Source organism: Callorhinus ursinus, unplaced genomic scaffold (assembly GCF_003265705.2).
Source record: "Callorhinus ursinus isolate GAN/ISIS: 27379988/994484 unplaced genomic scaffold, GSC_fseal_2.0 scaffold14, whole genome shotgun sequence".
Taxonomy (NCBI): Eukaryota; Metazoa; Chordata; class Mammalia; order Carnivora; family Otariidae; genus Callorhinus; species Callorhinus ursinus.
In genome coordinates, this window is record NW_027397076.1 from 36,465,077 (window position 1) to 36,537,165 (window position 72,089).

A 72,089-nucleotide genomic window follows, 5' to 3' on the forward strand; every position below is an offset into this window, starting at 1 on the left:
GTTATGATTAAGTAGATTTTCGTCTGCTTGTTTTTGTTGTTTTGAAAAGCCTCCAGGGTGATTCTGATGCAAGCAGGTCTGATGCAAGCAACACTGGCCTATGGGTTTAGCAGGGAAATTGGAATTAAGTAGTATTAACATTATTTCCCATATTATTCTTTTAATATGGGTCATTTGGATTCCTCCCAAGTTTTGTTTTGTTCGGCTTTGCTTTCTGGAAAAACAGATAAGCTTGAGACCTTTAGGGAAAAACAAATTGCTATAATCACATTGGCCCTGAGGATTGAACTATTTCTAGATCCATCTATTCTGACAGACATAGTAATTTATTCTTGTTCTGTTGTGTAATCTACCCCAAATGCATTCACCTGCCATGCATTTCTCCCTCTTCATTTTCCACTAGCAGCTTTAAAAACCTGTAGTTATAAATCTTCTATCTCCTAGACTGATGCCATGGCTCATTCTGGCTCTTCCAGCATTGGAAGAAAAAAGTGATTATCTTTGTGACAATATAATTATTCCCACCTCTGACATCCCTGCTCCATGGTCACATTGGTAAGGAAATAACTTGGAAGGGGAAAAATACACATGTTTTGGAATTAAAGGCGTTTAGCAGGCCTGTACTGAAAGTCTTAGAGAATTTGAAATGTTGAAGCAGCTGAAGACAAGGTCTTATAGATGTAGTGTCATGAGGAATTTTCAAAAGTCTTAATGAAACAATTGTTTTCAGTGTTTCACTACATTTATGAATCTGTAGTGCATCAATGGAAAATATGATGCTCTGAGAGGCAGCTATGAGGGTGGGCTGGGATAGAGTGTTGGGTTATCTCTAAAGATACTTGTAGTCCACTCATAAGTGTACTTCACTGTTCTAGACCATAGGGCTTTTAGACACCTAATCTGATTTAGAGGCAGCCCTTCGAGGTATCACTGAGACTTATGAAATTCAAACAGTAGGACCTCATTGTAGCCTTATAGAGAGAAGCTCAGATTTACTTATCAACATTAATAGGTTGCTCCTTTCATTAATGTCAGCCGACCAGTAGACTGTAACACACCTTAGTCTAAACTGAAAATTCCACTTTGTGCTCAATTAACTTCTCTTCCACCCTGTCAAGTGTGCTGTAGTTTCCCATTCTGTATATATTTGCTGTTCTTGTTAGTCACATGAAGGCTTACCTCAAGGCCAGAAGATTGGTCCAGAAAGTTCTAAACCATTCAGAGTTCAGCATCAGATTTCCAGCCTTGTTTATTTATGAATCTGTTGTTGGTTCTGACCCACCCAACTAGAAGAGGAAGTAGAAATGTTATCAGCATTCAGGTCAACAAACTCACTACAGGGGCAGGAGTTCTAGCTGTATGGAAGGTACCAATAGTGGAGACTCCAAGCCAGGAGAAATTACATTTCCTATTTAGTTCCTGGAGTTCTCAGACATGCATTAATTTGAAAAATCTTTAGTGTGTTCCACATGCCAGAGATTAGAAATGAGTAAGATTAACTTTAAAGCTTTAGAACATTGACTTTATAACATAGATTGAAAAATCTACATCTTGTGTCCTCATGTACAACTTTAAAGGGGTAAGTTTGTAGAAAGTTAGAATGGATGGCCCCAGAGGGGGATAGCCAGATACCTCTCTATTAAAGGCAGCCTTTGGGAATTTCTTTTGGGGAACTATTTAAGCAGTTGATTTCTGTTCTCTCTGGGATCTATCTGCCTCTTTGCTGACTCTGGCCCAGGGGGTGAATCTTAATATACCAATTCATAAAATTGGAATAATAGCACCTACTTTGTAGAGTCATTGTGAGGATGAGAAATTGTTAGATGTGATAAACAGAAACATGGCGAGGATCCCGAATGCCTTTTATCTTAGGTTGGGTTCTCTAGAAGCAGACCCAGAGACAGATTCAGGCCAAGTGACTTGTTGAGAGAGTGCTCTTCCGGAAAAACCTATAACAGAGAGGAAGGCAAAACAGGTATAGGCACATTGCTCATCGAGGATATAGTCACAGGTAAATTCTGTTGTTGGCCTGAACAGTGGGGGACTCTGAGGCATACAGGGTACAGTAGAATTATCATGATTTGAGGCAGACTGTCCTTTTGTGTTCCATACAGTCAGCCACTGGCTGATGGAGAGTGGTAGGGGTAGGTGGTGGTTGTGTTGGTGCTAGGGTAACCTCCCAGGTGTATGTATGTAAGGTGACTTCTATCAGCCAAGGGCCATTCTCTTGTACTTTTAACCTCTGTTCCTAAAATGGAAACTTCTTTGGACTGTGTCCCTGAGGATCCCATTCTGTCCTTAGTACTTCTTCTTCTGGTATCCAGTTAGAAGGTATCTTTGAGCCCCCTTTAGAGTAGTCTGTGTGAAACAAAACAGTGTGCTTCAAGGTTCTAGCACGGTGCTAGGCAGACAGGAGATCTACAGTTGCCAGCTTTTCTTTTGTCCTCCTTTGTCCCTAGAACTGTCTCTCATTTAAGATAATCGCTGCTAAAGAGTCCTCCTTCCAAGTCATACCAGCGGTGAAAAAAATAGAAGAGACTCTAATCGAAGCACCTGGCACATAGTACCTGTTACGTGTTGGGTACATTCCTTCCTTCCTTCCCCTGAAGAGCTTGTCTCAGGATCATTTATGTGATTTGAACTTTCTTAAGGTATAGAAGAACTTGTTTTCATCAGACAGTTATCATGGACATTATCAATAATAATCACCATACATACTAAGATCCAAATGGATTTGGAGTCATAACCATTTGGGGGAATGTATTTGTAGAAAATAGCCAAATTTTGTCTTTTTAAAAACCTTTATCTCTGATTCTTTTAAAACATGTGTAGTAGACACTATCACCCAATTTGGTACTTAAGTATCTGTAAAAAGTTTTCTTTACTTTTTAAAAAATAGTCTTACGATGGACTCTGAAAGACAAACTGAGGGTTCTAGAGGGGAGGGGGGTGGGGGGATGGGTTAGCCCGGTGATGGGTATTAAAGAGGGCACATTCTGTGTGGAGCACTGGGTGTTATGCACAAACAATGAATCATGGAACACTACATCAAAAGCTAATAATGTAATGTATGGTGATTAACGTAACAATAAAAAAATTAAAAAAATAAATAAAAAATAGTCTTAAGGGTAAAGACTTTCTATTGTCTCCCTTGACCATCCCATGCCTTCTGCCCCAGTCCTTAGTTAACTGTCAGAAGCAAAGAAAGTGCTTAATTAAATACTTGTTATCTTGATCAAGTAGATTAGTGGGCAAATTAAAGCCGCCATACATCAACTGAAAATAATCCCTTAAAAAAAGAAAGCACATGAGGAATTTCTTCTAAAATTCTGTGCCAGAAATTTAGCAATAACTTGTAATATTTTGAGTGCTCACATCTTTTTGCCTAGTAATTATGCTTCTATGAATGTATCCTTAAAAAACTGTACCCAATTCCTACGTCCACTAAAAGAATTACATCATTACATTCAAAGGTCTTTAAGCAAGAAAGAGATAGATGTATGTACTGATGACAAAAGTCCAAGATGCAAGTGAAAAAAACAAATTGCATGTCTATATGTATACACATATATTCAGATATATGATATATATAGAAAATTTTAGTATTTAGTATTTAGTTGTGTGCCTTTTTAGCTGGGTCAGCAATCCTAGCAGACTGACCTACTAAATAGAAAATGTTAATTTTGCTGTATGTCAAGTTACCATAAGGTAACTGGATCTTTTTCTGGATGCTACTGATTTGTCTCTTCCTTCAGGGGTATCACAGTAATCTGATCACAGTACCTTTGTAAACAGTCTTAATAGCTACATAGCAAGTGTCCCACCCTGCCTGGCTCAGTTTTCTCCTTTATAAAAATTTACAGGCAATCGCCTACATTTATTTTTATATTTACTTACAACTTTTATCTGGTTTAAAAAAAATAAAAATATTTTAGTGTGATTGAAATTGCATTTAAGATTAATTTGGGCAGAAGTGCTAACTTTATAAAAATGTCTTTTTTGTTCACTGTCTCTCAGTATAATCTTATAGGTTTCCTATACTCCCACCCTGTATGGGGGGAATTGGCTATTTCTCTTTTTATTTTCTGACTGGTTAATGCTACTATAAAGACAAAGTATTGATTTTCATTTATTTTATATCAAGTCACTTAATAAACTTGTATTCTGATTTTTTTTTTAAAGTGTTGATTCTTCTTCAGCTTTGTTGGAAAATTGTTGTGGTTTCTTTTAACCCTGTTAGATACAGAAAGGATATAGTAAATGAAAAACCTTCCTACAACCAAGTTCAAATTAGTTTCACTCTTATTCTTTATCAATCACCATTCCTAAAGCACCTTTCCACCTTCTGACGGAAGAAAGGAAAGCAACATATAAGCACTTACGTAATCAGGTCCTCCTGCTCTCACTCCGTCTGGGACAGCATGACCACCAGACTCCTGAACTGGAAATTCCCATGGTCAGTGGAGGAGAAATCCAGCAGCCGATGCATGAGGACTCACAGCTTGGCAAGTTCTCTGTGTATCCTATCAGGTGGCTAGAAGCCAAGGAAGGTAGGGTTACTTAAACTTTATAGGACTGATTTGCACGGTAGATTAGGTTCCCGGAGGCCAGCCTCAGTCATCCCCTCTCTCCTTCTTCCTGGGTTAACATCAAGGTTACAGTGACCTGGTCCTGATGGTTATACATTCTACAAAACAGCTGCACAAGACAGTAGTCTCTAAAGAGGTTTTGCAAAAAGAGAAATGTAAATTTATTCAGTGTAGCTGTTTCAACAATTTTGTGAATTAATTTTAAAAGAAGACCTTGATTTTATTTCTAACATGTTTTATACAAGGTGGAAGGACAAGGGGAAACTCATTAATGGTTTCTAGCCCAAGGAATGAACTAGCACGCACAGTTTTCTGTGACCCTTCATGACAGTTCTCTCCCACTAACCTCTGTGTTTAACTTCTTGGCCCTTTGTCCCATCAGCACCTTGTAGTTCCCATGTATCATTCTGTTCATCCATCACGTGGATTTCAGTGAACGGTCAAGAATCACCCTCAAAACACATTTCCACCACTGCCCATCAGCACTACCAACAAAGAGTGTAGAGATGGAGTGATTTTATAAGTATTTAAAACTTTATTGAAATAAACTCAAATGCCTCCATCAACTTTTTAAAAGAGAAATAGATGATAAAATTTTCTGAAGCACTTACACACATGGGGACCCTCTATGCAAAGTTCCTAGTGATTCAGTCACACTGTTCACAGCTTAGAATTCTGTAGCATACATCTCTGCTGGATATACATGTTTCAGTTATTTGTATGTTCCTTTCTAAAAAAAAAAATCTGGCTTTGACTCATAATGGCTATATAGCAACACCTCTTTTGTTATTAAGCATTTTGAGCAGATAGACCACTGGTATTTCTCTACTCTGCTGCCTCAGCAGCTGCTGATAGATGAAATCACCCTTCTTTACTGAGAGAGCCTATCGCTCTCAAGCAGAGAGTGGGAATTCTGAAACCCCTCTGGCCCAGGGGTATGGGATTATGTTTTAGCACCAATTTGGAGAAGATCTTTTTCTTAATTATTACAGACGTGTCACTTTTTTTATTATAAAAGTAATATGTCATTATTAAAGACATTTCAAAAAATCAAGAAGACAAAAGTAATGAGAGTACCCTTAGCAAACATCAAGATTCTCCACTGTACCATCTCTGCATCTGTGTCAAATATTATTAGTTACAAAAATATCAGCAATACAGTGATATGTGTGTTTTATTTTGTGTTTCTGTTATTAATGATGAATATAAGTTGTATATGCCTATTGATTAGTTATAATTAATAAATACAATTGATTTTAATTTCCCTTTCATATTTAGTTAATTTTGCATTTATTTGTATCTCCCACCCACTCCCCCTTTTTTTCTGTAGAGTTTTTGGTCAAGTAATATAAGCTCATGAAACAGTAAGATACTGTTTTTAATATTTTCAGCAGGCCTTTCCACAATTTGATCCTAGTCTCATGATTTTTCAGGTTCTGTATTGAAGTTTTATGTTTTCGTATGGTGTGATCTTTCATTTCTTCCCTTACGTCTTTCGTCATTTCCAAGCTTAGTAAATCCTTTTGCCTCTAGGCATTTGATATTCATTTTACCTTTCTTCAACTAATTTCTGTTGTTTGATTTTTCATGTTTACTTACTTAATTTATCTAAAATTTATTTTGGTGTGTGAAATGAAATGAGATTATAAATAAACTTTTTTTCAAACTAATTGATGACTCAGATAGCACTATTGACTAAAGCTTCACTTGCTCATTGATTAATGATGTCTCCTTTATTGAATACCATGGTGCTATATTTCGTCGGTTCTGGTTCTGAGCTATACATTCTGTTTATTTTTAACCCAGTAATACATATTTATTTCAGAGGCTATAGAATATATTATAATAGGCTATATCTGACAGGATTAGTCTAGTCTTAGTTTTTTTGTACTCGTTTTCTTTATTTCATTTCTATTACTTTTCTGATTTATTTTAGTGTAATTTAGTTGTGTGTATGGGTGTATATTATTGAAATTTTGACAGGAATTATTTAGAATATACAAATTTATTTTGGAAGAACTGGTGTCTTTACTATAGTCAAAGAAGAAAAGCTTCTTTAATCTTTCAGACTCAACAAATAGCCATAACATTTGCTAGTACTTATCAGAGTATAATGAAGGGTTTAGAAATTGAAAATGCAAGCAGGTTGATTACTATGGTAAATAACTGGTTCGCACAATCACCTCAACACTTTAGTCAGGCTCTATAGCAAGATCCTGTTTTGTCATTATCATTATCACTATCGTAATTTCATAATAAGCATAAAATGATCACATCACTTTCAGCCACAGACACGAGGTCAACAGGTTACAATTAATTATGGGTTAGGTGCTAGATGCTGGGCGTACCAAAAGGTAGAAGACTTCTTCAATGTGGTAGAAGGCTTACTGTGCTCTTTCATACCTCCAGGCTTTGTTCCTTCTATCATTCTTTCTGCTTCTCTTTTTCCAGTCCATCAAGATCCAGTTCATGCATAACTCTTTGTTGGTCTTCAAAGACCCTGGCAGTTAGTCACTTCCTTCTCTTTAACCTTAAGTAGTTGTTTATATTTCTCTGATCAGCTTGTCTCTGAGTTGTAGCTACTTGCATACGCTTCTCTCCTTCACTAAACTGAAGTCCTTGAGTGCAGGAACCTATGCTTTTCATTGTTATAAACTGAGTGCTAATTATTGAGCATGGACAATAGTGTTTATTCAGTGAGTATATAAATGAATAAAAGAAAAATGTTTTTATTTCACAAACATTTCTGTCAGAAAAATACTGAAATAAAGATTTCTTGGAGATTTTTGATAACGTTTCAAACATTTCAAAGCCATTTAATAGAACTTGGTGAAAATCAAATATTAAAATCTGGTTGTGTGCGTGTGTATATGTGTTGTAGGCAGAATTTCCTCCTAAGATTTCAAGATGACATATGTGGGTTAGTTGGCTCATCACTTTTGTTTTCCAAATAATTCTTAGCTTTAGAAAATATCACTATAAGCACACAGCAGCCAATAGGTAAACTTTGTGAGCTGGACCGAAATGTCATCGCCAAGCTGGACTTTCCCAGGTGGAAGGCCCATGTGCTAAATAGAAACTGCAGTGTCTACCTGTGAAAAACATTTACGTGTCAGAATTGACTTTATATGTGGATGGGGTTGATAATTCTCTACAGGGTACTTCCTTCAAAAAAATCGTCTCTCTTCACCCACAAAGGAGCCATAGACTCTCGCCATTGCATTATTCTTTTAAGAGTGTTAAAATGAATTAAATCATTATGATGTAGAGCACTAAATTAGGCATTATTGGATTATATACATTTTTTTAAACCACTTAGTACAAATGGCCACCCCACCCTCAAACATATTCCAGATTCTTTGTAAAAGAAAGCTCTATTGTGTATTCCATATTCACAACCTTACCCATGAACACAATCCTGATTCCAACTCCTCCTCAACATAAGCTTGTCACCCACTGGTGCTTCACATCTTGGACTTGATCTTTGGTTCCAATTACCTCTTTGTAGCTTTGGCTCTATTTTCTCAGTCTTTCTGGTTCTTTACTTCCTGAAAGGTTTAAATTGTCTCTGGCCATTGTAGATAAATATATCCAATCTCTTAGGCCCTGGAGAATTTTGTGTTCAGTAGTGGATGGAGCTTCTTCTGGATTACTCTGGCACAAGTAGGAATTAAACCCTACAAGAGGTCTCTGACCATCAGTCAGGGGAACAATGACGGTAGGTGGATGGTTTACAGGAGACCAGCTCTTTGGAATAATGTTAAATATTGTATATTTCTGGCCATCACAATCAAGTCAGGACCAAGCATATCACATTAAGGAATGCCATATTATTCTAGGGTCCTGTCATTCAGCATGACATTTTGTTTCTGACAGTGAACAACTAGCTTCATTGTACTTCAGTACACATCCAAGCAGGGTTCCCCACGTTCCTCTGAGAGCCCTCCCCACCAAAATGTATTTTATCAAAAGACTTATTTATAAGAAGTCTATGTAGAGCAGCTTGTCGGAAATGGTACACCAAGACAATGACCGTTACTGCAATACTGATTATTAATATTGACTTGTTTATTATTTACAAAATACTTTGCTTTACATATTATTATTTGGTCTCCCTGATTCTAACCTTACTGTATGAAAATATATTCTCAACAAAATAGACCGTTAAAACACAAATGATGGTATATCACTCTTCTGCTCTAGACCCTGCAATGGCTTCCCAGGTACCTTTCCCAGGGATTGAAAATCCAAATCCTTAGGTTGACAATTCTCTGTGATACTTATTCTACCCCCCAAATCCTCCCTGTCTGCCTATAAAAGGGTCTCAAGTGCTTATCATTAGAATTGCCTGTTTATTAGTTCAGGGTCATTGGAACCAATTAAGTCAGATGATTTGGAACATATGCCCAGGCCTTATGATCTCCTTCCTTTTCCTGCTCAGATTTCTTCTCACTTCCCAGCTTATTCAGTCCAGCCACAGTGGCCTTCTTGTCCTTCTTCTAGCACTGTACTTCTGGGATGAGCCCCACTTGGTCCTGAGCTATGGCATTTTTTCTGTATTGTCACATTCAACTTGCTAAAGTTTTGTTAAGGATTTTTACATCTGTGCTCCTGGGGAATATTAGTCTTTAGTTTTTCATTACTATCTTTGCCTGGTTTTGGTATTCAACTAATGCTAGTCTCAGAAAATGAGTTGGAAAGTATTTCCTCCTCTTCAGTTTTCTAGAAGAGTTTGTTTAGATATTCTGTCTTGCTTAAGTGCTTGGTAGAGTTCACCAGTGAATTTTCTTTGTGGAAAGGATTTTCATTCAACTTCTTTAACAGATTGCAGTTAAAAAGTAGATTGGGGAGGGTATATGTTGTAATGAACAGTGGGTATTATATAAAACTGATGAATCACAGACCTGTACCCCCGAAATTTTTTTTTACTCTTGCCTTTTTATTAGAGTAAAAAGAAAAAAAGAAAGAAAGAAATCTTAAAGCAGAAAAAAAGTAGATTTAATTTCTTAATAGATACAGGGCTATTCAAAATCTAGTTCTTCCTTCCTGAATGAGCTATGGTAGCTCATGCTGTTCAATACATTTATTAAAGTTGAGTTATTGGCATAAAGTTCTTCATAATATTCCTTTTTTTTTTTTAAGAGAGTGCATGCAGATCTGCAATAAGGACAGAGGTAAGCCGGAGTGGATGATGGTAGGTTTTGTTCTAAGTATAATGAGAAGCCATTTGGGTGTTGAAATCAGGGAGGTAATGATATCTAACTTACTTTTAAAGATACCTCTAGTGGATATATGGAAAGTAGACTGTGGCAGGGCAAGAAAGGAAGCAATAAAAACCGGTCAGGAGACTACTGCAGTAGAGCAGGCACAAGATGATGGTTGAACCTGGAGTCTGTAGTGGAGGTGGTGGGATGTGGAATTGGTAGAGTTGACTAAGGAGCTGGATATAGGGTGTGAGGGAAATTGGTAGCCTACATGATTCCTAAGGTTTTGGCCAAAGCAACTGGTCAATGGTGGTGCCATTTCCTGAAATGGAGGACAACTGTGGAAGGGTTAGTCATGGGCTGAATTGTGTCTTTCCTCAACCCCACTTCCTGTATTGAAAGCCAAATCCCAGTGTGACTATCTGTGGAGACAGGGGCTTTAAGGAGGAATTTAAGGTTAAATGAAGTCATAAAAGTGGGGCTGGAATCCAACAGGGCTTGTGTCCTTATAAGAGGAGGAAGACAAGAGCAATGTGTGTACATAGAGAAAAGGCATGTGAGGGCACAGCAAGAAGGTGGTCATTTGCAAGCCAAGGAGAAGAATCTCAGGAGAAACCAACCATGCTGGCACCTTAGACTGATAGTCTCCAGAACTGTGAGAAAGCAAAGTTCTGTTGTTTAAGCCTCCCAGCCTGTGGTATTTCATTGTGGCAGCAATACTACCCTAGAAAACCTAGCAAACAATACAGAAATGAAGATAGTTGGGGGGGGGAATAATCAAATTCTCTATTAGATATGTTGAGTTTGAAATGTCTATTAGACTTCCAAGCAGAGAGGCTGAGTAGGCAGGTGGATATATAAGCTCAGGGAAGAGATGGAAGCTGGAGATGTAATGGAAAGGTATTAGCATAAACATGATATCTATTATAGGGAGAACACATATACCTGGTTTCTGTGTTCCTATGAGGAACCTCCATTAGTGTTACAGTCCTGACTTCTCACTGTTTTCAGAGTCCCACTTCCCTAGGAGGAGTATTGACATAACTTGATTGGTGAGTTTGGGAGAAAGAATCAAATTTCATTAATTTTCTGGTATCTTTTTGGGATGTCTGCCTTCAGAGAGTATACATTTTCTAATCTTTCAGGTTGTGAGTTTTTCAAGATGCAGTTTGCACTGGGAGAAGCCTGTGGTTATACAAATGTTCCTATGATTGAATGAGGTAGTCAGCAAAATATTAGCAAGTCTAGTTACCCTGTGACTCAAGGGGAAAAATAGTTCTACAGAGTTCCAGGCAGAAGGACAAGAACCACCACATGCAATGGTTTAACAGAATTGAGCTTTGCCTGGAATTATGTTCTGCAATATAAATATTTCAAAAACCTGTAATAGAGGTGACATTTTGATCTTTCTTTGACCCTATATCTATGCTAAAATTGATTGTGAACTTTAGGGTTCACTAGATAAAGTCACCTATCTAATGAATACCAACAGAGAAAATCATAGGGTTCAAACATAGAAACTTGGGGCTTTCCAATAATTAGATGACGGGAGAGGAATCATCAAAGGAGATTGAGAAATTAAGACTAGAAGAAACCAAGAGAGTGTAATGCTGGAAACCAAGTGAAGAAAATATTTTAAGAAGGAAAGAACAGTCATCTGTTTCAAAAGCTGCTGCTATGTTGACCTAAATGAGAGTTTATGAAATTGGTGGTATGACCATCTCCTCTCTTTCCATTTAATTTCGTGAAAAGAAGAGAAAAGCCACAACTCCAGCTGGCTTCACTGGAGGCAGGATATCAGCACAACCTCCTACATTCAATCACTTAGTTAAACATCTCCCTCAAGAAGGGTGACCGTCGTCCGGTTTGTAGATCAGGGAGTGAGTAGTTTCCTGAGATGCAGGACTTTCAGTGCTAAAATAGGGAAAATCTGGGGTAAACTGGAATGAGTTGGTTAGCCTGTCTTCAAGTAACACCCCCTGCAAACACACAATTACACACACAATCATAATCATACCACTGTGGCTAATTATCTTGTACCTCTCAAGGTAAGCTATTCCGCTGAGAATGTATATTCTTCTTAGTAGTGATGTAGACATGGATTGGGGGAAAGAAAAAGGAAAAAGGAAAATTGCTGACCCTTTCAATCACAGATAAGGACACTAGCAACAAGCCTACTTGCAATTGTGTAAGATAAATACCATGGTCTCCTGATGTGAGGTGGTGGTAGGGAGGTGGATGAGAGAGCATGATTCCATATGATGTGGTTTCTCCTCAAAGGTGGGGGAGGTGTTTTTGGGCATGTAAGTAAGTGGTAATCCGTTATCAGAGTAGGGAACGGGAGGAATAGGAGATTTGGGAGACGAGAATGATGATTTTTGTTTTGAACATATAAGGCGGGGGGAGTGCCTGGGGGCCACGAGAGAGTGTAGTGCAGCAGAGTGTAGTTCTTAAGGGCATAGACTTGAGCCTTCCTGCTTGGATTCACATCCTACCTCTTCACTCATGACTCGCTCTGGGACTTAGAATAGACTTAACCTACTAGACCTCAGCTTTCTCATATATAAAATAAGCAGAAAAATGGTGGCTCTGCCTCATAAGGTGATTGTGAGGAACAGTCTCTGACACATAGCAAGCGATAGCTACTCTTCATAGACTGGAGGAGCTAGATCTATGGGAAAGGGGCTAATTAAAAAAACAAAACAAAACTGAGCTGGCAATACACCGATATGGACACTGAGAAATGAGATGCCCAAAAGAGATGAACAGGGCAGGTGGGAGATTGGAGAGAGAGAGAGAGAGAGAGAGAGAGTGTGTGTGTGTGTAGGAGGAATAATAGTGGAAGGGCAGTTAGACAATATATAAAACTTTAAAGGTGATTGTTAAAAAGATAGTATGTTGTATCATGGTAATATATGAGGTATTTGTTTCTTGTCTCAATTTTCATTTGGAGGTTTTATCAATTAGCTGTTTCTTCAAAACAAACCTTGTCAAAATTTATTTTTTCTGCTCATAAATTGCTGTTTTAGCAGTTTGGGCAGGGCTCAGCTGGGTGATTCTTTTGCTGGCCTGCCTGGGGTCACTGATTTGGCTGCAGTCATCTGGCAGCACAACCGAGGCTGGAGGGCCTCCCTCACATGTCTTGAGGTTGGATCTACCTGTTGCCTGGGAATGGTCTCTTATCCTCATGCAGTCTGGCCCAGGATTCCTTATGTGGTAGTCTCAGGGCAGCAAGAGCCTGAGAGCAAAGGCTGGAAGGCCTTTTAAAGCCAAGGATCTGAAGTCATTTGATGCCCTTTCTGCTTAAGTGAAGTCACAGGGCCATCTCATAGTCCAGGGGAGGGGAAATAGCCTCTATGTCTTAATGGGAGTGGTGACAAAGTTACATTGCAAGGAGGCACATACATAAGAATTGGACGAATTGTTGTAGCCATCTTTGTAAACTTTGTAAACAGATTAGACAACGATCTGATGTGATGTTTTTCATGTCATTACTGAAGGCCTACCAAACAGGACCTCAGATGCTTAACAATCTCCCTACCCCAGTTATGCCCAGAATAAGCCTTGTGCCTGATACATAAGGGTAAGTGATGGGTATGATAAGGGTAAGAATGAGTAAAGGTGCAGTTTGTTCTACAGTTTGTATTCTGATGTGATATTACCTATTGTGAAACTCTCCTTTCATGAGAATTTGGGTAGCTGGTCAAGTGGACAACAAGTGATCATAGGGATAGAACTAAAGAAGAGAGTATTCTGAGACCTGAGAGCTGGAGAGAAGCCAATATATCTTCGATATTGGAGAAGTCAAAGTGGAAACACAATGAGTAGACCCCATAGAAACACAACGTCTCAAAGGACCAGGACAGAATGGAGACAATACCTACAGCACTCACAGCTCAGCCCTACTTTCCAGTGGGGTTTGCTGTGGGGGCTAACAGGACCCAAAGGCAGATGAGTACTTACTGCAGTGGTTGACAGGGGGACTTGGTACCAAAGAAAAGTGCCAGGCTAATGCTGCTCTGTTCTCTGCTCTCAAGTCTTCTTGGGTCATTGAAGTCCTTCCTCCTCCTTCTTCTCACTGGCCAGTCACAGCTATGAGCTAACCAGAAAGTGAGAGAAGAGGTCACAGTTTCAGTTAGGAATGGGTATGTTTTCTATTTGGGGTGCTTCTTCTACTTACCACCACTGTATCTACTATACTCACATTATCTTCAGATCCCAGTATGTGGCAGCACATTAGGATAAAGGCATTGCAGTGGGGGCAGAGGTCTAGGAGGCCATGTTGATGTCAAAGATGACCCTGGACTAGGATGGGTCACAAAATCTGCAGAGATCATAGGAAGATTGTTACCCACATTTTTAAAAAGCCAAACCTTTCCTGATCCAATCTTGTCTGTAGTTCCTAACGAGGGCCTCTGATTTTCATTTTTTTTCTGTTTTCCTTTTGGAATTTGAATTCAAGGAAAAAAATATTGAAGGGTACATTAGAGCACGGTTCTGATGTCAGACTATGTGAGATCATACACTTACTGGCTATATGAGTGTGGTAAACATAACTAACCTTCCCATGCCTCAGTTTTTTTCAGGTGTAAACTGGGGGCGGTGACAGTAGCTACCTCACGTACTTGTTGTAATGAGTTAATGTAATTAAATGAGTTAATACATGTGCAGCTCTAGCAACAATGCTGAGCACATGGTTGGCATTCAAAAGGTCTTAGCTATTATTGTGACTATTGTTTTGTTGTTTTTAACTTTTACATGCCATGTAAGCCATGATGATAAAATTACAGAAAGATACCCAAATATTCCCATCTTAAAAATGTTTGCAGTTGAATTGAGGAAATAAGGTATGCATATATAAAATATTTAAAGATGAGTTAAAAGGCCATGTTTGAGAAAAACACTTAGACTAATTACCCATACAAGTATTGAGGATGATGAATATGGGGAAGGATGTTTAATAGGGGACCTACAACTTAAAAGGAGGGAGACCTTGAAGAAATGGTGTTTAGTTTGGGATTCTGTGGGAGGATCACTGGCCAGTGTGGACAACCACATTCAATCTCCCAGCGCCCATCCCCTCAGGTCAAATGTGGCTGGTGGGGAAGTGGCATGCTCTTTTCTACTGCTCTCACTTGACTCTTCTGAAACATTCTTTCACTCCACTTTTTTGGGTGTGTGAGTCACTATGTACTCACATAGTACCAGATTGCTTGGGTTGAGTTGCAGTTTTCATTGTGATTTCAGAAGTCGAGTTTTCCACAACACTCTATCAGCTTCTCTTCAAGGGCATGTGAAAGCTGATTTCAGAGAAAACAACGTTGGCCCTCCTTGGTGAAAAGTAAAGGCACTTCTTGAGCTTTGAACATTTTGTTTACTTCTCTGCTTACTTCACGTACTTTGTCCAGATTCCGTTATCTGGTGGAAATATGTGCGTAATTCTACAGTTGCCTTTCTTTGCACATCTGAAATTTTATGTGGCAGTTTGTTAACAACTACAGTTTTTTAGTTTGGTCTTCCTTAGTGGTTGTAATCCCATATTTCTATTTTTAGTCCAGTGACAACTTTTGGCCCTTCCCTCTTAAGATTTTAATATATTGGTGTATTTTGGTGTGTATTTTATTATATCGGTGAAAGAGAAAATCAAATGTTTCCTTATACTGTCTCCCTCAAAATCGGTCTCCCTCATACCTGTGCTCTTCACTTTAACCTACACACAACACTACACAAATTGTCTTGCTAAAGCACAGGTCCGAGGATGTCCTTTCCTTTAAAAAACCCCTGATGACTTCTGTGGCACACAGAGTTAAGCCTGCGGTCCGTCATGTGACATTCAAGGCCTGCCAGAGCTTCTTCTACCTCCCAGGCCTCCTTCACTCTTGCTGTTGTTAAGAGCCCACTCCCCCTTCGCTAACCCTGTGTGAAGAGAGTTCTCATGCCTCAGTGCCTTTGATCATGCAAATTCCTCTCACAACGTTGGCCTTTCCTCCTCTCTTCCTAGATCATGTTTCAAGGACTTTTCTAACTGGCCCCTCCAGCTCTAAACAATTGGTCTCACTCTGGGTTCTCCAAGCTTTGGACTCTTACTTCTGCTGGTCATTACCTGTTGGTGGACTTCTGTCAGTAAAAGCCACAGTTTATTTAGAAGTGTTGAGATAGTTGGCTTCAGAGACTGCCTTCTGAATCAATTTGAGTTCGGGAAACTCAAATTTTAAGACCTCTAAATTGTCCATTCCAGCCATTATGTTTGTTGTCCATAGGCCCTCTATATTCTTTTATTAGAATTTTATTAGAATTTACCTAGAATTCTGATAACACCTTACGAGCAAGTTGGAAATTAAAGGCACTTGACCTAGTATGGGTGCCCCTTTGGTGTCTGAGGTTCAATTTACATTGTCTTCTTCAGGCCTCACTGAGTTCAGCCTCATTAGACCCACTTTTACAGACAAGGAAGCTCGGGTTCTGAGAGTCCAGTGATGGGCTCCTGAAGTACATGGGGGCAGGGAAATGCAGTGGGTATAGGCGTAGGTATCCGGAGACAGACTGCATGGGTTTAGAGCTACACTTCCCGGGTTTGAGTCCTGGCTTTACTGTTACCTATAGCTTGTACCAGGTACTCAACCTTTCTGTGCCTCAGTTTCCCTCACTGGAAAAGATGATAGTAGTGTCTTCCTTGTGGGTTTTATTTTTCTTAAGATTAAGTCACTGTATATAAAGCACATAAAACAGTATGTGATGTGGTAAACACATATAAGTGTTAGTATTACTATTAGAATTATTACTAACAACTCTAATGAGCATAGAACTAAAAAGTGAATGAATCAGGATTTGAACAAAGTCTGTTTGGCTCCAAAAACTATCTGCTTGTACATGTCAAACTGTCTCCTGCTCTGCCCATTTGCCTTGAGATTAAAAGGTAGAGTGAAAAGTTCTTTCATCTTTTCCCTTAGGAATTCAAACCCTTTATCAAATTACTGTAGTTTAAAACGCATGACTAGTACCTCCGGCATACTTTCTGGAGATTGAAGGCTTTAGCAACCTTAGCATGAGAGAGACCAAATTCTGAAATTATTTTGGTTTAAAATGCACAGTCAGTATGTCACACATATTTTCTGGGGTTTGAAGACTCCAGAAGCATTAGCATAAAGGAGACCAAGTTGTGCTTCCATACAAGAGCGTGGTAAAAACCACAGGTCCTACTAGAAAGTTTGTTCCAGGGTGTTTTGGTACAGTATTAATATTGGTATCTGCCTACTGATATCTGGACTCTTTACACCAGACCACATGGTAAGAAGGGACTCAAACCAGCCTGAGCATGCTTGTTCCGGCACATGCAGTGGCAGCTCTGTCTCTACCTTCTTTCCCTCATTAAGGGGTGAAGGAAAGTTTTGTAAAGTTGTAGGAGTGTGTCTTCCTCCACACCCCCCTTCCCCCTTCTTCTGTTCCACAGAAAGACATGGGCCCCACATTGCTCAGGAAGAACAAAGCAGAGGTGAGAGGTAGATAAGAAAGGTGTTATGTTTGGCATGACTGGTTTAGGCTTAAAGTTGGGCCTAAATAGACAGGGTGAATTTTTTATATCCCTGGGGTGTAACTTGCTGTGTCTGCATCCATATGATACTGTATAATTAAACAAGAGACTTAGTTTGTGAGATGCATTCCCTAAGAGTATCCTGCTTTTAATTTAGCTAAATTCATTTAAATCCAACAAACTCATTCTGGGCTTCGAGCCATGACATCAGACTAATTTCTGTGGGTATAAATTTGTATAAGATAAGGCCAGCTACTTCCAGGAGTCCTGAGTCTTTTTCAGAAAACAAATAAGTATAACTCTAATATGATGTGTTAAGTTCTGCGATCATGCAAGCAAGAGAAATGGCCTAGATGATTGGCTGGGGTCAGTGGCGGTAGGAGGAGTACTCAAGGAAAGCTATCCATGAAGAATATAGGAAATCATCACGTGGAAAAAGAGATGAATCCATCAAGGAAAGGGCAGGGCAAGACCTCAGAGATGTGAAAACACTGGGTTTATTCAACTGATCTAAAAATGGTAGCTTGAAAGTGTTCCAAATGTTTTTTAAGATGACCATTTTATGGCACCTATGAGGCAGGTTCTATTATTATTTTCATTTTATAGATGAAGAAACCAACTTGTCCAGTAATATAGCAGGGAAGTGATAAGACTTGAACAAGGCAAAGCACCTCCAAAGAAAGATATGATGGTTAGCTATTAAACTTGACTACTATTCTTTATACAGCCTCTCTAGGTTGCCTCTTCTCAACAAGGGCTAGCCATCAGAATCACGGGGGAGATTTCTACAAATGTACAGATCTTGGCACTTCCCCCAGGGGGACACTTCATGCCTCTTCTTGGTAAATGGCTCTACTATTCCGCTAGTTGCTCAACTTTGAGCTTCAGAATAGTTCATGACACCTCTTCTTTTTTGTTTTCCACCTTCAGTTCATCTCCAGATTTTCTCAATTTTCCACTGGAAATTTATCGTAAATTCTCCCATTTGTGTGTCCACCTCCACTTTCAGCACCCAAATCCAAAATATCCAAACCAACTGTACTTTCGTCTTCTCTTCTGTCCCCCGTCTAATCCATCCACTTCACAACCACAGTGATTATATTATCCTCTGGCTCAAAGTCTTCCAGTGGCCCCAGGTTGCCCTAGGGATTAGTACAAACCTTCATGACGGTTTACAGGGCTCTGCATGGCTGAGCCCATGCCTGTTCTCCCAGTTTGTTTCCTATCACCCTTCCTCTTGTCCAGCCACATGGATGTTCTCTTACTTCCTGCACTGCGACAAGCTCATTTTCTACCTCAGGGTCTTCCCACATGCTGCTGTTCCTTCTGTGAGAATTTTTATTTATTTATTTATTTGTTTTTAGAGAGAGAGCACACAGGAAGGAGGGGCAGAGGGAGAGGGAGAAAGAGAATCTTAAGTAGACTCCACGCCTAGTGCAGAGCCGAACATGGGGCTCCATCTCAGGACCCTGAGATCACGACCTGAGCCGAAATCAAGAGTTGGATGCTTAACTGACTGAGCCACCCAGGCACCCTGAGAACTATTATTTTCATACCTGGCTCCTTCTCAGGTTTCAGACCTTACCTGACCCTCTTTGACAAAATGTCCTTTCTGTCATTTTCTTTTAGGACAAGCTGTTCTTTTATAGCACCATATGATTTCTTATTGAAATCAGTGTTCCTAGCATAGGCTTAAAGGTCTGTGAGGGTAGATATTGCACCTGCTGTATTCATCATTGTATACCTTCTACCTGGCCCAATGTCTGGACCAGAACCGATGCACAGTACAGTTTTAATGAATAAGTGATGGACAAAATGGATTCAAAGCTGCGTGAGATTGGAAAAGAGGTCACTGCATTTAGCAAGAGGCCACTGGTAATGTTCACTTGGCTTCTTTCAGTTAAATGATGGGGAAGAAAACAAAGCAAGTGAATCCCAAAGTTGAATGAGGAAGCAGAAAGGAAATCAAGTTAATGTTATGTGGAGGAAATAATAATTACCCTGTTCCAAACCTTGAACTAGGCACTAAGCATTTATTTAATCATTGCAGTATTTACTTATTTGCGGGGGGAGAGAAAGAGAGAATGAGCACGAAGAGGGGGCGGGCAGAGAGAGAGGGAGAAGCAGACTCCCCGCTGAGCAGGGAGCCTGACACGGGGCCTGATCCCAGAACCCCAGGATCACAACCTGAGCTGAAGGCAGTTGCTTAACTAACAGCCACCCGGGTGCCCCTCACTGCAGTAAACTTATGATCCTGTATTATTTCCATGTTTTGGATAAGGTAAAAAAACCTCAGAAAGGTTAAGTAATATGCCCAAGGTCACATATCTATAACAGAGCAAAACCAGGACCAGGCCTAATTTCAGAGTCCATGCTCATGACCAATAAACCAATGGCTCTTGAGTGTGCAGAAGAATCATGGCAATGGGTGGCCTTTTAAAACCACTACTATCAAGAAATTGAAATTCTGCTACTATCAAGAGAATGAAATTAAGTAGGTCTCTGAGAATCTAGGCACAAGCATTTTGAGTGATTTTAAGGCAGGTTGACCTGGTTTCCTGCTCTATGGAGCATCACTCCATGCTATGCTTCACAAGAGAGTAGATTTTAGGTCACTTGCAGCTTCTGATCTAGGTTCTAGGATCTCTAAGACTTCATTTCATCTGTAATTGATAAAAATGTTTTCTAGGGTCCCCCGGTGGCACAGTCCATTGAGCGACCAACTCTTGGTTTCAGCTCAGATCCTGATCTCAGGGTTGTGAGATTGAGCCCCGCATCTCTGTGCTCAGCAGGGAGTCTGCTTGAGATTTTCTCTCCTTCCTCTGCCCCTCCCACTTGTGCTCCCTCTCAAAAATAAATAAATCCTTTTAAAAAAAAGTTTTCTCACAAGCTTTGGTGATTAAATGGGCTCGTTTGTGAGGTGCTAACATATAGTAGGTGCACAATAAATGTTGGCCCTCTCTCAGACTTTTCTTTCAGGAACTTTCACTAGGTTAGGAATGGAAGAAATAGGCAGTAGTTTGAAGTTGTGCTAATTTCTGGGAAAATTTTATTTTTCCCCCTGTTACCTCCATTTTATAGATAGAGAAATAGAGTCACAGAGTTAAGTAACTGGGCCCAACGTCACAGCAGATAAATAGCAGCCTTCCTAACTTCTGTGCGATGCTGGTGTAGAAATTAGACTTGGAGAGACGTCTATAGTAAATGCTTATTGAATTGAATTTCAAATCTAGCTATTCTTTCTATGGCTTTTCTCTTAAAACAGAATATAATCTTCTCTTTCTTCTTTGTTTGTTGACTTTTGTCTTTCACTCTTTTTAAATATATGTCCTTGTGTTTTTATTATAAACATCAAATTCTGTTTAGGAGACCACATAGTATTGAAATCAAATAAATACAGTGTGTCAGGTAATAGGTGGACCATAAGTACAAACTAAGGTGAATTGTGGTGTGGATGCTTAGAATTTGTTAATAGAAGCTCCAATAACTCTAGAGGCTTCAAAGTAGCATGTGTGAGAAGAATGTGAAGCCTTTGCCCAGAAGGGTGGGATGACTTGCTCCTGGCTCCTTGCCTCACACTGGGTGAGATCAGTAAGGACCCTGGGACCTTGTCTTGGGCCTTTCCCGCCCAAACCTCACTGATTCTATGCTTTGGCTTTTCTTCAGTTTTTCTCTGGCTGTGTCTTCATCATGCAGAAGCCTGTGACTCCACTTCTCTCCTTCTGTGGCTTTGCTTTTGGAGCGTGAATGCATATGCCAGAGTTGAAGGCTCTGCCTGCATGTCAGCTAAAAGCTTTAGGTCTGTCTGGCTTGCCTTAGATAAGACCTCAGTAAGAGTCCAGGATTTTTTTCATCTGATGTTTTGGTCCCTTAGTTCTTACATCAGTGCTTTTCCTTTTAAGATTCACTTTGTTCTGACATGTTTCATATTTGGTCGTAGTGCCTGGGTTTTTAGATGCCCTTTATGTTTGTATGGTGCACTAGCAATATGTATGTTCCTCTTGCTCTTTGTGCCATGAATAACAGTTAATCTGACTACCTGGGAATAGACTCCATTCTATTTTCCAAATTTAGTATGTGAGTCAGGGTTCTCCAGAGAAACAGAACCAATAGGGAGTATAGATACAGAAATTAAATATTCATTTTAAGAAATTGGATCATGTGATTATGGAGGCTTTGTGAGTTGAAAATCTGGGGGGCAAGGTTGGCAAACTGGAGACTCAGGGAAAGGTTGCAGTTCGGATGTAAAGGCAGCCTGCTGGCAAGCCAGAAAGAGCCAGCACTGCAGGTGAAGTCTAAAGGGCAGTCTACTGGCAGAATTCCTTCTTGCCCAGGGGAGGTGAGCCTTTTGTTCTATCCAGGTCTTCAGCTGATTGGATGAGGCCCACCTTCACTAGGAGGGCAATCTGTTTTACTCAAAGTCTACTGATTTAAATGCAAGTCTCTTCCACATATCCTCATAAAAACATCCAGAGTAATGTTTGACTAAATATTTGGACACTGTGGCCAGCCAATACATAAAATCAATCATCATGAGCTTATTGTTTTTCAAACCGGTTTCAACAGAACACTATTGTATATATTAATAGATTGGCATGAAAAATAAAGGAGTTCAATGGTTAAATATATTTGTGACATGTCACCTACTGTACCTCCCTCTTGGAGTGTCCTATTGCACATTCATCTCTTAAAGACTTTTGAGAATTCCTGAGGTCAGGAACATTGCTTACTTTGTGCACTGCTGCCCAAGGAAGGCAGGATAGCCCTGACTGTTGTGCTTCCCTTGGCAGCTGCCACCTCCACCAACACATTGGGGGAAGTTGTTTCCCTAAAATTCCAAAACTTGAACCCTGGTTCTCAGACCTAAATTGCACAGAAATGTTTGTCTAAGTGCTAAAAATATGTGTTACCAACTAATCCAATAAAATAGGACTACCATTTTGTTTGGCTGTCCATAGGCTTCCCAATAACTGCCAGGCAAATGCTTAGCATGTCTGTGCTGCAGTGAGGTTGAGCTATCATGAGCAATGCTTGGTCATTCCAGTTCTGTTGTTTTCTCTTTTGATAACACCTTCCCATTTTGTTTTCACTTCTCTGTCCCATGCCATTTCACCTCCTTTTTTTGCCACTGCATGTTTCTTCCCTATGCCTCAGGGAGCTCTAACCAAATGAGTTTTACCACAGAAAGAGCAAAGGTTTTATTGTTTTTTATTAATGCGTGCAGTTTTCCTTCTATACTTGGTGGCAAAGTCTTTTACCCTGTGCTATATGCCAGTAGTTGTCTTTCCCTAATTAAACTACCCACAGGCTGGAATTATATTATGCACATGAAGTGATAATAGATATTGTTAGTGATGTATAAACATGTGCTTGTTGAGTTTGATGGGGTTTGTAGAATTAAACCAGCTGGGAGAATCTAGGCTTTCTACCTCCTCAAACCATGGGCTCAGGTTAGATACATGGCTTTGACATGACTTACCTTGAAATGCTTTCTGGAGGAAGCTAGTTGCATGTGTTCTTCTCATTCCTTCCATTCCCTTTATTTTAGGGAGAAGTGGAGGCAGCATTTCCTTGGTTTAGCATAGCCTCTTCCACCCCCCAATAATCTTTCCTGTTGAGATGGACACATCTACATATACACCTTTCCTCTACCTGTCCAATGGTTGTCATGTACTGAACTCAAGGTGACTCCTCTGAATGCAGAGAACCTTGATGTTTGTCTCATGAAAGACTTTCCATCCCAGCTCTGTCCATTGACCTGGATGTTTCATTATGCATGAGGATAAGTCACCCAGCCCTGTGGTTCCTGATGGCTCCCATTTCTACCCATAGCAACCCACTCCTATGATCAACCCTGCTTTGTAAACCACCTGGAACTCTTCTATCTCAGAAATTTAAAATCTTTCTCACTTATTATAGATTGTTTTTCTTGTACTTATTTTTCTTTTAAGAATGTAGGTACTCCTAAATGTTTTAAATCCTCAGCTGTTCTCAAAGGATCACTATTGTTCTTTCATTCTCCCTAATTCCAGCGTCCTCCAGGATAGGAGAAGAAAGAACCATTGAAGACTTACAGTGGAGATATTGGAATGAAAATCCTCTGTGCGGTGGAAACCATTATTGATAGCAGTCTAGGAAGACCAGGCTCATGCCTTCCATTGCCTTCTCTTGCTCTGCCCCACTTTGTCCCCAGGCTAGGAAGGGGTGGTGTGGGTGCATGCTGTTTAGAGGCCTGAGAGTTGTAAGTAATAGATAAATAGAAGGGGTGAAGAGATCCTTTGGGGAGCTGGTTTGGGCCAGATCTAGGGCTGGTGCTGGCTGGTGCCAGGGCCAAGACAGAGCAGGGGTCCCTGACACCAGAGCCTGAGAGTACGACATTGAAAGGAAGAAGCAGGAGGCTTGTGGCTTGTTAGTTTTTTGGATCAGGGCTTCCAGGGAGAGCTAGAAGCAAAGTATGTTTCCTTCTGGGTCATTCTGTATAATTCACCAGGGTTGAACAAAAGGCAAGGATGCAGGACTGACGCCTGGCTCTAGAATCAAGAGTATGCTACTTCGGGATATTCTGGAGACAACCTAGCATGGTGGTTATGGCGTGGACTCTGGAGCCAGACAGTCCTATGTGACCTTGGGCAGAGATCTTTACCTCTCTTGGCCTCAGTTTCCTCCTTTGTAAAATGGGAATACAAATAGTAAGGAGTAGGGTATCATTAAGATATGCTAAGTGCCTTGGCCATTGTTGCTTTGCATTCTTTTTGTTCTCTTATGGTGGTGATGCATCCAAAGCAGGCAGGTGAAGGTGATGAATACTTGCTAAATGAGTCAAGCAGTGTTATTTGATTGAGAAGACTGACATAGACACAGAAAACTGTGTGTGTGTGTGTGTGTGTGTGTGTGTGTGTGTGTTTAAAACAAGCATTAACCTTCAACATCTAATGTTTCCAAAAATATCAATTGCTCTCACACCTTTAGTGGTCATGCAAACTGCTTAGGGTCCCAGGTAGAGGTAATTGCCAGGGGGACATGACCAGAGTTGAAGCTCAAAGCCTCGTATGTCAGGTACTCCCAGGATAGCCACTGTTGCAAGGGTCAGGAAAGAGAAGTTGGGGAAGTCTGGATAAGTGTCAAGCTTTCCCCGAGAGTTAAGTAGGTGGCAGTGAATTCAACCCTTGGAGATTAGGAAATGGGAGCCATGGAGGTATGGGGCAATGCTATCAAAATCCACCACTCCAGGAGGATCAGCAAAAGGGCCTCACACAAGGCAAAGCATTTGTAAATCCATCTGTCCATCCCGGCAGGAGGCTGATACCCGCTTTCCCTGTTACTTCAAAAATATTACGTCTTTAATTAATGTGACTTAAGACATTTGGCATGAAGAGTAAAACCAATTAGAAAGAAATAAAAAGCAAAACAACCTGGAAACCACAATCTAGTGACTGGGGCTCAGGAGGCAGAAAAGCAATGTCAGAGTAGGATGTGCTACATTTCCACACTACCCTGCTGACAGCGGGAGGCTTTTTTTTTTTCTTCTTCTTCTTCTGATAAGTGAACACCCCCACATAAAGGAACATCAGACCTTTCCAAACTCAAAACAGATTGCTAGATTTAACATTCCAGAGTAGCTGAAGGAGGCCTGTGACCCAAACAGGAAACAGGAAAGCAACAGCTCACTCTTGCATTGGAATCTGGTGTATAATCCTTGTCTATTAATCAAAACATCTCCTGCCTTATAGACTGAGCAGGGGTGTGGCCAGCAGGGCAGAGATGAGTCTTGACTCCCACACAGTTGGGCCCTCTCATCCCCTCACTTCAGCCCATGGTACTGGTAGTGGAGGGAAGCACAGCCAGTGGGTATCAGCTTGCTGTGGTCTGACCATCCGTTTGACACCAGCAGTCCTGAGTTCAGTCTGTTTTCCTCCTCTCCACTTGAGTCTGTCTGGTCCTTAAGTGGGAAGTAAATAATAGAGACCGGTATGGAGGAAAATCAAGGTTCTAATGCTACCAGTCCACTGCAGACAAAAAATATAAGGGCTGACATTTGGGACTTGTTGACTAGGGGGAATGTCATCTCAAGATCTATCCCATGATGCCTCTTTAATTCCACGCCTTGAAATATGGGCTCTGTGGTGAACAGCTCCCTCTGCATTTTCAGGTTACTGGGGAGTTACAGGGTATATGTAGCAGTGAGAAATGACAACCTTAGTTTCTGAGAGAGACCACAAGAGAAAGACTACATTTATAGTGGTGGTTAGACACTTTAAATTCTTAGTAACCAATTGTCAAATAATTGAACCACAACCCGCATTTTGATTAAACTAGGTCAAATTTAAGTTTGTGTTGCTTGACTTTTGGTGAAATGGGCTGGTGTGGCAAAGAACCACCACAGAAGTGCTGCTCAAGGGAGCACACAGTGACACTATGTATTTATTGTAAATGTGCTTCTAGTCATAACAGTTTCTGTTGTTACTGTAGTTCAGGAAGCAAGTAAATGAATTGGGTTGCTATCACCTGGAAACTCTAAGGCTCCAAGGGCTATTCCCAAACCAGTTGAGCTGCTCAACCTTCCTTTGCCTCAATTTCTTCATCTAAAAATGTGGACATGATACTAAGAACCTACCTCCCAGGGATGGTATAAGGATTAAATGAGATAATACATTTAACGCTTGACAGAGAGCCAGGTACATAGTACGAACCTAAATAAACAGTAGCTATTATCTGAGCCTAGGAAACTGTTACCATCCCCACTTTGCAGAGGTGGAAAGGAAGCTGAAATGCTCCAGTAATTTCCCAAGGACACCAGGGTAATAAATGAAATGATGCCATGAGGCTTGGCACACGGATGGTACCCTGAGTGTCCTTCCACCCTCTTCCCTAATATGTGGTCCAGCCAAGGTAAGCACTCAGAAGCAGGGAAACCTACAGAAGTGAGAACATTGACTCCCATATTGTGAAATGAAGCACATGGGGTGGAGGAGGGCACTGGTTCCAATAGGTTTGTCAGGTCGGCAAGAGTTCATCAAACTATAACAAGGCCTAAGAGGTAACTTGGGTAGAACCAAGGCAATCAGATGGAGGGGGGTGTGTTCCGAGAAGCTTATTGGAGAGGACAGCACAAAAAGTGTGTGAGTGTGCCAAGGGGGTACAGGAAGTAGGATTTGAAATCAGGGAAGTTGAAATATGATAGAGAAACCAAGAAGATGAGGCATTCAGGGCCATATTTTGCTCTTAGTTATTTTGATTAAGGTTATATTCTTCAGATTGGAATCTGAAGACCAGAAGACCATGGATATATTCTTGGGGCTTAGTGAAAATTAATTTTCTGTAAAAGAAGTCTGTGCATAACTCAACTTTGAGAAATGCTGAACAAGGGCTGTTCTCTGCTTTTGGTAACTACATTGATTAGACAGCATCCTCACAGTAATCCAGACTTCAGAACCACTCTGTAAATTAATCCTTTCAATTATACAGAATTCAGCTTACCAATGATAGTGTTACTTGCTTCAGATGATAAGCAGTGCATAGCTCAGGTCCAGTTCCGGACCTGAATGTTCATGGAGTTCCTTAAGTATGGTGATACACATTTATATGTGGCAGAAGTTAAATCTAAAAATATCTGAAACAACCTGAATCTAAATATGTGATAACCAGATTATTATGTATCTCAGCTCTAGAGCTACACTGCCAACATTTTCAATTACATAATATTTTAAGGTTGCTTTCATTTTATTTTTAAATTAGAGTAATTTTTCTCTCTGTGAGCTTCAAATATTCTAATGTTGAAACACTTAATTCTTAGTTCAAACCACATCACATATTGCTTGCATAGTGTATCTCTACACATTGGATAGAATGATGATAAAACCCTAGGGATTGGGCAAGCCCCGGATGGACAAAGACTGGATCTCTGAATGACTGCATGGAAGATGCTTGCTAATGTGAACACTTGCCCAGGAACTTTTACAAGAGCAAGAAATGAACTTCTATTGCGTGAGGATTCTACCTTTTAAAACCTTCTCAATCCAATTAATATATTCTGATTCTGTGCATTTGATTTCTTAGCTCAAATAATAGGACATCTTGCTTCTTTGTCTTCCCAAACCAACAATACAGTTAGAATGAAATATTTATAACTGATAATAATAAATGCCAATCATTATTCTACTGAGCTTAAACATATTATCTCATTTCAATCTCCTAAGAATCTTAAGCTGTAGGATTTTCAAATCCTCATTTAAAAGATGAAGAACTGATAAGATTAAGGCACAGAGAAGGGAGATATTTTGCCTAAGATCAGACAACTGTCAAGGGGCTAAGTTTGGAAACTAGATTTTTTTTTTTTAAGAGAGCAAGCAGGCATGCAAGGGTGAAAGGTGGGTCAGAGGGAGAGTGAGAATCCTAAGCACACACCCCGCTGAGCATGGAGCCTGACAAGGAACTCCCATCTCAGGATCCTGAGATCATGACCTGAGCCAAAATCTAGAGTCTGACACTTAACTGACTGAGCCACCCAAGCACCCCTGGAAACTAGATTATTTTGACTCAAAAGTTATATTTTCTTCTGTAAATTTTTAATCATGTACTAGCTGCACAAGTACACAAATTGCATGTGTACTTATGGCAGAGACTGCTTCCTGTACACTGAAATCCACTTCCTCCTGGCATAAGACCACACTGTATTTTCCTTTCTTCTTTGCAGTTAGGTATGGCCATGTGACTGAGTTGTCCTTAAGAGAATGAGAGCAAAGGGAAAATTCATGCTACTTTCAGTCTGGTCCATTACAACCTCTCACATGGGCTCCCTCATGCTCTTTCTCCTGTTGTCAGGTGGCAGCAAATAACAATGAAACCATAGGATAGGGAGGATCCTACAAGGTGGAAAGAGTCTTGGTTATTGAATGATTGCAGGGAGAGGAATTTCCCTACCGATCTCACTTTAAACCATTTTGTGAGCAAGAAATTAATTTCAATTGTGTTAATCTGCTTACATTTTTGGTATTTTCTTTAAAATTCAGTCCTTTTGATGCAGGGAATTCAAGATGTATCTTCTCATGATTAGGATTCCAGGTCATCTGTTTCCTTCCACCCAGCCATCTATCCATCTACCTACCAACCTACTAACCTACCTGCCTTTCTACCTACCATAGCTAAATAGCTTTCCCCAAAGTAATTTCCTTCAATTGCCTTTATAGATATGAAATATTTGCATTGTACAATTCCTTGGAAATAACACATAGCAATTATAACACAAGAATTTAGCAGCTGCTCATGTGTCTTAGTGATTATTTTGGAACTGTGACTGATCCCCAAATCTTAAGGGAGCATAAAGAGTTCCAGATGTGATAAGGCCTCCCCCAGCTATTTTTGTTGTTTAAGATTGAGACCATGTTTTCTTATATTACTTTATCCTTTATTTAATTTTTTTCTGACTGAAATTGACTATGAAACACAACACAGTGATAAATTTGATCTTTTTATCAGATGCCTTGAATGTTTATAATAGAATGATATTCTTATTTGTTAAGGGGGGTATATGAAGAAAGCCTTTGATATATCTAGATCCATTGATAATAAGTAGAAAAACATCATATGAAGATAGCTAATGTTTTATAGTGTGCTTACTGAATGGCAGGTGCCCTTATAGGGACTTTGCATAAATTAAGTCCTTTAATCCTCAGAATGATCCTGTGAGGTTAAGCCCTACCTTTATCCTTCTTTCATAATGAGGACATCAAGGCATGGAAGCATGAAGAAAGATGCCCAAATTGCATAGCCAGTAGGTGGTAGTGTTGGGATATGAACCCATGTAGCCTTTAACCATAACAACACTGCCTATTTTAATAGGTTAAGTATTAATTCTATTGTGATTTTCCTTACCATTCTATAGGTATATTAGTTTTCTATTGCTTCATAACAAATTACCAGAGATTTTGGAACTTAAAATAATATATACTTATTATCTCACAGTTTCCATGGGTCAGGTGTCCAGACTTGGCTTAGCTGGGTCTTTGCTTAGGGTATCACAATATCTGTAGTTAAGGTATTGGTTAGGTCAAGGGTCTCATCTGAGATTCAAATTCTTCTTTCCAGCTCACATAACTGTTGGCAGAATTCATTTCCTTGTAGTTGTAGAACTTATTGTGGCAGCTTGCTTCTTCAAAACCAGGAAGAGAATTTCTTTGTGACCTCCTTGAAGTCCAAAATCCTTTTACAGAGCTTCCAACTGATTAAGTCAGGTTCACTCAGGATAATCTCCTTTTGGATGAATTTGTCAACTAATTTGGGATCTAATTACATCTGCAAAATCCTTTCACTCTTGCCATATAATGTAACCTAATCAAAGATGTAATGGAATCATGCATGTAACACCAGGAGCATAGATCATGGGGGTCATTTTAGAATTCTGACTACCATAATGGCACAATGTCTGATCCCTTCTTCTGTGGGTGAAGGAGATGGATAAGTAATACCATCGTACAGTGAGATGGTGTCTCCATTAGAACTGACTCATCAACTTCAGCTTATAAAAATATCAGGGGTTTGTTAAAAGTTTTATACATAAAATTTTCCTTCTTTAACCCCCTTCTAGAAGAACTCTTTTCACACTGAAAGAAGGTTGATAGTATATATTAATAACTTTTTTGAATTTATTATAAGTTTACCTTGACTAGTTTTCCAGGACATTTCTTAAAACCACCTAGTTACTTTTGTACTACGATCACCCACTGGATAAAAATGAAACTACTTAGTGTGGCACACTAAGATCTCTCATACACTCACCAAACATACAGTGTTGCCTTCATCTCTTCTCAGTCCCTTCTCCTCCCATCATTCTACTCCAAGTCCCTTTCATGCCTCTGGATCTTCACACATGATGTGCCTATATATGTGCTCAGTTTTATCTGGAGTACCTTTTATATCTCATTCCCACCCCATCCCCTACCACCAGTCTGCTGGTAAATTCTCTGGTTCTTCAAGACTTGGCTCAGATGTTATTTTTGTGTGTGTGAAACTTTCCCCAATTTCCAAGCTGAAAGATAAGAGTAAATGCTGCTGAAAAAGGATCTGAGTTCTAGCTTCAGCTGGAGGGTAGAAATGGGGGATAATACTGATCTGAACCCCTTCTGAAGGGTTCTGTCTCATTCTGGATTTAAGTATGTTGTAGAGAGAAATACTTCAGAAGAAAATAACATGAATTTAGGAAATCAAAGCTAAACTAAAAATATACACGTGTACTCCTAACATGTTCTATCACTAAAGAGGTTGAGATAATAAAATGTCAAATGTGCTCTGTGATGTCTGGGACTTCGTTCTTTTCTAACTCTCCACTAAAAGGAACTCAAGCTCTTTAAAGACGAGGTGGACCTTTTACTCTTGTCTGAATGCAGAGTGGCTTTAAAAATACCTGGAATAATGCTGACAACGGAGTCAGCTTTGAGGGATTTCCACTGTCCAGCTCAAAACCATTTCAGTATAAAAAATTATTCATAAACAAGTTGAGTTCTTGATTCCATGAATCCATGATGATAATCAAAATGGGGAAAGATGAAGTTCACAAAAGACATTGTGATATGAAAGAAGATTGAACATAATAGATATGCTTAATTTTTATTAATTTTAAGGGAATGGTTGTGTTGACATATGTGAGTGTTCTGTTTCTTTTATTGGATATATGGTCCCTTATTAAACATAAATATATGCTTTTCCTGTATGTAGGCAAGGTAAAGAGAATTATGAGTAATCCTAGGAGTTCTGAAAAAGTGAGAGGTATACCAAGAGTAAGAAAGATTGTGACCAGCCGCGTAGGAATACATGTGTAGAAATTGAGGGTTGAAAGAAGATAGATTCACCATATTACTCAGAGTAAACACAATCTCTCATCTTCTAGGAAACAAAACCTCTTGGATGGTTGAACTAATTATCAAGAGATGCTAACAAGGCGTCATAAGTTGATCATAATGCTAACAAATCATTCCAAAATTATTTATAATAATGAAAGGACAACAGTGTGTTTTGCTGGCCAAGGAAACCTTTAAGAACATATCATTTCAGAAAAACATGACAGATCGCCAGAAGTCAGAACAGTGTAAAAGATGTAAAAAAAAGAAAGAAAGAAAGAAAGATGTGGTCTTGAAAAGACCCACTGACATTGTAAGTACCCTGTGACGCTAGAAAGAGGAGGGGGGGCAGACAGGGAAGGCAAAAATGGCCACTGGATTAAGTCTGAATCACTCTGGAAATTTCAACAAAGCCTCAGGTCTTTTTTTTTTTTTTTTAAGATTTTTTTTTATTTATTTGACACAGAGAGAGACAGCGAGAGAGGGAACACAAGCAGGGGGAGTGGGTGAGGGAGAAGCAGGCTTCCTGCTGAGCAGGGAGCCTGATGCGGGGCCTGATCCCAGGGTCTCTGGGATCATGTCCTGAGCTGAAGGCAGATGCTTAACAACTGAGTCACCCAGGCGCCCCGCCCCAGGTCTTGATTAAGGATTAATTGATCATAACCTGCAAACTGCAGCATTTGGTGGTCTGAGATAATATTTCTTTCTCTGTTGGTTAAAGGTTACTTTAACACTGGAAGGTATAAATTGAGAAATATGAATAAGTGAGTCAATAATCTTTAATATGCTAAGTGAGGGTAAAACAATAACTACTTTAATCATTGTAATAATTTGTGTTCCACTTTTCCTATTAATCTACTTGTCTGTTCCTAATGTACAATATTATTTATTTATATATATGTATACTTTAAGTATATTGCTTATCTGCCTCCTTTTTTCTCATCCTTTTCCCTTCTTGTCAAATATGAGGGCAAGGGTCATAGTCTACTTTTCAAACTGCTATATTGATGGATGATTGTATTTGATGTATACAACTTGATGTATTTGGAGGTAAATATACACCTGTGAAACCATTGCCACAATCAGTGCCATAAACTCCTACATCATCTCCAAAAGTTTCCTCCTGCCTCCTTTGTTTTGTTGTGGGTTTTTGGGTTGGTTTTGACCACTGATGCATCCAAGAACCCAGCACAATACTTGTCACATAGTAGATGCTCACAAAATATTTACTGAATGAATAATTCTCTTACAGGTGCTTGTAAGTTGTGTTTTTAAGGTTTTTGAATCATTTAAGAAAAGTTAACTCGCTAGACTTGTAACTATATTGAAATTTTAATCGGTGTCTTGCTGTTTGAGCCTAACACAGATTGAAGGGCATTTTCAAAGAGAGGGAGGGTATGAGTAGAGAATGGTTCTGTGTGTGTGTGTGTGTGTGTGTGTGTGTGTGTGTGTGTGTGTGTGTGACATGCTGTCTTATGGCTAATCTGGCAGGTGGAATTGTGTACTAGCATAGACTTCTTGAGAGGGCAAGCCCTCTCTGAAATAGAGATCTATAACATTCCACTTCCTAGAGTTTTTATCCAGAAGGATATCAAGAGTGACATAGAGCTCTTCATCCCTGGAGAGTGGGTCCAGGTTTATTTTCCCCACTTTTTGGCTGAGGAAACTGAAGCTTATATACAAGTTAGGTATGACAGAATATTTTTGGAATCTCTCCAGATGCCTCTTTCTTGGTGGGTGAACTAGCTTCTCTCTCTGAAACCTGTCCACTGCTATGACTTCAGAAAAAAAAGACAAAATACCACCTCAGAAAGGATATAAAGAGAGAGGGTATGCAAAGGATATAAAAATAAGTTCCTTACAGGTAATGGGATATTTTCCCTTCCATGCTGTGGACTGCTGAGGAAGAAAGTAAGGAGAATCAGAGATGCAGTTTTTTCAGTATATGTATCCTGCTTAGAAAGTTCAAAGAAGAGTCCATTTTTTCCCCTATCACTGCTTGAAACTCTGGAGGAAAGAGCCTTTCAGACATGTGAAGTGATGGAATAATTGTGGCCTTGGCAAGTGGCTAGATGGATGAGACAGAACTTTGACTCTTAGGAGGTCTCTTAGGCTTCAATGAGTGGATGTGTTGGCGCTTAGAAGACCAGAGAATTCGCAGAGGCCTGAGGATGCACAAATTGCTGCAGTGTGAGAAGACACATCAGAGGCAAATGGTCAGGACTATAGTAGGTGCCAGCATAATGTTCCAAAGGCCAGTGTGGACCCAGTGACACATCAGCTGGGAGGGGACCAAACCATTCACTAGGGATCAGGAGCGCTGTCATGCCTTGATCTTGCTGCCATGTGATCATATCAGCCCCATTCTCCCTATCTTTGGAAAGAGCAAAGGAAGAGAAAGGAAGTAGGAAAGATTTAACGTTTATCCAAAAGAAAATGCGTCATAGAAGAGTCCATTTAAAAGAGAAGAGACAATAATACCTATTATTGGCAAGTTTAAAAGAGTGTTCTCCATCCCCTGGTACTCAGTAAGGTGGATGTTTATGAGGAAGAGTAAATCTATGATAGAAAATAAAGAAAGCTGCATATTCTCCATATATCTAGGTAGTATTTGACGTTTCCACCCCTGCTACCTGGGGGACATATTGAAGCCTACCCAGGTGTGAGGGTGTAACCTCAATCTCAACCTGGATCCTTAGGGTGAGGTTCTATCCAGTATACCCTAACATTCTATTCTCGGATGTCAGCAAAATCTGGCTGCCCTACAAACAGTTGCTATATATAAACTAACTTAGCTTTGGATATTCCCCAAAACAGTATAATTCATGGGCACACAAATGAGTGGCTGGGGATGGGAAAGTGAACTCTGTTAAGCTCATGGTATGGTCTCTCTCTCTGTCATTTCCAATATGGACTCACAGAGGTTAGTCATATGCTCAAAGCAAAAGAATAGTATCAATTTCCATGGGCTTCACACTGAGCAGGGCCTGGCGGCGGGGGGGTGCAAAATGTGATGAAGGCAGGTTTGCTTTTGAAACCCACTCAACTTTATTAAAGAAGAATCTGGTTCTCAAAGGTATCACAGCAGTAAGAACAGTCAGAATTGGCAGATTCAAAAGATGATTTTCATCTATCAGAGCTAGGGCTCAACACTCACATCTAAAGAGAAACACTAAATCCTATAATAGTAGACTGATTAAAAAGCTGAAGGTGATAAAGTGGGAATGAATAATGAGCTATATTAGCAAAAAATAGACTTCAGTAAATTTTAGGCAATGCAGAACATTTATATAATTACTTCTGGGACTATTCTGAAAAAATTAAGAAACATTGCAATTATCTCAAACATGTTAGAATAATATAAAAACATTCCAGATAAGGCACAACCATCCTTCTTGATATATCACAAATACTTACACCGTTTTTGGCTAAATTAGCCAAGAAAATTAGCTCTCTAGTTTGCTTTTACCTGTTTAGAGAGATTTGGAAGCATCGTGGGAGAAAAATGTGGTGCACTGGTATTTCAGCTGTACAAATGCAGTATTAGTCATGACCATCCTCAAACTAACATGGACTGTTTTAGATATAGAAATATCTTACTGATTCCAACTAACATGCACAGTTTCCCTCAAAATTGCTCATCTGTGAAATGAGTGTGAGAGATTTTTATACAATGTGGAGAAAATGACTTCAGTATAATGACTGAGTGAGGTACCGTTTCATGCAGAGACCAGTTGGATTCAAGTCCAAGCCTAAGATCACCTGCCCATTCAGACAGTTTCAGCACAACTATTAGCAGAATTGAAATAAGTTTTAAACCATTAAAATCAATAGTTCATCACTTTTTCCATGTATGTGCCAATCAAAGGAAAAAAGGGGGGGTTGGGGCTTAGGTGAGAAAGGAAATAGAAATAAGAAAGGGGGAAATGGGAGAATGATGGTAGGAGGAACAGGGAAATTTGAATTGTTTTTACTCCAAGTAATTTCTAACTTCAAGATCAAAATACCATGTATTTGTAAGGAGATCTCATCAACCCAACATCAGTAGAATGAGCACTCATTTTGATTCAGTTCTCTAGCGTGGGGCTGGCTGGGTGCTCATGCACATGCACTCTCTGCATGCCCTCTGTGACCCACAATGTGCACCTACTGGTCACAGTGAGGGGGTGGACCTGATTTTCAGAGATGTTCACTGATCCATATACAAATTGAACTCAAAGACCTTGGCCTCATTGATTCTGGACTAGCTCATCCCTCATTTTCTGAATTCCATTGCATTAGCCAGCCGATATTTTTCTTAAACATCACCAGGAGAGGAAACATCACAATTCATTACTGCCAACCTTTTGCAATACTGAATGGAGTGTTTAACCTAAATCAATAATGTAATTAATAAATGAATGTAGGTGAGCACTTTCGAGAACAAGGTTGAGGATTATATTCTTATAAAAGAGTGAGTTTTTCACTCCTAACCTCTTCTTGTCCTCATCTGCACATACCTTATTTGTCTTCTGAATGAGTTTATTTCTGGAAGTGGCGAACTACAGATTTCAAACCATGAAATCAGAGAATCTCAGAAGCAAGTGGGCTTTGTTGGTCCTATTTCTTAATGTCATATGCCCTCTGGTGGTAAAGTCAGGGGACTTGCTGTGGTTTTATTTGAGTTCTCCAAAGCAAAACATTTCATTAAAATGAAATTTAAAAAGCATTCATCCTAATTAGCTGCTTGTTGTAAATAAATATATTTTAAGAAACTAAAGCACACTTCAATGTAACCTGAAACTAAGAATGTGAAAAAAGCACAGAGTAGTGAAGGGTCTTATAGTTGACCAAACTGTCCTCACCCTTCTGGAGCAGCAGGGATTCCAGGCCTTTATCCTGTTCTCCATTTCTTCACCTTTCTTTCTGAAATAGAGAAGAAAACTTCATAATTGCACATGAGTACTTGTCACATGTGGGCCAACTCTTCTTTACTGCTAAATTACAGCTGATGACTTGGACAGAAAAGGAACTCCCTGACATCTGCCTAGAACAATATATACATAAAATTAGACTGTAAAGACAGTCAATGACCATTGAGTACAATCACTAGGAGTTTATTCATAGAAAAATTATATCATTACTTGGATCATATCCTCTGAAAATATGAGCAATACTTGGAAAATTAAAATAATGAGTCAGAGAGAGGGAACATACTGATCTGTGGGAGAATTTATATAAAAAAATATCTTTCCAGGGTCACCTGGGTGGCTGAGTTGGTTAAGTGTCTGCCTTCGGCTCAGCTCATGATCCCAGGGTCCTGGGATTGAGCCCTGTATGGGGCTCCCTGCTCAGCAGAGAGCCTGCTTCTCCCTCTTCCACTCCCCCAGCTTATGCATTTTCTCTCTCTCAAAGAAAATCTTTACAATATATATGTACATCTTTCCATGTATATTTTTTAGCTTTTCATAAAGCAAATGTTTAACATTTTTATTTTGAGAAGAAAATATCCTTTTATTTTGAGAGGGTGTCAGGTTATTCCTTTAAAAACAAAATTTTATATAACCATAGATGGCAGGATTTTACTTTATTTATTTTTTTGCAAACTGTTTATTTTCCGTCAGCCTTTTCCATTTCTATTTCCATTTTGTTTGCCTTTGTGGAAGAGCAGCTTAAGACCACTCAGTGGTTGTTCCTACCCATTCAGTGGCCTGAGCAGTGGGAGCTGCAGACCAGTCTTCAGTGGCCGGCTGGGCGCTCCAGTCTTCAGTAGGGAATTGCTGAATAGGCACCGAGGACCCCTGCACGCCTTCAGACCAGTCTGCGACTTCAGGCTGAGTAGCAGTGAACTCAGGAGCTGGAGCCGTCCAGTCACCCTGAAATTCAATTCTGCCTTGGTCACAGCCTTTTCAGCAGTGGCCTGCTCTTCCTTTTCAATCTCTTCAGGATCGCCGTAGAAGTAGAGATCAGGCGTGACCTACCATGGGTGTTCTCGGGAAATGGTGCCACGCATGCGCAGAACTTCCCTGGCGAGCATCCATCACATCAGACCTCCTGAGTGAGCTCCCTTTTTAGGACCTTATAGCAGGATTCATCAAGTTGTTCTGAAAATCGAAAAGGTCCAGTAACATGTGAGGCCCAAGCAGTTAAGAAATATGGAGAAAAGAAAATACAGATCATTTAAAAAAGGATTTCTCCTTAAAGCTGACACATTTGAATTATACTTGGAGCAAGAATTACTATCAAACTCCACTCATTGGGCCAGAGACCCTTGTGGTGTTAGTGAAAAGACTTGCCCCTCATGTAGCACACTACCTACACTTGTGAGTTCATCGGCCAGCCAGCGGCCTCAACTCTAAGCTCTAACAATGTGCAGGATGGCAGGATTTTAAAATGCTTTTTTTTCTTTAGTATTTTTTTAAAATTTTTATACTGAAATAGTTTCAGATTAATAAGAATTTGCAACAGTGGTACAAAATATAGTATAAAATTTCCATATACCTTTTATTCAACTTCCCTAAATATTAACATTTTACTTAAATACAGTACAATTTTCAAAATCAGGAAATTAACATTGATACTATACTATTAACTAATCTACATACATTATTCAGCTTTTGCCAATTATCCCATAAATGCCCATTTTATGGTCCAGGATCTAGATTATGATTAAATCAATAATGATTAAATTCATATTATACATATAAATGCCACAGAAGTGACATTGTAATTTTCTCAACTCATTGTACTTGGAGTCTATGATGTTGATGTAGCTTATTTCTGGTGATGTTAATTTTGATCACTTGGTTAAGGTAGTGTCTAATGGATTTCTGTACGATAAAGGGACTATTTTTCCCTTTGTATTTAATTAGTATCTTATAAAGAGATACTTTAAAACTATGTAAATACCCTGTACCTTATCCTATATTAACCCACTAATTTCCAAATGAATTTTTTAATTTCCATCATTTTTTGACATTAATTAAAATTCTGTAAAGAAGAGAGGTTTTCTTTTTTTCCTCATATATATATATATATATATAGAGAGAGAGAGAGAGAGAGAGAGAGAAATATTTATTTTATTCTGTATGTTCTAATCCTTTACTATCATTACTTTGTTCTTCAAACTGACCCAGATTTGACCATTGGGAGTCTCTTCAAGTTGATTTCTGTGTCCTTTCAACATTGCCCATTATTTTTTTGAGCACATCTTTTTCCTGCACCACAAGATGTTTCAGGCTAATTTTATACTTTCCCTGCTCCAACCCTGGGGTCTTTTTTCCAAGGATAACCCTAAAAATTAAAATATTTACTTACGGTTATACTTTTTCTTATTTGTAACTCCTTTCTCTGACAGTAAGAAATCTGCTTTTCATTATTCAAAATTTATTTACTTGTTTGCACAGTCCTAAAAGATACATGAACTAGTTTCAGAATAACTAACTCATGCCCCTTTGGGGGGTGGAGGAAGTGAGTAACTAGTATACAGTGGTTGTGTACATTTCCTTTTGTCTTTAGTCTTAAGAGCACATAGTCAAAATACTGTTTTCAAACTTATTTAGGTTTACTCTTTTCTTCCCCACCCCCTTCAGGGTAGTGTAGTTTGTAATAGAGTTAGACTCATTTGTTATTATTTGTATGAATTTTGGGTTCTTCTCTCATCCTCTTTGATTTGAATTACTTATTTGTATTTTTGGTGGATGAAATATTATCATGGTTTCTAAGATTCAGAACTGTACAAAGAATTATACTCAAAGAACTGTTTCTTACCCTGTTGCCATCATCCCTTCCACCTCATGCCCCTCCCTCTTATTTCTGTAAGTAAGTAATCTTTAGTTTCAGGTTATCTTTTTTTTGGGGGGGGAGCAGAAATGAGTAGATACATGTATATTTTATTTCTCTTTCTTTTATAAAAGATGGCACATAATAGGTACTCCTTTGCACTTGTCTTATTTCTACTTAATGTATCCTGGAAAACAGTCCATCTTAGTTCATAGAAATCCTCTTGTAGTTTTTTCTTCCTACAGCTGTGTAGATGTATGTAACTTATTTAACCACTCTCTTATATTTAGACATTTGCATTGTTTCCAATATTTGCAACAATGAACAATGCTGTGATTAATAACCCATGCAAATGTATTTTTTGTATTATTGGAGGGTATCTTCTGGATAAAGTCTTAAAAGTGGACTTGCTATGGATAAAAAAAACAAGACCTGTCTATATGCTGCCTACAAGAGAATCATTTGAGACCTAAATACACATGCAGATCAAAAGTGAAGGGATAAGAAAACATTTATTATGTAAATGGAAGTGAAAAGAAAGCCAGGGTAGCAATACATATGTTGGCCAAAATCGACTCTAAAATAAACAAAACAGAGGGTCATAGAGGAAGAGAGGAAAAAAATAAAACAGGATGAAACCAGAGAGGGAGACAAACCATAAGAGATTCTTAATCATAGGAAACAAACTGAGAGTTGCTCAGGGTTGAGGGGAGTGGAGGGATGGGGTAACTGGGTGATAAACGTTAAGGAGGGCATGTGATATAATGAGCACTGGGTATTACATAAGGCTGATGGATCACAGACGTGTACCTCTGAAACCAATAATATTTATCAAAAAAGACTCCAACACAAAGACTGTAACAAGAGACAAAGAAGTACACCATATAATCATAAAGGGAACAATCCAACAAAAAGGTATAACAATTACAACAATTATAAATATGTATGTGCCCATTATGGGAGCACCCAAATACATAAAGCAGCTAATAACAAGCATAAAATATTTGATACTAATACAATAATAGTAGGGTACTTTAACACCCCACTTAACATCAGTGGAGAGATCATCCTAACAGAAAATCAACAAAGAAACAGTGGCTTTCGATGGCACATTGGGCCAGATAACTCTAACAGATATATTCAGAATATTCCATCCTAAAACAGGAGAATACACATTCTCTTCAAGTGCACATGGAACATTCTCCAGGATAGATCACCTATTAGGCCACAACACAACTCTCAACAAATTCAAAAAGACTGAAGTCATACCATGCATCTTTTTCAACCACAGTAGTATGAAACTAGAAATCAATCACAAGAAAAAAATCTGGAAAGAACACAAATACATGGAGGTTAAATAACATGCTACTAAACAATGAAAGGGTCGACCAAGAAACCAAAGAGGAAATAAAAAAGCACATGAAGACAAATGAAAATGAAAACACAATGACCTAAAATCTTAGGGATGCCGCAAAAGCTGTTCTAAGAGGGAAGTTTATAGCAATATAGGCCTACCTCAAGAAACAAAAAAATAATCTCAAATAACCTACCCTTACACCTAAGAAGAAGAACAAACAAAATCCAAAATGAGCAGAAGGAAGGAAATAATAACAGAACAGAACAGAAATAAATAGTATAGAAACTATAAATAAATAAATATTATAAAACAAACAAACAAACAAATATAGAACAAATCAATGAAACCAGGAGCTGGTTCTTTGAGAAGATCAACAAAATTGATAAACATTTAGTCAGACTCATGAGAGAGAGTGAGAACTCCAAATCAGAAATGAAAGAGGAGAAATAATAACTGACACCAGAGAAATACAAAGGATTATAAGAGAATACTATGAAAAATTATATGCCAAAATAAATCAGATAACCTAGAACAAATGGAAACATATATAACCTCCCAAAACTGAATCAGGAATAAATAGAACATTTGAACAGACTAATTATCAGCAATGAAATTAAATTAGTAATAAAAAAAACTCCCAATAAATAAAAATCCACTTCCAGATGGCTTCATAGGTAAATTCTACCAAACATATAAAGAAGAGTTAATGCCTATTCTCAAAGTAGAAGAGGAAAGATAGTTTCCAGAAAATAGAAGAGGAAAGATAGTTTTCACATTAATTCCATAAGAACAGCATTACCCTGATACCAAAACCAGATAAAGACACTACCAAAAATGAGAACTACTGGCCAATATCTCTGATTTACATAGATGCAAATATCCTCAACAAAATAGTAGGAAACTGAATCCAACAATACATTTAAAAAAATCATTCACCATGATCAAGTGGGATTTATTCCTAGGATGCAAGAGTGGTCCAATATTCGCAAATCAATCAACATGATACATCACATCAACAGGAGAAAGGATAAAGACCTTACGATTTCTCAATAGATGCAGAAAAAGCATTTTACAAAGTGCTACATCCATCCATGATAAAAACCCTCAACACAATAGTTTTAAAGGGAACATACTTCAATAAAATAAAGGTCATATATGAAAAATCCACAGTGAACATCATAATGGTGGAAAACTAAGAGCTTTCCCCCTAGGGTCTAGAACAAGACAAGGATATCCACTCACCACCTTTATTCAACATAGTATTGGAAGTCCTAGACACAGCAATCAGACACAAAACGAAATAAAAGGCATCCAAATTGGTAAGGAAAAAGTAAAACTATCTGCAGATGACATGATACTATATATAGAAAACTCTGAAAACTCCACCAAAAAATTTCTAGAACTGATAAATGAATTCAGTAAAGTCACAGGATATAAAATCAATATACAGAAATCTGCTGTATTTCTATACACAAATAATGAAGCAGCAGAAAGATAAATATGTGTTTTATTAATCTAAATAAATTCAACCTTAAAACAAAACAAAAAAGCCCATTTACAATTGCACCAAAAATAATAAAATACCTGGGAATAAACTTAATCAGAAAGTACAGAAAGATCTGTAGTCTGGAAACTATAAAACATTGATGAAAGAAATTGAAGATGACACAAAGAAGTGGAAAGACATTCTTTGCTCATGGATTAGAAGAACAAATATTATTAAAGTGTCTGTAATACTCAAAGCAATCTACAGATTTAATGCAATCCTTATCAAAATGCCAACAGTATTTTTCACAGAACTAGAACAAATAATCCTAAAATTTATATGAAACCACAAAAGACTCCAAATAGCCAAAGCAATTTTGGTGAAAAAGAAAAACAAAACTGGAGGTATCACAATCCCAGATTTCAAGATATGCTACAAAACTGGGTAATCAAAACAGTAAGTAAGGTACTGGCACAAAAATAGGACACATTGATCAATGGAACAGAATGGAGAGCCCAGAAATAAATCCATGATTATATGGTCAATTAATCTTCAACAAAGGAGGCAAGAAAATGCAATGGGAAGAAGACAGTTTGTCTCTTCAACAAATGTGTGGGAAAATTGGACAGCCACATGCAAAGAATCAAACTGGACCACTTTCTTACACCATATGAAAAAAAAATCGAAATGAACTAAGGACCTGTATGTGAGACTTGAAACCATAAAAATCCTAGAAGAGAGGACAGACAGTAATTTCGCTGACTTCAGCTATAGGAACATTTTTCTAGATATGTCTCCGGGAAGGGAAACAAAAGCAAAAACAAACTATTGGGACTACCTCTAAAAGCTTCTGCACAGCAAAGGAAACAATCAACAAAACTAAGACAGCCTACTAAATGGGAGAAGTTATTTGTAAATGACACACCCAATAAAGGGTTAGTATTCAAAATACATAAAGAACTTATGAAAGTCAACATTGAAAAAACAAATCAATGAAAAAAAAATGAGCAGAAGACATTAACAGACGTTTCTCCAAAGAAGACAATACAGATGACACATGAAGAGATGCTCAACAACACTAATCATCAGGGAAATACAAATTAAAACCACAATAAGGTATCACCTCACACCTGTCAGAATGGCTAAAATAAAAAACATAAGAAACAAAAAGTGTTGGCAAAAATAACGGAGAAAAAGGAACCCTCGTGCACTCTTGGTGGGAATGCAAACTGTGCAGCCACTATGCAAAACAGTATGGCGTTTCCTCAAAAAATTAAGAATAGAACTACCCTATGCTCCAGTAATTCCACTACTGAGTATTCACCCAAAGAATACAAAAACACTAATCAAAAAGGTATATGCAGCCCTATGTTTATTATAGCATTATAATATACTATGTTTATTATGTTTATTGTAGCCAAATTATGAAAGCAGCCCAAGTGTCTACCAATAAATGAATGGATAAAGAGGGTGTGGTATACATACATACAATGGAATAGTGCTCAGCCATAAAAATGAATGAAATCTTCCATTTGCAACAACACGTATGGATCTAGAGAGTATAATGCTAAATGAAATAAATCAGAGAGAGACAAATACCATATGATTTCATTCATATGTGGAATTTAAGAAATAAAGAAAAAAAGAGATGAACCAAAAACAGACTCTTTAGAGAAGAAACTGATGGCCAACAGAGAGCAGGGCGGGGGGCAAACGGGGGGAATAGATGATAAGGATTAAGGATACACTTACCATGATGAGTGCTGAGTAATGTATAGAATTGTTGAATCATTATATTGTACACCTGCAACTAATATAATATTGTATGTTAACTGTACTAGAATTAAATAAAAAAGTGGGCTTGCTGAGTCAAAGGGTAAATGTAGATGTAATTTTTAGGTATTGCCAAATTTCCCTCCCAAGAACTTGTCCTAGTTTGCATTCCTCACAGTAATGTATGAGAGTGCCTGTTTCTCTACAGAATGTGTTGTTATATTTTTAAATTGTTGCCAATCTGATAATTATATACCAGTATTGTTTTGATTTGTATTTCTCTAATTATGAATGAGGCTAAATACCTTTTCTTATATGCACAGGTCATTTTTTTAAGTTGTTTGTGAATTGCCTTCTCTGCCTTTTCTCCATTTTAATGAGTTTTTAAAGATTCTTTTCCCCTCAGTTTTTAAGTTCATTATATATTAGCAATATTAGTATTCTATCTATAGTTAGAGCTATGTTGTAAACACCTTTTCAAAGTTTGTTATCTTTGACTTTATTTATGATTTTTCTGTCATACAGGTAAATTTTTATTTTTATATAGCCAGTTTTCAGTATTTTAAAAATTGCCTCTGGGTTTGCGTCCTAGTTAGGAAATCTTTTCTTACACCATGGTTGAGGAGGAATTTACCTATTCACCTGTGTTTTCTTCTAGTAAATTACAATTTTTTTTTTTTACATTTAGATCCCTGTTTTACATTTGGAGTTTATGCTCATGTATGGTGTGTGAAGTGTGGATCTAATTTTATTTTATTCCAAATGGCTATCCTGTTGTCTCAGAACAATCTATTAAAGTTACAGTATTTTTCCTAGTAATTTGTGATGCCGCCTTTACCGTATACTCAATTTCCATATGTACCTGGGTCCATGTCTGGGTTTGCTTATCTATTCTCTTTGTTGGTCTGTTCATGCACCAGTACCACACCATTTTAATTACAAAGACTATATAGCATATTTTATGTTGATTAGAGCTATTCCTTCTTCCCAGTCTTTCCTTTTCAGTGTATTCTTGGATTTTCTTGCATGTTTGTCTTTCCACATGATTTTTAAAAAATTTTTTTATTATGTTAATCACCATATATTACATCATTAGTTTTTGATGTAGTGTTCCATGATTCATTGTTTGTAACATAACACCCAGTGCACCATGCAGAACGTGCCCTCCTTAATACCCATCACCAGGCTAACCCATCCCCCCACCCCCCTCCCCTCTAGAACCCTCAGTTTGTTTTTCAGAGTCTATCGTCTCTCATGGTTCGTCTCCCCCTCAGATATCCCCCCCTTCATTCTTCCCCTCCTGCTATCTTCTTCTTCTTTTTTTTAAACATATATTGTATTATTTGTTTCAGAGGTACAGGTCTGTGATTCAACAGTCTTGCACAATTCACAGTGCTCACCATAGCACATACCCTCCCCAATGTCTATCACCAGCCACCCCATCCCTCCCACTCCCCCCACTCCAGCAACCCTCTGCTTGTTTCCTGAGATTAAGAATTGCTCATATCAGTGAGATCATATGATACATGTCTTTCTCTGATTGACTTATTTCACTCAGCATAACACCCTCCAGTTCCATCCACATGGTTGCAAATGGCAAGATCTCATTCCTTTTGATGGCTGCATAATATTCCATTGTGTATATATACCACATCTTCTTTATCCATTTATCTGTCGATGGACATCTTGGCTCTTTCCACAGTTTGGCTGTTCCACATGATTTTTAATATCAACTTGTCTACCTCCATAAGAAAGCTTATTTGTGTCTTTCTTTGGATTGTATTAAATTTTACATTAACTTAGAAAGAATGGTCAATTTATGATATTGAGTCATGCTACCCAAAAACTGGGAGTGTTGTGGTGCCTGGGTGGCTGAGTTGGTTAAAGCCTACGACTTTTGATTTTTGGTTCAGGTCATGATCTCAGGGTCGTGAGATTGGGCCCCGTGTTGGGCTCTGAGCTGAGCATACAGCCTGCTTAAGATTCTTTCCCTTTCCCTCTGCCTTTCCTCCCCCAGTGCACACTCTCTCTCTTAAAAAACAAAAACAAAAACAAAAACAAAAACAAAAATGGAGTGTCTTTCCATTTGTCCAGCTCTCCTTCTATAGCTTTCAGGAGTGTTTTCCTCACCCCTGTTGTTCCTCGTTTTTGCACCTTTCCTTTTACATTTATTCCAGAGTATTTAATCTTCTTTGTTGTTAATGTAAATGAAGTTTTTCTATGATGATGTCTTCTCATTAGTTATTATATGTGCATATGAAAAATAATTTCTGAATGCATTGCTTTTATCCTGCTACCTTTAACTTATTTTATCATTTGAGTTCATGCCTTTTCTTGACTTCAGCCAGAAATAAATTTTTATTGTGATAAGCCTTTGAGATTTGGTTCATTTGTTACAGTAGTTAGCCAGTTTTGACTAATACAAGGCAGACATGATTTTAGTCATATCTCATAATAAACTGAGACCAGAGATATTGACAAATTTGCCCAAGTTCACTTAGAGAGCAATGGGCAAAACTGGCCTTTTAATCAAGATCCTGTGCTATTAACCACTGCATAATACTCTCTCTTCGTGGTATGGGGTCCCCAAGTGTCTGTTAGTTTCTATTTGAAAAAGAGAAAAAGCAAGTTCATACCTCAACCTCCTTTTCTTCATCTACTGTGACAGCCATATTAATTATAGGGAACTGAGTAGGAGTATGAGGAGAACTGATGATGAATGGATAATAGCCCTGGACTGGATCAGCAAGCCACACAGATTTAAGAGAAAGGGAGTTTCATTGAACTTCACAGACTTCATATAGATAGAAAACCATACAAGATTTTTGGCTACAAAATTCATAAAAGCTCAGCTCTGGTCCACTTTCCAATTTGCTTCTAGTATACGAGTGTTATTTTACAAAAATGAAAATAGTTAAATCATTCCCCTTCCTTAGATCTTTCAATGGATTCAGTTTGGTCTCAGAATAAAGGCAGAACTTCACATGGCCTGGACTTCAGTCTTCAGGCTTAGCTCCATGCCGTGCTTTACCATACTGCTGCTCTAGCCATAGTAAAGTACCTGCAGTACTTCATCCTGCCTTCCATCCAGAAGCCTCTTCTCCAGGAGGCCTTTCCTGATCCCTGCCTTGTATACCCCTTGCATGCCTTCTGTAGGGACTTGTTCTAACCTTTATCACATTGCATTTTATCACTTAACTGTCAAAAACTCTTAAGGGTACGTACGGACTATTTTAATTTAATTTAATTTAATTTTATTTTATTTTTTAAAGATTTTATTTATTTATTCATGAGAGACAGAGAGAGAGAGAGAGAGAGAAGCAGAGGGAGAAGCAGGCTCCCCGCTGAGCAGGGAGCCTGATGCGGGACTTGATCCCAGGACCCTGGGATCATGACCTGAGCCGAAGGCAGACGCTTAACCATCTGAGCCACCCAGGCGCCCGGACTATTTTAATTTTAGATTCTAGATCCCAGTGCCATGTCTTATGTAGTAGGCACTTAATATGTTTGTTGACTGACTGACTGAATAAATATTATTTTCTTACCTTTTTTGATTTCATGGCACACTCTTATCTCTTCTTTAGATAGTTTCTTCTTCTTGCATGGGAAATGATTTTCCTATATCCTCAGGATTGTCATCATTGTGAAATGTGGACTTTTTCAAAATTTCAAGAGAAACCTCCAATCTGTGATCTGAGATTTTTTTTTTTTTAAAGAAAATAATCAACTGACATATTTTTTCCACTTTCTTTTCTGTCTGGGAATGATTTGTAGCTGTCATTGGGATGAATAATCCTTGGCCTTTTATAAAATGCAAACCTGAAAATGTTCTTTGAAATCTGATCGTGCCATTTCTAAAAGGCATCACTTTCTGTCAAAAGTCTGGTCCAGCTCTGGCAATTGGTATTTTACAAGTATCAGATGTATTCTCAGAAGTATTTTTCTTTACCTATGGTGGTGATAAGAGCTAGTTTTTATTGAGCTCCATCTGTGTATTAGACACTCTTCTAAACATATGACATATAGATTACTTTATGCAGCAGATTTAATTTTTTGCCATATTCTCATAGATGAAGCTGAGGCATGCAGAGCTTAAGTAACTTGCCCAATAGTAATAAAAGGAACTGAGATTGGATTTTCAGGGGAGCCAAATCCAGAGTTTTATTCTAAAATTGCACTTTGTCTATACTTCACCCTACTATGCCTCCTAGAATACGTAAGGTTGTTTGTGTGCTACATGTATGTCTATTATTATCTCCCCAATGAGATCCTAAGATCTTTCTTTAGAGGGAGTGTCTTAGTTCTTTAGCCTCTACAATATGTCATATAGTGCTAGACACATTGTGTGACCATTTCATAAACACGTGCTCAGTTGCTTTGAAAAGTTTATTTAAATTCACCCCCAGTCTTATGAAATTGTATATAGGGATTTTAACAAGTTAGGATAAAATAGCATATTTTAAAAATCTCTAAATTTGTTGATCTAAGAGATGAATTTATGATTATTATTCTAATAGAAGATATTAGAATAATAATATTATCTATTACAATAGAATATAATAGAATAATATTATTATTATAATAGAAGAAGGGGGAAGATCCTCATGACATCATCCACTGACTGTCTCTCTTCCCTTGCAGGCTTCTACATGAATGTAATGATGCTTTGATGAATATTAATGAAACTGAGTGCCCTGTGACCTATTTGCTTTGTATCAACACTGATTAATAAAGCATTAATTTAACTCATTCTCTTTCATAGCTTCCTCTCCTGAGGGTCACAATTGTTTTCTGAAGGAGTAGGAAGCTTGTTATTACTGTATGAACGTCTAACTGAATTCTTCTTTACCCCAAGAACACTCTCAACTAAGCTTGTGTACTCCATCTCTACTATAATGATGCATGTCTTCCTCAACTGGAATGCCACCCAGTGCTTGGGAAGTTTAAATATTCCCCCATGCCACAGTGAATGGAGTTTTGGGAGGGCGTAGTGGTATCAACCATCAAGAAAATAATAACTTTTCACTACCAGGACCCTCTTTCCTTCACACAAATAGATCCCAGCAGACTACCAAACTTGCCTGTACATGTCTGAATTTGCTGAATGTTTGTTTACAGAATAGATCTAGTAAGCTACACTTCCATTATTCTCTTAAATCAATGTCAAACTCAAGAAAGCAAAAGGGAAGATAAGTGTATATATCACTGCCTCAAAGCTTCTATAGTATAAGATTAAGTCTTCCCAGAACTTTGCCACATTATATTTTTATTAATAACTTCTTGTTCTAATCATTTTGGATTATAAAAACAATACATGTTTTTGGTAGACCTATTGCAAATCAGAAATCCATTTTTAAGTGTTTACTAATTCATAATCTCTTCACTCAAAGATACCAACTGTTAATATTTTGGTATGTATATATATGTGTGTGTGTGTGTGTGTGTTTGTGTGTGTGTGTATACACATATATATTTTACACATATTACATATATATATTGCCAATAACTCAACCTTATATTATGGACATTTTTTAGATCACTTAAGAGTCTTCAGTGACTTTTTAAAAAAGGTTTTATAATGTCTATTGATAACTGTATAATGTTCTATTTAATGATCTGACATTGCTGGATATTTTGATGCTTTCACTGAGTTGAACACCAACTTGTATGCTCTCTGAATAAGAGCGGAAAGTCAATCATGAGCTGCATAAATACAGAGGGAGATTTTCTAAAGGAAGAAAGCAACAACCTTCATCTTCCCAATAAAATCCTAGAATTAAAACATAAAGAAGTTCTTTTTTTGTAAAAGGCCTCGAACTCAGGTGCTTATCTGAGGTTCTTTTCAAAATGATTCAAGTCCAATGGAAGTCGGTTCATGTCTGAAATCCCTCACCACTGTGCAAGAGTAGGAAAGTGTCAGGAGTACATCTTTATCAGACTTACAGCAACTTCATTTTCTTAAGCCAAGCTGCAAATATCACAAATACAACCTTATACGCAGTGCTTTGTTTGGCTGCTACCAGTGGTTACCAACTGGTGGGAGGACTTAAGAGAATGAAAATTGGAGACAAAATCAAGAGACGTTTTCACAACCTTAGAGCTGGCACAGCCATATCACCTCTACTTAGGCAAATAATTTACCTTTTCTTTTACTGTGTGAAGCAAACACCTGTTTTGAGATATATTTACCCAGAACAAACTGGTGACTAATTTGTCAGCTAAAAGATCACAAACTAAAAGGAATTAGATTAGTCCTAAAAGAAATTAGATTGGGGGATGGAGCAAGAGAAATAAAAGAAAAACTTCACTTGAGTATTCTCTACAATGAAGCATACAAGGCTTTTATAACATGGAAGAGCAAATTAAAATATATACTATTTTATACCTGTTAAACTGAAAAGGATTAAAATAATGAGTATGGGCAAAGATGTGGAGCAATGGAAACTCTCACACAGTGCTGGAAAATCACAGAGCAGTTATGTACAATCTTGTAAGCTAAAAGTATATATGCCCTTCAGTAGAGCTTAGGGAAAGCCAGAGAAAAATTAGGGTCTTTTTTTAGTCTTGTCTTTTAACATAATGAGGTATAAATGAAGATGAAACTTCAAGGTGAGATGTCTTGCATCCTTGCTAAGGCTCAGGAGAAAGATTCTGGAGCACTGGCATACAAGGACAGAGCAGTGGGAACATCTTTCTCGGGCACAGGTAGTGGGGGGTGCATTGTCTATTGAGAATTTAAAAACAAATATAACCAACTAAAAGTCTGCTTTCTTATTATCACCCTGTGTCAACACTTCTAAATAGTATTCCTCCCTGAATAAAAGTCTAAATTCTTTACAATTATCGTGGTTATTGTATATTTTTAAACTACTTCATCCTTTCAATATCATTGTTTTCTACATGGAAGTTAATTCAGAGAACTTTCAGTGATGCACTCAATCCCTGATACTCAGCTACATAATACCTCAGGGGATAATGGGATTGAAGAGAGGTTTTCTAGAACAGAGTATAGTCCACCAAATCGGTAGATAAAGGGAAGGAGTCAGTGGAAAGGGATGGATTAAAGAGAAGGGGTAGTATATAATTAATGCATCAAAATCTATAGGCTTTGTAGGTGTGGCTCCCTTTGGTGACTCTGGGCCTGACCCTGACTTTTCTTGACTAATGAGACAATAACACGTGTGATGCAGACAGAGACTTGTAAAGTGATTGCACACAGAGGCTTGCTCTCTTTTGCCCCTTTGGAGGCGGGGGGAGTTCTGCAATCACTAATATGTGAACAGGCCCTGGATGTTTCTGGTGATGACACGTGGCCTAGCCACTTTGGTTACCCCAGTTGACATCAGGCCAGTTTCCAGACATCCGAGTAGAGCTATTCTAGACCGTCCAGTCCCAAGTAGGTCTGCAGGTGGTCATGTGAGTGAGCACAGATACAATTAGCCAAACTGGCCCACATGAGCAGAAACATGCAGCTTACCTTTAGACTTGTGAGCAATGCTCTACGATTGTTGTTTGAAGCCATCACGTTTTGAGGTGATTTGTTACACAGCAAATACAAAGTCCTTGAGTAGGTGAGTAAGGATGGGATAGAAGACAGAGGCAGAAGAGACAGATTAGTCTTGGATATGACATCATATATACATATGGACGTTCAAATCCTGCCCCCCACCCAAACACACATAGCCTTTCACCACTTCCCCTCATGGTAAGGGAATAGAATGCAGACAGGTTCTGAGCTGAAATTGCCTAAATTTAAATCCTGGCTTTGTTCTTTACTGGCTGAATGATCTTGGGCACACATCTTACCAATCTGTAAAATTGAGATGATAGTATTTACCTCACAACGTTGATGAAAAGATGAAGTGATATTATGTAGATAAGGGCCTGGATCATAATAAATGTTTTTTTAATTTATGTTAATCACCATACATTACATCATTAGTTTTTGATGTAGTGTTCCATGATTCATTGTTTGTGCATAACACCCAGTGCTCCACGCAGAACGTGCCCTCTTTAATACCCATCACCAGGCTAACCCATCCCCCCACCCCCTCCCCTCTAGAACCCTCAGTTTATTTCTCAGCGTCCATAGTCTCTCGTGGTTCGTCTCCCCATCCAATGTCCCCACCTTCATTCTTCCCCTCCTGCTATCTTCTTCCTTTTTTTTTTTTTAAACATATAATGTATTATTTGTTTCAGAGGCACAGGTCTGTGATTCAGCAGTCTTACACAATTCACAGCGCTCACCATAGCACATACCCTCCCCAATGTCTATCACCCAGCCACCCCATCCCTCCCACCCCCCACCACTCCAGCAACCCTCAGTTTGTTTCCTGAGATTAAGAATTCCTCGTATCAGTGAGGTCATAAATGTTTTAAATGTTAGCTAAGTAAGTACCTGGATGAAGATACGGCACAAACTGGAGATGAAATGATAGGGAGAGTTGAGAAAGTATCAGGGAACATCAAAATTTTCAAGGATACCAGATGGTAAGATACCTTTAGGAAGTAAAAGAAAAAGATAGTAAAAGATACCTTTAGGAAGTAAAAGTAGAACAGTAAGAATCTGAGGATTAAGAAGATGATTATGGAGGAATTTTTAAAAATGGTTGAATAACAATGATAGTCTAATTAGAGTTAAAAAGGACTCTGTATGGAAGCCACACTCGGCACAGTTCCAGTTTTCTACAATAGGGCTCAGTCGCTTAGGAGTAGAATTGGGGAGAGCAAAGAATGGGATCGTTGAATAGCAGATGGACAAAGAAATGGGGTTGTGGGAGCTAATACTAGTTGACCATACAGGCTGAGTTGGCCTGGAAGCAAGAGAGATCATAAACTGATTGAGAGAACAGAATGGGGTCAGAGAGCATAGAGCAGGAGTCACGTAGACCTACTTGAAAGTAGGAAGCTGCCGCTTTCTTAGTTGCTGGGTAGTATCATTTTTACCCTTAGTGACTTGTTCCCTTGCCTAGAGCCAGTGGTCCCGTTAGCCATGATTTTGCATAGTTTTTGTTCCAGAAGACGTATTTTCTGAACTTTTTAAAGGAACACTAAACCATTTAATAGAGAGCTCTGGTTTTAAAATCCAGCCAATCTTGAAGAATGTTGCCACGGCTGATGTCAGAGTCTTTACTGCCTGAGCTCTCTTCTAGGATTTTTATGGTTTCAGGTCTCACATTTAGGTCTTTAACCCATTTTGAGTTTTTGTTTGTGTATGTTGTAAGGAAGTGGTCCAGTTTCATTCTTTTGCATATAGCTGACCCGTTTTGGATGGAGCTAGAGTATAATGTTAAGCGAAATAAGTCAGTCTAAAAAAGAGAAATATCATATGATTTCACTCACATGTGGAATTTAAGAAACAAAACAAATAAGTAAAGGAAAAAGAGAAACCAAGAAAGAGACTCTGAACTACAGAGAACAAACTAATGGTGGCCAGAGGGAAGGTGGGTGGGGGGATGGGTCAACTGGGTGACGGGAATTATGGAGCACACATGTTGAGATGAACACTGGGAGATGTACACAACTGTTGAATCACTATGTTGTCCACCTGAAACTAATATAACACTGTATATTAACTATATTAGAATTAAAATTAAAATTTAAGAAGATCCAGCCAATCTTGGTGGCTCTCTTCTGAGGATACTGTGCCTATTAGAACTTCTGTCTCAACTTACTAAACCTTTTCTACAAGGTTTTCTTTCTTTTCTACAATACTTTTCTACAAGTGACCTTTATTAACCTTGCACGTTAAGGCAGCAAGAAACAAGATTTTATCTATAGTACTCAGATGTGCATCTGGCCATATTTGAACATCCTCTGAATCTAGCCATATTCGAGTATCCGCTTATCTGCAGAGTGAGCCTGGGGACTCCTGCCTCTCCTCTCTGCCTTCTTAGGTTCTTCCCCTTTTCCAGACACAGCTCATGCTCTCTGTCTGCGGAGTTCATCCCAGTTGGTCCAGGCCTATTTAATGTCTTCCTTTTCAGAACCAATATAGCCACTCATCTGACACTTAGCATGCGCTGTCTTCTAGGTTTTCTTAAAACCTAAGAATCAATACATTTTAAAGCCAGAAAAGGTTTCAGAGAATACCTAATCCAATTTTCTCCTTTTGCTGATGAGAAACCCAGAGACATTTAGTAAGCAATAGAACCAAGTGACTAGAACCCTGCCTGCCTTTGTCGTTATTTGTTTTTTTTTTGCACCGTCTTATATGTATGTCCAGAGAGGAAGTCAGGTTCCTCAGCACAAGGACTTCTTTGAATCGGTAGCATTTACATGTTGAGATCCTCAATAGATATTCTCCCACAGTGACACGCTGCTTTACCAAACTACATGAGACAGCTGAAAGAGGAATAAATTCTTGTGTAGGAGAGATCTTGCAGTTAAAAAAAAAATCATTGTTTTTCAAACTCTTAGATATATAAAGTTTTCCAAATAAAATGTATTTATTTGAAAGTTTTGGTTTGTTATATAAGATTTTCATGTTTTTCCACCGTTGTTATTACAAGCAAAAAGAAATTAACCAACCTTAGCTTTGTTCCTTTAACTTACTGCTAAGCATGGTCTTCTAGGATGTATATGGACCAGTTCTCACTGCTGTAGGTTATAGACACTTGTTTGAATCCCAGAAGAGGAAAATTCTCCCATCCAGGCTTTTTGCCAGTTAACCAGAAGAAGCTTATCTTTGTGGTTATTGATCTTAATTTCATTGTGGAAAAAAAAGAGCATCAAAGAGTCAATTTAATAAACAGAAACATTTATGCAGTTGAACTGAATTTGATAACATGGTTGGACAAAAAAATGGAAAAAACAAAAGAAAATATAAAAATATAAATTGGGAGCTAAACAAATATTGTTACTAGAAATGACTAATTTCTCCAGTTTTGAATTTTAATTACAAATAATCAATCTATTACCCAAGATTATTCATTACCTATAATACATGACTTGTCATACATTGCCTTGAACAACTTCTTCTCTGAACCCATTTGAAAACGGAGTACAGAGCCTGCAATTTTTATTCCAAGTCCACCTCTGACCATGTTAAGAAGACATTACCCAGAATAGTTTAATCAAAGCTTACTGGAAACACTATCACAATTTTAATCAATGTTCTTCATGCTCATTTCAAGATGGCGGCTCTGAAATCCCAGGACAAGCTTGTGAGCATCCCAAAATAGAAAAATTCTTCCAGTAATTCTTCCCCAGAGCTTAGTTGGGGGCATTACAGCCATCCAGTTCTCCTTCCTACTCTCTGCTTCACCTTCCTTCTTCCACTCCTTCCCTCACAACAGAGAAATGACAAACACCACCCACATGCAGTCAGTTCTCCTAATTCCACCCACAGGAGCCCAAAACATAAAGAAAACACATGTATTTGTTTAAATATGTAACTTTTAGACAGCATTTTCACAGAAAAATATTCTCACCCTCTTGGTGCTAGTCCTCTGTGTATTTTTCTTCCAGACTTGTTCTTCTCCAAATGACTATAGTTTTTGCTGACATTTCTCTGAAAGTATATTCAAGACCTCGGTAAGAATCAGAAAAGCTACCTGAATTTGCAGGCAGCTTCCTGTTGGGCTCACGTTTTGCAGAATGCAAGCTTGGTGTGCAGAAGGTGGGCAAGGTGTTTGAAAAAACAGGAAGCACCTGTGAATGTGTGACTTTATTCCTGGAAGCAGAAGGCTCCCTCTGAGATGTTGTAGATGCTGCCTGCTGTTTCACCTATGAGAACTTTTGCAAAGCCTTTAAATACTTTAAAGACCAAGAATGGGCTTCCAGATGGCAAGATTATTTGGAAAGTCTGGTGCATCCATGGGCATGGTAGAAATCCACAGCTTTTCTATTTTTTTCCTATGCAGGTTTCTCTTTTTGCTGGGGATATTGATATGTCTGGAAATTAAAGTAGGTTTTTAAAAATTTTTAAATTTTTAAAAATTATTGTTATTGTGGTAAAAACATAGGATGACATCTGCCCTTTTAACAAATTTTTAAGTGGAGTGTATATTATTAACTACAGACAGAATGGTGAAGAGCAGATCTCTAGAACTGTTTCATTTTGCATGACTGAAACTTTATGTCCATTTAATAGCAACTCCCATTTTCCCCTCCCCAGCCCCTGGCAACCACCATTCTACTTTCTACCTCAATGAGTTTGACTATTTTAGATAACTCATATTAATAGAATCATGCAATATTTGTCCTTCTGTGACTGGCTTATTTCACTTAGCATAATGTCTTCAGTATTCATCCAAATAGTAGCATATGATGGGATTTCTTTCTTTTTTTATGGCTAATATTCCATCATGCATATATATTACATTTTCTTTATCCATTTATCTGTCAGTGAATAAATAAATGTTCATGGGGTTGTTTCCACCTCTTGGCTATTGTGAACAATGTTGCAATAAATATGGGAGAGCAGATATTCCTTCAAGATAAGTGATTTCATTTTTTTTGGATATGTACTCAGAAGTGGGAGGGCTGGATCATATGGTAGTTCTATCTTTAATTTTGTGAGGAATCTCCATGTTGTTTTCCATAGCAGCTGCACCATTTTGCATTCCCACCAACCGTTGCACAAGGGTTCCAATTTCTCCATAGCCTCACCAACACTTGTTATGTTCTGTTTTGTTTTGATAATGGCTATCTTTGTTATTTTAGGCTGCTATAACAAAAATACCATGAGCTGCGTGGCTTAAACAATAAACATTTATTTCTCACAGTTCTGAAGGCTTAGAAGTCCAAGATCAAGGCACTGGCAGATTTGTTCTCTGGTGAGAGCCCCCTTCCTGATTCATAGAAGGTTGTCTGGTCACTGTGTCCCCACATGGCAGAGAGGGAGATCTCTGGGCTCTTCATCCCCTTATTAGGGCACCAATTCAATCATGGGGGCTCCACTTCCATGACTTCATCCAAACCTAATTACCTCCCAAAGGCTCTGCCCTCAGATAGTATCACAACAAAGATTAGTCTTCAGCATGTGAATTGGGGGCGGGGCACACAAACATTTAGTTTATAGCAGTGGCCATCTTAATAGCTGTGGTGATATTTCATTGTGATTTTGATTGCATCTCCCTGATGATTAGTGATGTTGAGCATCTTTCATATACCTGTTGGGCATTTATATGTCCTATTTTTGAGAAATATCTGTTCAAGTCTTTTGCCCAGTTTTAACCAGGTTATTAGGGTTTTTTGTTTTGTTTTGTTTTGCTATTCAGTTGTAGGAGTTCCTTAAATATATTGGAGATTAACCCCTTATCAGATACATGGTTGGCAAATATTTTCTCCCATTCTGTAGATGCCTTTTCACTCTATTGATTGTTGATTTTGCTGTGCAAAAGATTTTTAGTTTGATGTAATTCCATTCATCTATTTTTGCTTTTGTTGTTTTTCATCTCATTTCCAAAAAATCATTGCCAAGACTAATGTCATGGAGCTTTCCCCCTATGTTTTCTTTTAGGAGTCTTACAGTTTTAGGTCTTTAAGTCTTTAATCCATTTTGAGTTGATTTTTGTGTATGGTAGAAGATAGTGGTCCAGTTTCATTCTTTTGCATGTGACTGTCCAATTTTCTCAACACCATTTGTTGAGGAGACTATCATTCTCCATTATGTATTCTTGGCACCCTTGTTGAAGATCAGTTGATCATATGCATGTGTTTATTTTGGGGCTCTGTCTTCTATTCAATTGTTTTACAAGTCTGGACCATACTATTTTGATTACCATAGCTTTATAATATGTTTTGAAATCAGAAAGCATGGTGCCATCTTCGTTCCTTTTCAAGATTGTTTTGACTATTTAGGTTCCTTTTTGGTTCCATAACAATTTCAGGAGTCTTTTTTCTATATCTAAAAAATGCCTCTGGGATTTTAATAGAGATTGCATCCAATCTGTAGATTGCTTTGAGTAGCATGGCCATTTAATAACTCTTCCAATTCATGAACACAGGATGTTTTGCCATTAATTTGTGTCTCTTAAATTTTATTTCAGCAGTATTTTATAGTTTTCAGTATATAAGTTTTTCATTTCCTTGGTTAAATTTGTTCCTAAGTATTTTATTTATTTTTTTGATGCTATTATAAGTGGGATTGTTTTCTTAATTTCCTTTTTTGATTGTTCGTTATTAGTATATAAAAATGCAACAGATTTTTGTATGTTAATTTTTTTATACTGCAACTTTGCTGAATTTATTAGTTTTAACAGATTTTTTTGGTGTAATCTTTATAGTTTTCTGCATATAAGATCATGTCATATGCAGAAGTAATTTTGCTTCTTTATTTTCCAATTTAAATGTGTCTCATTTCTTTTTCTAGCCTAATTGTTTTGGCCAGGTCTTTCAGTACTATGTTGAATAGAAATGGCAGAAGTAGGCAACCTTGCCTTGAACTTGATCTTAGAAAAAAGCTTTCAGTTTTTCATTTGTGGGTATGATGATAGCTATGGGCTGTTTACATATGGTACTTTTATGTTGAGGTAAGTTCATGCTATTTGCAGTTTTTTAGTGTTTTTCTCATGAAAAGGTGTTGAATTAGTCACATGATTTTTGTATCTATTGAGATACCTTGTGTTTTTTTTTTTTTTTTAAGATTTTATTTATTTGACAGAGAGAAACACAGCAAGAGAGGAAACACAAGCAGGGGGAGTGGGAGAGGTAGAGGTAGAAGCAGGCCTCCCACCGAGCAGGGAGCCTGATGTGAGGCTCAATCCCAGGACTCTGGGATCATGACCTGAGCTGAAGGCAGATGCTTAACTACTGAGCCGCCCAGGCGCCCCAAGATAACTTGTGTTTTTTTAAAACTTTGTTCTGTTAACGTGGTGTTTTACATTGATTAGTTTTTGTATGTTGAACTATACTTGCATCCCAGGGATAAACCCCCTTTGGTCATGATATTATGATTCTTTTTAAGTGCTGTTGAATTTGATTTGCTAGTGTTTTGTTCAGAATTTTGCATCTGTATTCATCAGGGACATTGGTCTGTAGTTTGCTTATAGTGTCTTCTGGCTTTGATATCAGAGTAATGCTGGCCTTATAAAGTTAGGTTGGAAACATTCCACCCTCTTCAATTTTTTGGAAAACTTTGAGAAGGACTGATGTTAATTCTGCAAATGTTTGGTAGAATTCACCAGTGAACCCATCTGGTCCTGGGGTTTTTCTTTGTTGGGTGGTTTTCAGTTACTGATTCAATCTCTTTACTAGTTGTAGATTCATTCAGATATTTTATTTACTTATGATTCAGTCTTGGTAGGTTATACATCTAGGTATTTATTCATTTTTTTTCTCAATTATCTAATTCTTTGGTATATAATTATTCATAATATTCTCTTATAATCTTTTTTTTATTTTGGTGGCATCAGTTGTAATGTCTCCTCTTTTATGTCTGATTTATTTGTCTTCTCTCTTTTATTTGTAGTTAGTTGAGTAAAGATTTGTCAATTTTGTTGATCTTTTCAAAAAGCCAACTCTTTGTTTTATTCTTTTCTATTTTCTGTTTCATTTATTTCTGTTCTAATCTTGATTATTCCTTCTGCTAACTTTGGGCTTATTTTGTTCTTCTTTTTCTAGTACCTTGAGGTATAGAGTTAGGTTGTTTATTTGAAATCATCTTTGTTAATGTAAGTATCACTATAAAATTTCCTCTTAGTACTCCTTTTGCTACACCCCATAAGTTTTGGTGTGTTTTTTTTTTTTTCATTTGTCTCAATATATTTTCTGATTTCCTTTTTGATTTCTTCTTTGACCCATTGTTCAAGAATATGTTGTTTAATTTTCACATATTTATGACTACCAGTGTTCTTTCTGTTATTGATTCCATTTCATTCCACTGTGGTTGGAAAAGATTCTTGGCATAATTTCAATCTTTTAAGTTTGTTTAGATTTGTTTGGTGACCTAACATGTGGTCTATCCTGGAATATGTTTTGTGTGTGCTTAGAATGTGTATTTTGCTGCTGTTGAGTGACGTGTACTGTTGCTAAGTCCATTTGATCTATAGTGTTGTTCATGTACTCTGCTTCCTTATTGACCTTCTGTATAGATTTCTATCCATTATTGAAAGTAGGGTATTGAAATCTTCTGTTATGGTGTTGCTGTCTATTTCCCCTTTCAGTTCTGTCAATATTAGCTTTATAGATTTAGGTGCTCTTATGTTAGTGCTATATATTTATAATCATTACATCTTCCTGGTGATTTGACCCTTTTATAATTATATATTTGTCTCTTGTGACAGTTTTTAAAGTACATTTTGTCTGACCAGCCCTTCTTTCTTTTGGTTAGTATCTGCATGGGATACCTTTTTCCATTCTTTACTTTCAGCCTTATGTGTGTCCTTAAATCTAAAGTGAGTCTCTTGTGGGTAGCATATACTTTTGCTTTTTTAAAAAACATCACTTCAGCCACTCTGTCTTTTGATTGGGGAGTTCAGTCCATTTATATTTCAAGTAATTGTTGATAGGAAGAACTTATTACTGACATTTAAAAAATTATTTCCTGCCTCTCTTGTAGTTTCTGGTTAAGGAATATGATAAGCTCCCTTCTATACTTAGCCTTCAGATCACCAGTCTAGTTCTGGGACCCACCTTAGGCGAAGCAGTTTTGTCAGTGAGGGAAAAAAAAAAAAACAACACTGATAGAAGAAAGATTTATAAATCATGATATTATAAGGAAAGGTTGAAACCCTGAGAATATTTTGCCTGGGGAAAAAAGTATTTGTGGAGTATTATAGTTGTCTTCAAATACATGAAATTTGGGGTAGAATTTTAATTTTCCTATATACAGATCTTCCCTGACTTATGATGGGGTTACATTCCAATAAACCCACTATAAACTGAATGTATTGTAAGTCAAAAATGTATTTAATACACCTAAGCTACCAAATGTCATAGCTCAGCCTAGCTTACCTCAAACATACCCAGCATACTTAACATTAGTCTACAGTTGGGCAAAATAATCTAACATAGAGCTTATTTTATAATGAAGTGTTGAATATCTCATGTAATTTTGAGTACTGTACTGAAAATGAAAAGCAGAATGGTTGGGTACAGAATGGTTGTAAGTGTGTTGGCTGTTTATCCTCATGATCGTGTGGCTCACTGGGAGCCGCCTTGCCACCACTGCCCAGAATCATGAGAGAATATTGTATCACATATCGCTAGCCTGGGAAAAGTTCAAAATTGAAAATTTAAAGTATGGTTTCTATTGAATGTGTATTGTTTTTGCACCATCATCAAGTTGAAAAATTGTAAGTAGAACCATCATAAGTCAAGGACCATCTGTAGTTGCAAGTGTGAGTATTCAATCAAATGGGCTGAATAAATAGGGGAATAGATTTTGGTTTAATATATGGGAGAAACTTCATTATCTCTCTGAAAATGGCAGGAACTACTTTTTGAGAGAATATGCTTCTTATCACTGGATGCTCCAAATATTGAGAGCCACTTATAAAAGATTTTGTAAGAAGGAACCATATATTAGATAAAAGGTTGAATTAAGTGGCTTCTAGGATTCCTTTTATCTCAGAGATTATGCTTCTAAGAATCATCACCTCAGATTTCTCAGTTTTCTTTTTTTTTTTAAAGATTTTATTTATCCATTTGACAGAGAGAAACACAGCGAGAGAGGGAACACAAGCAGAGAGAGTAGGAGAGGGAGAAGCAGGCTCCCCGCTGAGCAGGGAGCCCTGATGTGGGGCTCGATCCCAGGACCCTGGGATCACGACCTTAGCCGAAGGCAGACGCTTAACGACTGAGCCACCCAGGCGCCCCAGATTTCTCAGTTTTCTAAATTATGCCTTTCCACACTTCAATTTGTTTAAATCAAGGCACACTTGTGATACAGAGCAATGTGCACGCACTTGCTTCAATTGCAAGTTTTGCAAACCCCCAGCAGACGCAATTTGGATTCAAGCTGACCCCATGCTCCTCTTCTGCAGTCAGATTCATATGCAAACTGTGGTGAGCTAACAATGGAGCAACACAGAGTTTCAGCTCCTCTTGGGGAATAGAGGACATGCCACCAAACAGGTGGCTTCAATTAATCGAGCTGCTACTGCCAGGGGAAAACAGAAGGAAATAATCAAAGCACCAAGGAAATGATTACAGGTAGATGGGGTCAGTCTTGGAGTCCTCTGGAACACGGCCGGAGAACACAGTCCCACCAGGCCAGCACAGCAAAGATTAATTGAAAAGAAGAGCAGTAAAGCACTGTGTATTCTGTAGGTGTATCTGTGACAAAACTGACTTCCTTTTAAGCTTTAAAGCACACTTAAAAAAAAAAAACCAGGAACACAGAGAAAAAGGCTGCTATTTAATGAGATGGCAACAGAGATATGCTGGAGGTAGTGACTTCCAAATTGTGAGTGAGACTTAAAACCCTGAGCACAGTCCCATCTGACCACATTCAGTCTGTTGCCAGTGTGTTTTGGAGCCTTCCTGTCCCCATGCCTGCTGGAGCCCACCTCTGATTCATCTGCTGAAGTTAGCCTCCAAGACCACCTCCCTCTTAAGTACAACGACAGCGGAATGTTCTCTTAGCGCAGGCCAGAACAGGCTGTTTTGAAGGCATCATGAGTTGATTTTAAAAGACTGGGAAAGAATGGTCAAGGAAGAGGACATATCAGAACATCTTTGGTTAGTCGCTGCTTTAATTCTGTTCAGATTGATAGAATCCTCTTCAGAACCTCTGGTCGCAGTAGCATTTCCAAGAATCATTTTTTCCCCCTCAGGGCAGATCCTGCACAACCAAAGCACACAACGGCATTGTCTTAGTCTGTTTGGGCTGCTCTTAACAAATAACCACAGACTGATGAACAACAGAAATTTATTTCTTACTGTGCTGGAGGCTGGAAGTCCAAGACCAAGGTGTCAGCACGGTCAGCTTCTGCTGACAGTTCCCATCCTGGTTCATAGCTGGTGCCCTCTCACTGTGTGGAAAAAGGCTATGGATCTCTCACATGGCAAAAAAGAGTGATCTTTCTGGAGCCTCTTCATAAGGCACCAAACTCATTCAATATCTCTCAAAGGCCCTACCTCCTAATACCATCATGTTGGGGCTAGGATTTCATCATATGAATGGGGTGACACAAACATCTAGCCCGTAGTAAAGATGGTGACATGGGGGCTATGTTAGGCAATTCTGCCTGTCTCCCTTGAAAAATGAGAATTAAATCATTAATAAGCCATGACCCTACAAGCCTGTTATGCCAAGTAAGTACCTTCTCTGTTATTAATGATTAATATTACAAAAAGTCTGTGCACCTGTGAGTAAAATGCTTAGTTATCTTCCAAGTTGGATGGCTCCTCACTTAGTCGTCACTGTAAGTAAAGCTTGTGCTGCTGCAGAGGAAACATGGAGCGGCCCAGACCCCATTTGGTTAGCATGGCCATGAAGCCATGACAGGCACACACCCCTGTTCTCAGGGGGTCTCAGATGCAGTATTCCATTCCTGTCTAATGTTCTTTTCATGGAACTCAGGTCATCAGGATCATCCTTTCGTAAAACTGGATTTGCAAGCACAACAATTTCAGTTCCGGGATAGAAGAATTTCCAATCATTTGTATCAGGATACTTAGGAAAAGTAGAAAATAAAGATTGAGAATAGAAAATACAGGGAAGGAAGAAAGTTTCTGAGAGTCAGAAGTTTATGCAGTAGATTCAGGAAGATGAGAAAACATAAACTAGGCCTGAGTTGCCTATCGTCTGGTAACTTCTGTGAGGACAGAGGGAGCATGAAATTTAACCTGCAAGATATTGCCCAAATTAGAGACGACCCCTTCTGTGAAGTAAAACTGACTTTTCTGTATTCTAATCACAATGAAAGGGGAGTTTCATGACACCATGAGACAGCAACCAAAGGGTTTGTTTGTTTTTCTGGCTTATTTCCTTGACCATTTGTTTATTATAAAAGCAATGCTAAGCTAAAGCCAGATATTATACCTCCTGCTTCCATCCTGGTTCAAAGGTGACATCTAACTACTGCCCCCCCCGCCTCTTTTTTTCTAATAGAACCACACAGGAGGCAAACAAATACAGTCTCCAAAGGACTTTGCACTAGACATTCTGTCTGAATTTGTTATTTTCTCCTCCATCAGTATGGTCCGTATTCTCAGAAGAGGCACTCAGATCTTGGGAAATTTCCTTAAGGATAACAGATGATAGTCAGAACCTGCTAATTTTATGAGCTTCTCAGGAGAAAGGAGAAAAGCATTACATGCAGAATATGAGATCTTTAAGATCATGACATAATGCTGTTTTATTTTCCAATTATAGAAACCTACTACATGCCCATAATGTAATATTTTGAAAATGCAGAAAAGCATAGAAGTAAATAAAAATTACCCATAGCTCCCTCATTTAAGAGGAGTCAGCCAGAGAGTTGAATCCTGCTCTGGGCCTTTTTCTGTATCACCTTGAGCTAAGAATGGTTTTTACATATTTAAAGAGTTGTAAATCACGACCACCACCACCCCCATCACCACCCCCACCATAACACACACACACACACACACACACACACACACAACATGCAGCAGAGACCTTATGTGGCCCACAAATCCTAAAATATTTATTATCTAGCTCTTTACAGAAAAACTTCTGCTCACCCTTGATTTAGAAGTGTAATCACTATTACTTCAGTACCTTTTTTTCTAATCTATATTGAGTACTTGTACAAATTTTTAAGAAAAAAAATCTGTGCTATTATTCTGTATGGTTTTGTAGTTTGTATTTTACCCCCACTTTAATATCACATCATGAGCATTTTCCCATATCACTATTTTTTTAAAAACCGATCCCATTTTAATTATACAAGCCAAATATTAATAACTACCTTTATGGACCAGGACTCTTAGCTGTTAGTCCTATTTCCCCTAGAATTCAAAAATTTCAACTATGAACATCTGTTTATCTTTTAAAAATTATTTTTGGGTTAAAGCACATATAAAATTTACCATCTGAACCATGTTAAGTGTACAGTTCAGTGACACTAAGTACATTTGCATTGTTGTGCAGCCATCACGGCCCTGTGTCTCCAGCACTCTTTGTCTTGCAAAACTCAAACACCGTGTCAACTGAACCATAACTCTTCATTCTCTTCTCTCCTCTGAAAACATTTTTAATAGCTATATAATATTTATTTTGGTTTTATACTTTCTGGCTCTTTTCATTTGGTGTCTCTCTATCAGTGTTGGAAATGAAAGTTATTCTTTTGAGCCTTGCTTTTTGAGGTAATGAAAAGGAAGCAACACAAGTACAGGGCTGTCAACAGTGCTTACGGCAGCAAACTTTAAAAATGTGGTTTATGCTAAACGATCATTTATAATTCAACTAAAGGGTAGTTTGGGAGTTAATAGAAAATTTTAGAGATGTGGTTAAAATTCTGGCCCTGTAATATATTGACTGAAGGTTTAGGAATAGTTAACCACTCTGAGTCTCAATATTCTTAGCTGAAACCCAAGGGCAATAAAACTGATAGGTTGATGTGATGTTTAAGTGAGATGAAGTATGTAAAAATCACTTAAAATAACATCATGTGATGTAAATATTAGTTATGCTGTAAAGACATTTGATATCAAACAAGGTAATCACTTATTGGAGGATGAAATATTTCAAATAGATATTTTTTGAGTAACAAGGTCATTACATTGAAATAATAAGGAACAAAGGACAATTTCAGAAATGACTTTTTAGCTGCTCAATTTTTCCCTGGAAATTTACTATTGTCCTGGGACTATCACATGGTTCAAAAGCTGAACACTTCTGCATGACATTTAATTAAAATGCAGCCTGAATATGCTCTGTGAAGAATTTTAAATAGTCTTGCTCAATATAAAATATGCCCAATATCAGCATATTATGTCCTTTTTTACTAATAGTTTCCCCCTTCGGGATGAATATGACAGTCAATCTGTGAAAGAGATAGATAAGAATTTTGTAATTTTGAAATGCTTCTTAATATACTGTCTCTGTTTTGTGATAAATTTATCATTTCCATCCATCCCATTTACAGTGGCTTAGGAGATAAATATCTCTTCAAAATATTGCCAAACTCTATAAACTTGAGTTCTCAAGTTTTCGTGGACATAAAATAAAATAATCTAAAAAATTTTTTTCACAGGTACTATTCTTTGAAAGCTTCTTCTGGATAGACAAAGTAAAGTGAATATATATAAAGAAATTTTGTTAAATATTAAACATTTGCTAGACTGTTAATTATCCACATCAGTTCCCACTGTTAATAAAGTGCACCAGATAATTGTACAGCTCAACTGCTCTCTACGGCTTCTTGTTCCTACACAGCAGTGTGGAAATTAGAATTCATGAATCAGATGGTGACAAAGGCCATTCAGAGTTGTTAGGATTCCCCAGCAAAAGAGATGAAACTAAGTTTGTGGGTCATCAAGTTTCTATCATTTCTTTTAACAAAAAGTAAAAAAAAAAAATATTATGAATATAAGCATATGTAAGTGAATATTTATAAGAGTCTCCAAAAAGTAAGAGGTCACTGAAACTTCAGGCTCCTGGTAAATGCATCCCTGTGCAGGTAGACTGAAAGGGGAGCTTTCTGTCCTAGGGAGGCTTTCTTTTCTTTCCACCTGTCTTCTGCCTTTCTCTTGCATTAGTGTAAAGAATCCAGATGGGCAGGGCATCTGGGTGGCTCAGTCTGTTAAGCATTGACTCTTGATTTTGGTTCAGGTCATGGTCTCAGGGTTTTGAGATGGAGCCCCTCATAGGGCTCCATGCTGAGTGTGGAGCCTGCTTAGGATTCTCTCTCTCCCTCTCTCCCTCTGCCCCTCCCCCAACTGGCATGCACATGCTCTTTGTCCCATCCCCCCAAAAAGAAGAAGAAGAATCCAGATGAGTGATACTGTAGAGATAAACGAATGTTATGTTTATGGTCTTAAAGCTCAATAGCATGCTCATTGAAGAGCTAGCTGTCCTGCTGAAGCAAATGTTTCTAAGATTTCAGGCTATGGTTGAGGAACAGAAGGCCAACTAAAAATTCACACCAAATTCACAAATAGAACTTGGATCCAAGAGACATTCCACGGTTTCTTTCAATGCAAATAGGAGAATCTGTCAGCCCACAGATTTACCATCATTCTTGAGCGAATTTCTTATACCACGTGCAAATGTGACGGTCCTGGAAGAATATTAAGGTGACTGTTGGTAGCTTGCTGTATACATGCTTATGGTCTCTGTGAGGAGCATATCAAGCTGACCATTTTAGGAAAATCATGTCTGGCTTGTTGGATGGATTAACTTCCACTCTCACTCTGAAGCAGAGGAGTTTCAGAGAGCTATTTAGGTGACAAATTGTACAGATAAGATGGCATTTCTTTTCTGTCTGGGTGACAATGTGTTGAATGGCAGTCTGATTGCGTGATGATGGCTGAGAGGCTCTAAATAGCAGGCTATTTTCTTTTGAAGCACATATAGCAGGTTTAGACATAAAGTGACCAGAGTTATAGAAGCAAAAGAGAGGAGTTATATAAGCAAATGAGAGAACTTGTTAATAACTTTTAAAACTTTTACATATATATATATATATATATATATATATAAATTTTGCTGAAAGCTGTATTTTTTTTTTAAATTCACTTATTAACTGTTAAGTTTTGGTAGTAGATATCCAAAATATGGATGTAAACCCATTCAGTAGAAAAGTAAGATTGCATTTGGGGAAAATTTTTATTTTTATTTTTATTCAGTTTCATAGTTCTTTCCAAGTAAATTCTGGCCTTCATAAATACCATTTTTTTTAAGATTTTTTATTTATTTATTTGAGAGAGAGAATGAGATAGAGAGCACGAGAGGGGAGAGGGTCAGAGGGAGAAGCAGACTCCCCGCTGAGCAGGGAGCCCGATGTGGGACTCGATCCCGGGACTCCAGGATCATGACCTGAGCTGAAGGCAGTCACATAACCAACTGAGCTGCCCAGGCGCCCCATAAATACCATTTTCTAAAAGTGTCATGTCATCATTCCATCAAAATCACCTGCCCAAACAGGACTTGGGGCTATGCTGGGCATTGTGGAAAGGAGGTGTCAGGCAAAAAAATAATAACAGTAAATTAAGCAGTTTGTCTTCCCACATCCTCTATCTCCCCCATTAGCCTCATTATTTATTTCTCTTTCCTGTGTTCATACTCCTCTAGCCCCCTCCCTGTCATCACTCTCCCCACCCCACCATGTTCTGCTATTGTGTCAGCTGATAAGGTATTCTGTCATTAAAAAAGTAGGCCTAATTCTCCAATGTGATACTTAGTAATATTGGCTAAGCCTTTGCAGTTTGAAAAATTAAAATATAGTGGAATTACAGGCAGTAGGATTTGAACTTGAGGAAAAGATTCCCTTACTTTCCTCTTAGTGGAACCATGGGATTAGCTTCCTGCTCCCTCTCTAGTGAGTCTAACTCTAGAGAGCCTTTTGGAAAGGACAAATCTAAGACAAAAAATAAAATAGATTCCACATTGACAGAAGCAGCCAGGCTCCAAGTCAACTAAAGAATTAGGCTTTCAGAATTGGAAGGGTCCCTAGGGTCAAAACCTGAATTTTCTTCATCATAAAATCGAGCCTTAGGGAAGGTAAGTGAATTGTACATGATCACTCAACTCATGTATTGGTAAATTTGGTACTAGAATTCAGGTCTCATAAAATTTCTAGTCCAATACTCTTTTTATCAGCCATATATATCATGCCACCTCCAAAAAATATGTAAGTCCAATGAAACATAAATGAAGTAGAGCATATCATAATGTTTTTATTTTTAGTATGTAATAACAATTATGAGACAGGAGAATCAAGTTTTATGAATGTATTGGGGAGAGGTGGAGAGACAGAGACAGAAGAGAAATGAATAAGCTTTAAAAACAGAATAGGGGGAGAGGAGGAGCAAGATGGCGGAGGAGTAGGAGACCTGACAGGTCCCAGGAATTCAGCTGAATAGGGATCAAACCATTCTGAACACCTACGAACTCAACAGGAGATTAAAGAAGAGAATAGCAACAACTCTCTGAAAAAAAAGCGACCACTTACTGGAAGGTAGGATGTGCGGAGAAGTGAATCCGAGGCGATATTCGGGAGGATAGACAGCGGGGGAGGGGGCCTCCGGCGGCCGCTTCTGGCAAGTGCTAGAGCCGCGGAGCACAAAATCGGAACTTGGAGAAGTCTGCTCTGCTGAGGGACATCGCTCCAGTGGCTAAGCAGGGGGTGGGACCCTTGCTGGGACAGTGTGGTCTCAGGACCCTCGGGGTCACAGAAAGACAGGGGGTGCCTGAGTGCGGCAGAGCTCCCAGGTATCGGAGCGGGGAAGCCGGCTGCAGAGACGGAGCCGAGGTGCGGGCTCTCAGCTCGCGGTTGCCATAAACTCTGATCGGTGACAGTCGGGCCACTGCTTCTCCAGCAGGGACCCAACAAGCAGCAGAGCCGGGGAGACTCCCCTTCCTCCCCTGGGAGGAGCGGCGCGGGAGTGCACCGCAGGGATCTGCTGGGTTTGGAGACTCCACATGGGGTCGGGTGCCAGAGATAGAAATGCTCGGTCACAGGCTGGGTGAGCACAGAGTGCGGCCTGAGATGGGGGAGACGGGAGTGACTGACTGTTTTTCTCTGGGGGCTCACTGAGGAGCGGGGCCCAGAGTTCTTGGCTCCTTCGGGGCAGAGATTGGGAGGCTGCCATTTTCACTCTCATCCTTCAAAGCTGTAGGGAAAGCTTGCAGGGAACAAAAGCTCCCGAGAGCAAACAGAGCAGATTACTTAGCCTGGACCAACAAGGGCGGGGCACTTCCGCCTCCGGCAAAGACATTTGGGAACCGCGGCAACAGGCCCCTCGCCGAGAAGATCAGCACGAACAGCCAGCCAAGACCAAGTTTACCGATCAATGAGAATGGCAGAACTCCAGTGCTAGGGAAATACTGCACATAGAATTCATGGCTTTTTCCCCATGATTCTTTAGTCTTTCAAAGTTAATTTTTTTTAATTCTCTTTTTTTCTTTTTCTCTTTTTTTTTTGAATTTTTCTTTTTCCCCTTTTCAACCAACATCTTATCAATCCCTTTTTAAAAAATCTTTTTTATTTTTCATTTTTAGAGTCATTCTATCCCTTCACGGTAGTTAACCTTATTTTTGGTATATGTATATAAGTTGTTCTCTCTTTAAAATTTTGGGATACAGTTTCTTCTAACAGACCAAAATATACTCTAAACCTCTACTGTTTGGCTTTGTTCTAGTCTCCTGCCTGATCACATTCTCTCCCTTTTTTTTTTTAATTTCTCTTCTTTCTTTTTCTCAACCAACTTCGTATCTTATCAGTTCCTTTTATAAAATCTTTTATAATTTTCATCTTCACAGTCATAGTCCATCCCCTCATCATAGTCCATCCCCTCATCATATTTACCCTTATTTTTGTACATATATGTTTTTCTTTCTTTAAAATTTTGGGAGGCAGTTTCTTCTAACATAACAAAATATGCCCAAAATCTAGTGTGTGGCACTGATCTATTGACCAGCCTGATCATATTTGATCATATTCTTTTTTTTTTTAATCTTTTTCTTTTTTTCTTTCTTTCCCTTTTTTCCCCCTTGGTTTTAGGGCTCTTCTGATTTGTTTAGTGTATATTTTTCTGGGGTCGTTGTTACCCTGTTAGCATTTTGTTCTCTCATTCACCTAGTCTCCTCTGGACAAAATGACAAGATGGAAAAAAATCACCTCAAAAAAAAAAAAAAAGGGGCAGTACTGACTGCCAGGGCCTAATCAATACGGACATTAGTAAGATGTTGAAACTAGAGTTCAGGATGACGATTATAAAGATACTAGCTAGGCTTGAAAAAGGCATGGAAGATATTAGAGAAACCCTTTCTGGAGAAATAAAAAAACTAAAATCTAACGAAGTTGAAATCAAAAAGGCTATTAATGGGGTACAATAAGAAATGGAGGCTCTAACTGCTAGGATAAATGAGGCAGAAGAGAGAATTAGTGATATAGAAGACCAAATGATGGAAAATAAAGAAGCTGAGAAAAAGAGAGCTAAACAACTACTAGATCACGAGAGCATTTGAGAGACAAGTGATACCATAAGACGAAACAATATTAGAATAATTGGGACCCCAGAAGAAGGAGAGAGAGGAGCAGAAGGTATATTGGAGCAAATTATAGCAGAGAACTTCCCTAATTTGGGGAAGGAAACAGGCATCAAAATCCAGGAGGCACAGAGAATCCCCCTCAAAATCAATAAAAATAGGTCAACACCCCAACATCTAATAGTAAAACTTACGAGTCTCAGAGACATAGAAAAAATCCTGAAAGCAGCTTGGGACAAGAGTTCTGTGACCTACAATGGTAGAAATATTAGATTGGCAACAGACCTATCCTACAATGGTAGAAACATTAGATTGGCAACAGTCCTGGCAGGCCAGAAAGGACTGGCATGATATATTGAGAGCACTAAATGAGAAAAATACACAGGCAAGAATACTCTATCCAGCTAGGCTGTCATTGACAATAGAAGGAGAGATAAAAAGCTTCCGGGACAAACAAAACTAAAGGAATTTGCAAACACAAAACCACCCCTACAAGAAATATTGAAAGAGGTCCTCTAAGCAAAGAGAGAGCCTAAAAGCAGCACAGATCAGAAAGGAACACAGACAATATACAGTAACAGTCACCTTACAGGCAATACAATGGCACTAAATTCATACCTTTCAATAGTTACCCTGAATGTAAATGGGCTAAATGCCCCAATCAAAAGACACAGGCTATCAGATTGGATTAAAAAACAAGACCCATCCATATGCTGTCTGCAAGAGACTCATTTTAGACCCAAAGACACCCCCACATTGAAAGTGAAGGGATGGAAAACCATTTACCATGCTAATGGACACCAAAAGAAAGATGGGGTGGCAATCCTTATATCAGACAAATTAGATTTTAAAACGAAGACAATAATAAGAGATGAGGAAGGACACTATATCCTACTTAAAGGGTCTATCCAACAAGAAGATCTAACAGTTGTAAAAATCTATGCCCCTAACGTGGGAGCAGCCAATTATATAAGGCAATTAATAACAAAAGCAAAGAAACACATTGACAACAATACAGTAATAGTGGGGGACTTTAACACCCCCCTGACTGAAATGGACAGATCATCTAAGCAAAAGATCTACAAGGAAATAAAGACTTTAAATGACACACTGGACCAAATGGACTTCACAGACATATTCAGAACATTCCATCCCAAAGCAACGGAATACACATTCTTCTCTAGTGCCCATGGAACATTCTCCAGAATTGATCACATCCTAGGTCACAAATCAGGTCTCAACTGGTACCAAAAGATTGGGATTATTCCCTGCATATTTTCAGACCACAGTGCTTTGAAACTAGAGCTCAATCACAAGAAGAAAGTCAGGAAAAACTCAAATACTTGGAGGCTAAAGAGGATCCTACTAAAGAATGAATGGGCCAACGAGGAAATTAAAGAAGAATTAAAAAAATTCATGGAAACCAATGAAAAAACACAGCTGCTCAAAATCTTTGGGATGCAGCAAAGGCAATCCTAAGTGGAAA

At 38.4% G+C, this 72,089-nt stretch overlaps 2 long non-coding RNA genes and 1 other non-coding gene across 3 annotated transcripts; 2 read left to right on the forward strand and 1 right to left on the reverse strand.

Moving 5' to 3' along the window:
• Nucleotides 1-4,425: 4,425 nt before the first annotated feature.
• On the forward strand, nucleotides 4,426-13,577 carry LOC141374119 (uncharacterized). The gene is made up of 3 exons (XR_012380735.1): nucleotides 4,426-4,550; nucleotides 9,732-9,763; nucleotides 13,482-13,577. It is a non-coding gene; the product is annotated as an uncharacterized lncRNA (long non-coding RNA).
• Nucleotides 13,578-31,378: 17,801 nt separating this feature from the next.
• Nucleotides 31,379-48,282, forward strand: LOC141374118 (uncharacterized). Its single transcript, XR_012380734.1, has 2 exons — nucleotides 31,379-31,469; nucleotides 48,175-48,282. It is a non-coding gene; the product is annotated as an uncharacterized lncRNA (long non-coding RNA).
• LOC112832754 (small nucleolar RNA SNORA62/SNORA6 family) lies at nucleotides 37,358-37,512 on the reverse strand. The gene has a single exon (XR_003210448.1). It is a non-coding gene; the product is annotated as a small nucleolar RNA SNORA62/SNORA6 family (small nucleolar RNA).
• Nucleotides 48,283-72,089: the final 23,807 nt, after the last annotated feature.